This window comes from Erythranthe guttata, chromosome 10 (assembly GCF_056151865.1).
Source record: "Erythranthe guttata isolate IM_541 chromosome 10, IM_541, whole genome shotgun sequence".
Taxonomy (NCBI): domain Eukaryota; kingdom Viridiplantae; phylum Streptophyta; class Magnoliopsida; order Lamiales; family Phrymaceae; genus Erythranthe; species Erythranthe guttata.
The window spans coordinates 10,181,195-10,242,219 of record NC_142542.1 but is presented as its reverse complement, the minus strand read 5'-3'; the positions used below and the strand labels follow the sequence as shown (position 1 = coordinate 10,242,219).

At 37.6% G+C, this 61,025-nt stretch overlaps 3 protein-coding genes, 1 long non-coding RNA gene and 1 other non-coding gene across 6 annotated transcripts; 2 read left to right on the top strand and 3 right to left on the bottom strand.

The window, feature by feature from the left end:
- The first annotated feature begins 40,476 nt into the window (after positions 1-40,476).
- On the top strand, positions 40,477-42,873 carry LOC105966472 (alpha/beta-Hydrolases superfamily protein). The gene is made up of 2 exons (XM_012991029.2): positions 40,477-41,192; positions 42,239-42,873. Exons 1-2 carry the CDS (start codon positions 40,780-40,782, stop codon positions 42,669-42,671), a joined length of 846 nt encoding a protein of 281 aa, XP_012846483.2. The 5' UTR covers positions 40,477-40,779; the 3' UTR covers positions 42,672-42,873.
- Positions 41,510-41,904, bottom strand: LOC148767495 (uncharacterized). The gene is made up of 2 exons (XR_016033872.1): positions 41,838-41,904; positions 41,510-41,705 (listed from the first exon to the last, which is right to left on the bottom strand). It is a non-coding gene; the product is annotated as an uncharacterized LOC148767495 (long non-coding RNA).
- Positions 42,874-48,122: 5,249 nt separating the features above from the next.
- LOC148767494 (uncharacterized) lies at positions 48,123-48,608 on the bottom strand. Its single transcript, XM_088824642.1, has one exon. It carries the CDS (start codon positions 48,606-48,608, stop codon positions 48,123-48,125), a length of 486 nt encoding a protein of 161 aa, XP_088680768.1.
- An 884-nt stretch (positions 48,609-49,492) lies between these two features.
- On the top strand, positions 49,493-53,021 carry LOC105966457 (DUF538 family protein (Protein of unknown function, DUF538)). Of its 2 annotated transcripts, none has more exons than XM_012991011.2 (2): positions 49,493-50,014; positions 52,800-53,021. In XM_012991011.2, exon 1 carries the CDS (start codon positions 49,569-49,571, stop codon positions 50,010-50,012), a length of 444 nt encoding a protein of 147 aa, XP_012846465.2. In that variant the 5' UTR covers positions 49,493-49,568; the 3' UTR covers positions 50,013-50,014; positions 52,800-53,021. The 2 variants fall into 2 exon arrangements, with proteins under 2 accessions (XP_012846465.2, XP_012846464.2); XM_012991010.2 differs by lacking the exon at positions 52,800-53,021 and adding an exon at positions 52,490-52,751 and having other exon boundaries at positions 49,496-50,014.
- A 651-nt stretch (positions 53,022-53,672) lies between these two features.
- Positions 53,673-54,503, bottom strand: LOC105966401 (RNA-binding protein csdA). The gene is made up of 3 exons (XR_016033841.1): positions 54,127-54,503; positions 53,947-54,017; positions 53,673-53,825 (listed from the first exon to the last, which is right to left on the bottom strand). It is a non-coding gene; the product is annotated as an RNA-binding protein csdA (transcript).
- Between the last annotated feature and the right edge of the window lie 6,522 nt (positions 54,504-61,025).

Genomic DNA, 61,025 nt, shown 5'->3' with positions numbered 1-61,025 from the left:
CCATCCACCTCCTCCACCTCCTCCCCAACCTAGAAATACAGCCCCACAAGCCACCTACGAGCGATTTTTGAAAATGCATCCTACCGAATTCCACGGCGGCCCAAGTCCAACTGTTGCCGAAGAATGGATCAAATCCCTCGAGGTTATTTTCGAGTACATGGTGATGAACGACAGCGACCGAATCCATTGCGCACTATTCTTGTTGAAGAACGAAGCCCGAAATTGGTGGGAAGGCGCAAAGAGTGGAATTGATCTAGCAAATACCACTTGGGAAGCTTTCAAAGTTCTTTTCTTCGAAAAGTACTTTTCCAAGAATGTTCGAGCACAAAATCTTAAGGAGTTTCTCGAAATCAAACAAGGAAACCTAACCGTTGCCGAATTCACACGCCGTTTCGAGCAAGGAAGCCTCTACGCACCTTTCATATCCAAAGACGACACTGAGAAAATGAATCACTACCTAAGAGGCCTCAACCCGATAATCAAGCGCGACGTTTGACTAACCTCTGCCTTTACTTTCCGCGGAGTAGTGGACAAAGCCTTGGAAGCCGAACAAGACGAGATGGAAATACGACAATGGAGACCTCCTCACGATGCCTCTTCTCGACCATGGAAGAAACCGAACCTCAACAACTCCAAGGGAAAGCAACCGATCAACCGAGCAACCGTGACCCCGAGCAGCAAGCCCTTTTGCCCCAAATGCAAGCGAGAACATTCAGGCGATTGTGTTGCCGGAACCGACCATTGTTTTCGATGCAAGAAGCCCGGACATATGGTCCGAGACTGCCCTATCGCCCCGAGACAAGTGCCGGGACGAGTATTCGCCATGACAAGAGACCAAGCCGAAGCTGACCCGTCAATGATCGCAGGTACCGTTAGTGTGTATAATAATTCCGTGTATGCCCTCATCGACTCCAGATCAACGCACTCATTCATCTCAAGTACCCTCGTTGCCGAACTCCGCCTAGTCCGTAGTCAAGCCGATGCCTTGTTTAGCATACTTATTCCTTCCGGTGATGAACTTAAATCAAATTTCATCATTAAAGATTGCCCTATTCAGATTCACAACCAAACCCTAGCCTCCGATCTGATCATCCTACCCATTAAACATTTCGAAATAATCCTCGGAATGGATTGGTTATCAAAATTCGACGCCCAAATCAATTGCACTCACAAAACCGTTCGTTTCTCCTTACCGAATGGAAGTTTTCTCGAATTCCGAAGCTCGTACAATCCGTCCATTCCTATCATTTCCGCCATCAAAGCGAGCAAACTTATTCAAAAAGGGCATCTATGTCATTTGGTCGACATAGTGGAAGCTCTCAACGAAGATAAAGCCGACATTTCCAAAGTGCCAACCGTTTGCGATTTTCCCGATGTCTTTCCCAAAGATCTCCCCGGTCTTCCGCCCGATCGTGAAATCGAATTTGAAATTAATTTGATCCCCGGTTCCGCTCCTATCTCGAAGGCACCTTATCGCATGGCGCCGTTAGAGCTAAAGGATCTCAAGGACCAAATTCAAGATCTTATCGACAAGAAGTTCATCCGCTCTAGTTTTTCCCCATGGGGTGCTCCGGTACTCTTCGTGAAAAAGAAAGATGGAACCCTCCGAATGTGTATTGATTACCGAGAACTCAACAAGGTCACCGTCAAAAACAAGTATCCATTGCCACGAATTGACGACCTTTTTGATCAACTTCAAGGCTCCACGGTCTATTCCAAGAACGACCTCCGTTCCGGATATCATCAATTGAAGATCAAGAAGGAAGATATTCCGAAAACCGCGTTTCGGACTCGCTACGGCCATTACGAATTTGTAGTGATGTCGTTTGGTCTAACCAATGCCCCAGCCGCTTTCATGGATCTCATGAATCGAGTCTTCCGCAAATATCTCGATCAATTTGTGATCGTATTCATCGACGATATCTTAGTGTATTCAAGAAATGATGAAGAACATCGGAATCATTTGGAAATGGTGCTCCAAACTCTCCAAGAGAACCAACTCTATGCGAAGTTTTCCAAATGTGAGATTTGGTTAAGACAAGTCCACTTTCTTGGTCACGTAATTTCCAAGGAAGGCATAGCCGTCGATCCAAGCAAAATTGAAGCCGTTTGTAATTGGTCAATCCCTCGTAATGTCGGAGAAATCCGAAGTTTCCTCGGCCTCGCAGGCTACTACCGACGGTTCGTTCCGAACTTTTCCAAGATAGCCGCTCCACTCTCTCGTTTGACCCGAAAGGAAGTCAAGTATCAATGGACTCCCGAATGCGAGTCTAGCTTCCAAGAACTCAAGAAGCGATTAACCTCGGCACCAATCCTCGCTCTACCGGATAAAACCGAAAACTATGTGGTCTATAGTGACGCCTCCAAGCACGGACTCGGAGCCGTCCTAATGCAAAACGGGAATGTAATTGCCTATGCCTCTAGACAATTAAAAGACTACGAGAAGAATTACCCGACGCACGACTTGGAACTCGCGGCAGTCGTTTTTGCCCTCAAAATTTGGAGACATTACCTTTACGGCGAAAAATGTTCGATCTTCACCGACCACAAAAGTCTCAAGTACTTCTTTACTCAAAAAGAGCTCAACATGAGGCAAAGAAGATGGCTTGAATTAGTCAAGGACTATGATTGCGAAATCCTTTACCATCCCGGTAAAGCAAACGTTGTCGCCGACGCTCTTAGCCGAAAATCCATGTCCGCCTTGATCATTAAACCGCCGCTCGAATCAACTATCAAGTCCGCTCAAGACCATGATGATCAACTTGTCAAAATCCGAGAAGGCTTAGCAACCGGTCAAAATCCAAACTTCTCAATGACCGACGGCAACATATTGAAATATCAAGGGAGAATTTGCATTCCGGCAAACAAAGAGATCAAAGGATTAATTCTCGACGAAGCTCACAAAACGCCCTACTCTTGCCATCCGGGTGAAACCAAAATGTATCAAGACTTGAAGAAGTTGTACTGGTGGCCAGGCATGAAGAAGGATATAGCCAAATACGTATCCGAATGCCTAATTTGTCAACAAATCAAAATGGAACACCAAAGGTCCGGTGAACTTCTACAATCCAACCTTATTCCCGAATGGAAATGGGAAAGAGTAACGATGGACTTTGTTCAAGGTTTCCCGAAGACTCTTAAAGGATCCGATTCAATATGGGTGATAGTCGATCGCCTAACTAAGTCCGCACATTTCTTACCGGTCAAGACCACTTTTAGTCTCGAAAAGTTGGCCGAGCTCTATATTGGAGAAATCGTCCGACTCCATGGCGTTCCGATATCAATCATCTCCGACCGAGATCCCCGATTCACTTCCAAATTTTGGAAAAGATTGCACGAAACGATGGGAACCCGTCTAGCCTTTAGCACGGCATACCATCCCCAAACCGACGGACAATCGGAAAGGACAATCAAGACCCTCGAAGACATGCTTCGAGCATGTATAATGGATTTTGGTGGAAATTGGGAAAGCCGCCTACCGCTCATCGAATTCTCGTACAACAATAGCTTCCAACCTTCGATCGGAATGGCACCTTACGAAGCCTTGTACGGAAGAAAATGCCGTTCTCCAATCCATTGGGACGAAGTAGGAGAGCGAAGATTATTAGGACCCGAGCTAGTCCAACACACCGTCGACATAATCAAGAATATTCGAGAGAAAATGAGAACCGCCCAAGATCGCCAACAAAAATACGCAAATAAAAGAAGACGAGAATTGGAATTCCAAGCCGGTGATCACGTATTCTTGAAAGTCGCTCCACTCAAAGGAATCATGCGATTCGGAAACGAGGAAAGTTAAGCCCTCGATTCATTGGACCCTTCGAAATACTCGACCGAATTGGTGGCCAAGCCTATCGCCTCGCCCTACCGCCTCAACTATCCAAGGTCCACAATGTCTTTCACGTCTCCATGCTCCGAAGATATATTCCCAACCCTAACCACATCCTTGAAACCGAACCCCTTGATTTATCCCCGAACCTATCCTTTACCGAAGAACCCTTCCAAATATTAGACCGAAAAGTTAGGAAACTCCGAAACAAAGAAATCCGCCTAGCCAAAATGTTGGGTTTCGGGCACGCATACGCAGCGGAAAACAAAAATTTTACGTGATTTAAACGACTTTAAAACACACAAGTACATGCCCGATAAATTAAATCAATTAATTGCGTACCTTTGCGCTTCCAGCGAAATTAAAAACAACATACATGCTAATAAATTTAACCGAATTTAAATCAATTAACATGCTCGCATTTAAACCAAATAACATGCTTGCAACGATTTAATCGATTACACATAATCACATAAAATCATACAAACATAAGCATGAAATCATAGTTTAAATTTAAACCCTAAAACGAAACTAGGGTTTCGAGTATTTACCTCTTGACGCGTGAGGTAGGAGCGAACGATACGTCGTGATTACTACGGAAACCAATCCGTAGAATCGGGGCAGCAATGGAGCAGCAGCAGCGGCGGTGTGGCAGCTCACGGCGGCGCGTGTAGAGCACGCGCGGTCTTCCGGGGCGGCGCGTGGGGCAGCGTGCAGCTTCGGCTCGTGCGTTGCTCCTCGATTCTTCGATCTACGGTCTTCCTCCTCTCGGATTTCACCTCGTATACTTCGATCTACTAAATCGTGGCACTAGACACGAAATAGTTAGAATAAAACGGAAAGAATAATGAAGGAGAAAGGATACCGAACAAGAACGGCCGACGAACGGCCGTTTTCCGGCGACGGAGCGACGCCAACGGCGGAGGTGGCCGCGCGGGAGTGGGGCGAGAGAGAGAGAGGTCGGCCGCTTAGGGTTAGGGTTTTTTGTTATGTGTGCTAGGGTTATAAATCATGTATTTATAGTCCCTTGCATGAAACCCTAGCGGGCTTAAGTTGGACTGGGCCCAACAGCTTAAGCTCGTTAGTTTCTTTAATCGCTCGTATCTCTCAATTCAATGATCGAAAAATTGTAACGATTACATTTTCCGAGTCATTATAATTTTCTCGTCATTACGAGTGCCATCTCTTATTTTCCCACTTTCCAAAAGTGGAAACCCTAGTTCAGTGGACTTTCTAAATTTGGAAACTTCCCGATTTAGAAAGTTCACTAACACGTTCGCTTATTCTTTTCCTTATCTTATTCTCATTCATAATTCCAAATTACGAATGTTGGACTCAATCATATTGACTTCCAATTATGCAAAGATAAACTATTTTATCTCTGACCGTTTATTCAAAGATCTCATGTGCACGAGCAGTGTGACCCTCGATGGTTCAGGTGTAAGCTAGCCGTGGGCCCACAACTCATTGTGGTCAAAACTCGTCCCTTAGAGTTACGAGTAAGATGAAGCTCGTTTCACCTTAATCACCCAACGAATCAAGATTGGCGTCTAGCAACTACGCGTCATGATTCCCTAGATACAAATGAAGTGCCTGCAAGAACCTTCAGATATAGTTAACGTACAGTACGGTCCCTTCGATTCATATGTCCCGATCGAACTAGAGGCATTGGTTCATCGAGACCTCTTTATATGTTCAATAACGGTGCGATCGTTCTAAGTGTTGTAATCCTTACGTGCATGACTTAAAGAATCGAATTCTCTAATCATCACTTAGTCAGCTCTGGCCAGAGACTTAGAATGATTACAAACTTTCAGAACACACAGGACATCCAAGACTATTCTAGCGATCGAATCCCCGACTACAATGCACAGACCTCCCACTAGATTTCGGACTGCACGAACACTGGCCCTTGGGATGGTCCTCGGTGGAACTCAGGGACAGGTCACGATACAGCTGGTCCTCTAGTGAAGTCACGGTGATGTCTAGGTCATAAGGACTAATGGTGTACAACTATACCATAGATATCTCTACTCGATTATTGGGAACCACTTAGAGATTTCTAGGGTGAGGGAGTTCAGTGAACTCGTCAACTTACGAGCACCCACTTATGCATGCCGATATCACAATACCGTTTACTGATGAGATGCAGTACACATACACTAAGTGCTAGTCTTAATGGGAAAGGCCGATATCCTCATTCGTGGCGTAACCCTTCGACTAGGAACACGTTTAACAGTTATAATACTTAAGTAAATATCTCACGATCCTAAAGATCAATTACTAGTACTTGTAATAACTGTAAGGACTATATCTATGCTTGTGACAAAGGGACAAAGATATAGAATGCCAATGTATTTTATCATTAATACGAATAAAGGTTCGTTTATTACAATAATAAATACGAAAGACCACAGCCACAAGTTGGCTTGTTGGTCACCTACTCTAACAATCTCCCACTTGACCTAAAGCCAACTACCCATAAACCGCAATCCCATCGACTCTCGATGTTTCTCATGGACCGATCTTGGTAAAGGCTTCGTGAAGGGGTCCGCAACGTTCTCTTCCGAGGTGACTCGTTCTACCTTAACTTCACCTCTATCAATGATCTCTCGGATCACGTGATACTTCCTCAGAATATGCTTCGACTTCTGATGAGATCGCGGCTCCTTAGCTTGTGCCACGGCTCCGGTGTTATCACAGTACAACGGTACTGGATCACTAGCATCAGGAATGACACCCAACTCTTGGATGAACTTCCTTATCCAAGTCCCTTCCTTTGCAGCTTCGGACGCTGCAATGTATTCCGCTTCGGTAGTGGAATCGGCCGTTGTGCTTTGCTTGGAACTCTTCCAACACACGGCACCACCATTAAGCGTGAATATAAATCCAGAATTCGACTTTGAGTCGTCCACGTCCGATTGAAAACTAGAGTCAGTGAAACCCTCTAATTTCAACTCGGCACCCCCATAGACCAAAAATATATCCTTAGTCCTTCGCAAGTACTTGAGGATATCTTTCACGGCTTTCCAGTGAGCCGGGCCGGGGTTAGACTGATATCTGCTTGTGACACTCACAGCATACGCAATATCGGGTCTCGTACATAGCATGCCATACATTATGCTTCCTATGGCAGAAGCATAGGGCGTCCTTTTCATCTCCTCGATTTCACTAGGTGTTTGGGGACACATAGATTTCGAGAGACGAACCCCATGGGACATTGGCAAGAATCCCTTCTTGGATTCTTCCATGCTAAACCGTTTCATAACGGTGTCTATGTACAGGCTTTGGGATAAGCCAAGCATCTTTCTTGCTCTATCTCTATAGATGCGTATTCCTAATACATAAGATGCTTCTCCCAAATCCTTCATTGAGAAACGTGTGGACAACCATGCTTTCGTTTGTTGCAACATTCCTACGTCATTCCCAATGAGTAGAATGTCATCAACGTAAAGCACTAAAAATATCACTGCCCTCCCACTAACCTTCTTGTATACACAAGGTTCCTCCGGATTCTTCTCAAAATCAAACTCTTTGATAGTTGAGTCGAATCTAATGTTCCAACTACGGGATGCTTGCTTCAATCCATAAATGGATCGCTGGAGCTTGCAAACCTTTTGCTCACTTCCAGAAGATATGAAGCCTTCCGGCTGCGCCATGTAAATTTCTTCCTCAATGTCTCCATTAAGGAAGGCGGTCTTCACATCCATTTGCCATATCTCGTAGTCGTACCACGCAGCTATGGCCAGCAAAATCCTAATGGACTTCAGCATCGCGACTGGCGAAAAGGTTTCCTCATAGTCAACGCCTTGCCTTTGAGTGTAACCTTTCGCTACCAATCTAGCTTTATAGGTCGATACCTTTCCATCCACTCCAATTTTCTTCTTATAGATCCACTTGCAGCCTATAGGAACGATTCCTTTGGGTGGATCTACCAAGGTCCATACCTTGTTGGAGTACATGGAGTCCATTTCGGATTTCATGGCAGTTAGCCAATGTCCCATGTCCGCATCCGATACGGCCTCATTGTATGTTCATGGATCTCGTCCAAGATCAACATGATCTTCATCATTTTCGAGGAGGAATAACCTATCCGGCATTTTCCGAACTCTTTCGGATCTACGTACCGTAGGTTCAGGAGGTATATTAGTGGTTTGTTGTATTGGTTCGATTACTTGTTCTTGCGTTTGAACTTCACTTTGTGGTTCTTGAACTACTTCAAGTTCTATCATGCTGCCCTTTCTATCGGATAGAAATTCCCTTTCCAAAAAGGTGGCATTTCTTGAAACAAACGTCTTTGCTTCTTTGACATAATAGAACTCGTATCCCATTGAGTCTTCGGGATATCCCACAAAATAGCACAAGTCGGATTTACTATCCAACTTATCTCCCACTAATCGCTTCACATAAGCGGGACAACCCCATATCCTAATATGTTTGTAATTGGGTTTCCGGGAATGCCAAAGTTCATAAGGTGTGGATTTAACTGCTTTGGTGTTAACTCTATTCAGCAAATACGCGGCAGTACGGAGTGCATGACCCCATAAGTATGCCGGTAAGTTTGTGAACCCCATCATTGATCGAACCATATCTAATAAAGTTCGATTCCGACGTTCGGATACTCCATTAATTTGAGGAGTTCCCGGTGGAGTCCATTGGGACTGTATCCCATTTTCTTTTAGATAGTCAATGAACTCGATGCTCAAGTATTCTCCACCACGATCGGATCGCAGCTTCTTAATACTTCGTCCGAGTTGCTTTTCTACTTCATGTCTAAAATCTTTGAACTTTTCAAATGTTTCAGACTTGTACTTCATCAAGTACACATACCCATACCTAGAATAATCGTCGGTAAAGGTAGCGAAGTAGTTATATCCACCCTTCGCACTAACACTTAGTGGACCACATACGTCTGTATGGATCAAATCCAAAAGACCTTCGGCTCGTTCCATTACCCCTTTGTAGGGTGACTTGGTCATTTTCCCTTTAAGGCAAGATTCACAAGTTTGTAGTGATTTCACGTCCTCCAAAGAGAACAATCCTTCACTAACAAAATCGTTCATCCTTCTTAAAGAGACATGACCTAATCTAGCGTGCCAAAGTTGTGCGGGGTTTTGATCTATCTCCTTACGTTTTGCTGATATAACGTTAATAGGTATTTCACTTGGATTTAGTTCATATAAGTTGTTTAATAGCCGTCCTTTGCAAATTAAATTCTCATTCTTTTGTATAATGCAAATCGAATTTCCAAAAACAAAAGTAAAACCTTCAATATCTAATACAGGAATAGAAATAAGGTTTCTAATGAGCGACGGAACAAATAAACAATCGTTAAAAACAATAGGAAAACTAGAATCCAAAACATTTAAGTAAATAGTGCCAATGGCTTCAGCAGCAACTCTTGCTCCATTCCCCATCCTTAGGTAGGTCTCACCCGCTCTAAGTCTTCGACTTCTTGTCATTAGCTGCAAATCATTGCACAAATGTGAGCCACAGCCCGTATCCAATACCCAAGAAGAAGAGTTGACAGACAAATTTACGTCAATGAAATACGTACCCTTTTCAGAACCTTTCTGCTTTAGGTAAGCCTTGCAGTTGCGGCGCCAATGTCCTTTCTTTCCACAGTGATGGCAAGCATCATCAACTTGTTTGCTAACCTTTGCTTTGGGGCCCCCACTACCTTCACCCACTTCGAACTTGCTGTTAGGGAAAAGAACTCTTTCTTTTCTCTTCTTTTGGAAAGAACTCTTCTTTCCAGAAGTTGCAGCAACGAGAACAGACTTCTCTTTCTTAATGGTGGACTCGAAGCTGACCAACATGTTCATTAACTCATCCAAGGGAGGATCTAGTTTGTTCATGTTGAAGTTCACTATGAACGATTCATAGGAACTAGGAAGAGACAACAGGATCAAATCCAACGAGAGCTCGGCCGGGAGGGTGACATCAAGATTCACTAGCTTTTCAAGGAGAGTGATCATTTTGAGACAGTGCCCGTGGACCGAAACCCCTTCGCGCAATCTCGCTGTGATCAACTCCTTTGTAGCAGCGTATCTCGATGCCCTAATATTCTCACTATACATGCTATCGAGATGAGCCTTTATATCGAAAGCATGCAAGTGAGACTCATATTTCCTCGCAAGCGCGGGCTCCATGGCGGCTATCATATAGCACCTAGCATGGGTGTCATCTTTCTTCCAAACTTCATAAGTTTCCTTTTCAGCATCAGTCGCTGTGGCAGGTATAGTGGCGGGAAGCCTCTCGTTCAAAACATAGAGACGCCCCTCAACAGTTAGCACAAGCTTAAGACTACGCAACCAATCTAGGTAATTAGGGCCATTGAGTTTATTGTCGAGGATTGACATTATGGGATTCTTAGACATGATTATCTGAGACATATAGAGAAGAGGATTATTAGAGATTCGCGTTAAATGATTGTTACAATTAAATGTTTGGACTTGTGTTATTTAATTGTTCTCCCACTAATTTTATCGAGTTCCACTTCCCTCTAGTAGACAAACGAGAAAACTGATTTTTCTTAATGGGCTTTAGGTCCAATAGACAAATATAACCCGTAGTTAATCTAGCCCGATTATATTTGCCCAAAGGTAGATCACAATCAATCATATCCACAATATGACCCTAAATTAATTTTCCTCACACTTGATAATGACCTAAGTTAATCTCGCGAATATCAAAATCGTCGTGTGTCAAGTCTAACCTACCAATCAAAGATGCTCATAGAACTCGATTATGCCAAACTAATGCAGTCCCTAGTTAATCTAGCCGACCACGTTAATTCAACATAACCCTTTTCTATGGCTACCTTCATCATTATGTCAATTGAATTACAGCTTACTCTACCATAGCACTCCCCGCTAACACGGCTTACTGCACTATAGTAAAGGGCTACACATAATCCAACCGTTGGCAGAAGGAAAGAAATAACTCAACAGATTGGGTATTTCTTTATAGCTTGAAATGATTCTTAATTGAATTAAGAATGAGGGATTTTATTAAAAGTTTTATCTCATCAGAAGGTTTTGGATAGGTCTATGTGATTCCTACATCTATGTTCTCTAAAGGTATATGGAAGCGCATATTGTCCTAAGAGGAACATACGACCTAACTATATAATTAATTACATTAATTAATTATCGGGTTTTCAAAATAATTATAGAACCTCAACTAACATAAATCATTCAAATAACGTTGAGGTACTAGTAATTAAGTTGAACAATAATCAATATTATATATGTGTTCTATTAATTGAAATCAATTTAACAATTTAAATTAATTAATTAATCTAACACCTATTTACTAAAATAGATGATTGTCGATCCAATTATCTAATTGGGATTAATTGAAAATAATTTTCCAAAAATTAAAATCAATTTGGTTTAAGTTTAATTTTAGAAATCTGAAATAAAAATTTTTTTTTTTTTTTTTATTTTTCAGTGGACCGGTTCGGCCCAACCGGTCTGACCGGTTCGGACCGAATCGGGCCGGTTCTGTCCGGTCCAGCTGACCCAAATCAGTGGGCCGGGTCAGTCGGACCGAGAACCGGTCTGACCGACCCGAATCCACTTGGATTCGGTCAACCAAAACGCACATAACCATCGAACCGGCCGGTTCGACCGGTTCGATCCGAACAACAAAAACCGATGTTTTAAAAACAATTTCAGATCCGATTTTCCAATTTTAAACAATTTTAAAGCTGGAAAAATTCTAAACAATATTTCAAAAATATTTTAAACTTACGAAAACCCCCAATTACATAATACGACAATCACTACTTTAATAAATCGAACATGCATATTAAACACGCAATTAATTGCGCAACGAGCTCTGATACCACTGTTGGGTTTCAAGCACGCATACGCAGCGGAAAACAAAAATTTTACGTGATTTAAACGACTTTAAAACACACAAGTACATGCCCGATAAATTAAATCAATTAATTGCGTACCTTTGCGCTTCCAGCGAAATTAAAAACAACATACATGCTAATAAATTTAACCGAATTTAAATCAATTAACATGCTCGCATTTAAACCAAATAACATGCTTGCAACGATTTAATCGATTACACATAATCACATAAAATCATACAAACATAAGCATGAAATCATAGTTTAAATTTAAACCCTAAAACGAAACTAGGGTTTCGAGTATTTACCTCTTGACGCGTGAGGTAGGAGCGAACGATACGTCGTGATTACTACGGAAACCAATCCGTAGAATCGGGGCAGCAATGGAGCAGCAGCAGCGGCGGTGTGGCAGCTCACGGCGGCGCGTGTAGAGCACGCGCGGTCTTCCGGGGCGGCGCGTGGGGCAGCGTGCAGCTTCGGCTCGTGCGTTGCTCCTCGATTCTTCGATCTACGGTCTTCCTCCTCTCGGATTTCACCTCGTATACTTCGATCTACTAAATCGTGGCACTAGACACGAAATAGTTAGAATAAAACGGAAAGAATAATGAAGGAGAAAGGATACCGAACAAGAACGGCCGACGAACGGCCGTTTTCCGGCGACGGAGCGACGCCAACGGCGGAGGTGGCCGCGCGGGAGAGGGGCGAGAGAGAGAGAGGTCGGCCGCTTAGGGTTAGGGTTTTTTGTTATGTGTGCTAGGGTTATAAATCATGTATTTATAGTCCCTTGCATGAAACCCTAGCGGGCTTAAGTTGGACTGGGCCCAACAGCCTAAGCTCGTTAGTTTCTTTAATCGCTCGTATCTCTCAATTCAATGATCGAAAAATTGTAACGATTACATTTTCCGAGTCATTATAATTTTCTCGTCATTACGAGTGCCATCTCTTATTTTCCCACTTTCCAAAAGTGGAAACCCTAGTTCAGTGGACTTTCTAAATTTGGAAACTTCCCGATTTAGAAAGTTCACTAACACGTTCGCTTATTCTTTTCCTTTTCTTATTCTCATTCATAATTCCAAATTACGAATGTTGGACTCAATCATATTGACTTCCAATTATGCAAAGATAAACTATTTTATCTCTGACCGTTTATTCAAAGATCTCATGTGCACGAGCAGTGTGACCCTCGATGGTTCAGGTGTAAGCTAGCCGTGGGCCCACAACTCTTTGTGGTCAAAACTCGTCCCTTAGAGTTACGATTAAGATGAAGCTCGTTTCACCTTAATCACCCAACGAATCAAGATTGGCGTCTAGCAACTACGCATCATGATTCCCTAGATACAAATGAAGTGCCTGCAAGAACCTTCAGATATAGTTAACGTACAGTACGGTCCCTTCGATTCATATGTCTCGATCGAACTAGAGGCATTGGTTCATCGAGACCTCTTTATATGTTCAATAACGGTGCGATCGTTCTAAGTGTTGTAATCCTTACGTGCATGACTTAAAGAATCGAATTCTCTAATCATCACTTAGTCAGCTCTGGCCAGAGACTTAGAATGATTACAAACTTTCAGAACACACAGGACATCCAAGACTATTCTAGCGATCGAACACCCCATGTTTTCAAAAGTCGTCCGCTGAGATTACATATAATAAGGGTAATCGAGAGAGGGGTGTCACAGCATTGGGTGGTATCAGAGCAACGTTCCCGGAAACCTCCATACGACCTAAAGATCTTCACGATTCTCAAAGCACGACTCCAACTGAACACTCGGGCAGGTATACGTTTTATGTGAATTTTATGTGAATTTTATGGCTAATGTGAATTGTTTGTATATGTTTAAGTATTAAAATGTCTGGAGCAAGAACTCGAGCTCAAAATGCCGCTAACGATCCTCACAATCAATCTCGTACCATCCAAGACCTCACCGCCCTCGTCCGAGAACAAAATGAACAAATCAACCGCCTTGTTAACCTTCAAAACCAAAACCCCCATCCACCTCCTCCACCTCCTCCCCAACCTAGAAATACAGCCCCACAAGCCACCTACGAGCGATTTTTGAAAATGCATCCTACCGAATTCCACGGCGGCCCAAGTCCAACTGTTGCCGAAGAATGGATCAAATCCCTCGAGGTTATTTTCGAGTACATGGTGATGAACGACAGCGACCGAATCCATTGCGCACTATTCTTGTTGAAGAACGAAGCCCGAAATTGGTGGGAAGGCGCAAAGAGTGGAATTGATCTAGCAAATACCACTTGGGAAGCTTTCAAAGTTCTTTTCTTCGAAAAGTACTTTTCCAAGAATGTTCGAGCACAAAATCTTAAGGAGTTTCTCGAAATCAAACAAGGAAACCTAACCGTTGCCGAATTCACACGCCGTTTCGAGCAAGGAAGCCTCTACGCACCTTTCATATCCAAAGACGACACTGAGAAAATGAATCACTACCTAAGAGGCCTCAACCCGATAATCAAGCGCGACGTTTGACTAACCTCTGCCTTTACTTTCCGCGGAGTAGTGGACAAAGCCTTGGAAGCCGAACAAGACGAGATGGAAATACGACAATGGAGACCTCCTCACGATGCCTCTTCTCGACCATGGAAGAAACCGAACCTCAACAACTCCAAGGGAAAGCAACCGATCAACCGAGCAACCGTGACCCCGAGCAGCAAGCCCTTTTGCCCCAAATGCAAGCGAGAACATTCAGGCGATTGTGTTGCCGGAACCGACCATTGTTTTCGATGCAAGAAGCCCGGACATATGGTCCGAGACTGCCCTATCGCCCCGAGACAAGTGCCGGGACGAGTATTCGCCATGACAAGAGACCAAGCCGAAGCTGACCCGTCAATGATCGCAGGTACCGTTAGTGTGTATAATAATTCCGTGTATGCCCTCATCGACTCCAGATCAACGCACTCATTCATCTCAAGTACCCTCGTTGCCGAACTCCGCCTAGTCCGTAGTCAAGCCGATGCCTTGTTTAGCATACTTATTCCTTCCGGTGATGAACTTAAATCAAATTTCATCATTAAAGATTGCCCTATTCAGATTCACAACCAAACCCTAGCCTCCGATCTGATCATCCTACCCATTAAACATTTCGAAATAATCCTCGGAATGGATTGGTTATCAAAATTCGACGCCCAAATCAATTGCACTCACAAAACCGTTCGTTTCTCCTTACCGAATGGAAGTTTTCTCGAATTCCGAAGCTCGTACAATCCGTCCATTCCTATCATTTCCGCCATCAAAGCGAGCAAACTTATTCAAAAAGGGCATCTATGTCATTTGGTCGACATAGTGGAAGCTCTCAACGAAGATAAAGCCGACATTTCCAAAGTGCCAACCGTTTGCGATTTTCCCGATGTCTTTCCCAAAGATCTCCCCGGTCTTCCGCCCGATCGTGAAATCGAATTTGAAATTAATTTGATCCCCGGTTCCGCTCCTATCTCGAAGGCACCTTATCGCATGGCGCCGTTAGAGCTAAAGGATCTCAAGGACCAAATTCAAGATCTTATCGACAAGAAGTTCATCCGCTCTAGTTTTTCCCCATGGGGTGCTCCGGTACTCTTCGTGAAAAAGAAAGATGGAACCCTCCGAATGTGTATTGATTACCGAGAACTCAACAAGGTCACCGTCAAAAACAAGTATCCATTGCCACGAATTGACGACCTTTTTGATCAACTTCAAGGCTCCACGGTCTATTCCAAGAACGACCTCCGTTCCGGATATCATCAATTGAAGATCAAGAAGGAAGATATTCCGAAAACCGCGTTTCGGACTCGCTACGGCCATTACGAATTTGTAGTGATGTCGTTTGGTCTAACCAATGCCCCAGCCGCTTTCATGGATCTCATGAATCGAGTCTTCCGCAAATATCTCGATCAATTTGTGATCGTATTCATCGACGATATCTTAGTGTATTCAAGAAATGATGAAGAACATCGGAATCATTTGGAAATGGTGCTCCAAACTCTCCAAGAGAACCAACTCTATGCGAAGTTTTCCAAATGTGAGATTTGGTTAAGACAAGTCCACTTTCTTGGTCACGTAATTTCCAAGGAAGGCATAGCCGTCGATCCAAGCAAAATTGAAGCCGTTTGTAATTGGTCAATCCCTCGTAATGTCGGAGAAATCCGAAGTTTCCTCGGCCTCGCAGGCTACTACCGACGGTTCGTTCCGAACTTTTCCAAGATAGCCGCTCCACTCTCTCGTTTGACCCGAAAGGAAGTCAAGTATCAATGGACTCCCGAATGCGAGTCTAGCTTCCAAGAACTCAAGAAGCGATTAACCTCGGCACCAATCCTCGCTCTACCGGATAAAACCGAAAACTATGTGGTCTATAGTGACGCCTCCAAGCACGGACTCGGAGCCGTCCTAATGCAAAACGGGAATGTAATTGCCTATGCCTCTAGACAATTAAAAGACTACGAGAAGAATTACCCGACGCACGACTTGGAACTCGCGGCAGTCGTTTTTGCCCTCAAAATTTGGAGACATTACCTTTACGGCGAAAAATGTTCGATCTTCACCGACCACAAAAGTCTCAAGTACTTCTTTACTCAAAAAGAGCTCAACATGAGGCAAAGAAGATGGCTTGAATTAGTCAAGGACTATGATTGCGAAATCCTTTACCATCCCGGTAAAGCAAACGTTGTCGCCGACGCTCTTAGCCGAAAATCCATGTCCGCCTTGATCATTAAACCGCCGCTCGAATCAACTATCAAGTCCGCTCAAGACCATGATGATCAACTTGTCAAAATCCGAGAAGGCTTAGCAACCGGTCAAAATCCAAACTTCTCAATGACCGACGGCAACATATTGAAATATCAAGGGAGAATTTGCATTCCGGCAAACAAAGAGATCAAAGGATTAATTCTCGACGAAGCTCACAAAACGCCCTACTCTTGCCATCCGGGTGAAACCAAAATGTATCAAGACTTGAAGAAGTTGTACTGGTGGCCAGGCATGAAGAAGGATATAGCCAAATACGTATCCGAATGCCTAATTTGTCAACAAATCAAAATGGAACACCAAAGGTCCGGTGAACTTCTACAATCCAACCTTATTCCCGAATGGAAATGGGAAAGAGTAACGATGGACTTTGTTCAAGGTTTCCCGAAGACTCTTAAAGGATCCGATTCAATATGGGTGATAGTCGATCGCCTAACTAAGTCCGCACATTTCTTACCGGTCAAGACCACTTTTAGTCTCGAAAAGTTGGCCGAGCTCTATATTGGAGAAATCGTCCGACTCCATGGCGTTCCGATATCAATCATCTCCGACCGAGATCCCCGATTCACTTCCAAATTTTGGAAAAGATTGCACGAAACGATGGGAACCCGTCTAGCCTTTAGCACGGCATACCATCCCCAAACCGACGGACAATCGGAAAGGACAATCAAGACCCTCGAAGACATGCTTCGAGCATGTATAATGGATTTTGGTGGAAATTGGGAAAGCCGCCTACCGCTCATCGAATTCTCGTACAACAATAGCTTCCAACCTTCGATCGGAATGGCACCTTACGAAGCCTTGTACGGAAGAAAATGCCGTTCTCCAATCCATTGGGACGAAGTAGGAGAGCGAAGATTATTAGGACCCGAGCTAGTCCAACACACCGTCGACATAATCAAGAATATTCGAGAGAAAATGAGAACCGCCCAAGATCGCCAACAAAAATACGCAAATAAAAGAAGACGAGAATTGGAATTCCAAGCCGGTGATCACGTATTCTTGAAAGTCGCTCCACTCAAAGGAATCATGCGATTCGGAAACGAGGAAAGTTAAGCCCTCGATTCATTGGACCCTTCGAAATACTCGACCGAATTGGTGGCCAAGCCTATCGCCTCGCCCTACCGCCTCAACTATCCAAGGTCCACAATGTCTTTCACGTCTCCATGCTCCGAAGATATATTCCCAACCCTAACCACATCCTTGAAACCGAACCCCTTGATTTATCCCCGAACCTATCCTTTACCGAAGAACCCTTCCAAATATTAGACCGAAAAGTTAGGAAACTCCGAAACAAAGAAATCCGCCTAGCCAAAATGTTGGGTTTCGGGCACGCATACGCAGCGGAAAACAAAAATTTTACGTGATTTAAACGACTTTAAAACACACAAGTACATGCCCGATAAATTAAATCAATTAATTGCGTACCTTTGCGCTTCCAGCGAAATTAAAAACAACATACATGCTAATAAATTTAACCGAATTTAAATCAATTAACATGCTCGCATTTAAACCAAATAACATGCTTGCAACGATTTAATCGATTACACATAATCACATAAAATCATACAAACATAAGCATGAAATCATAGTTTAAATTTAAACCCTAAAACGAAACTAGGGTTTCGAGTATTTACCTCTTGACGCGTGAGGTAGGAGCGAACGATACGTCGTGATTACTACGGAAACCAATCCGTAGAATCGGGGCAGCAATGGAGCAGCAGCAGCGGCGGTGTGGCAGCTCACGGCGGCGCGTGTAGAGCACGCGCGGTCTTCCAGGGCGGCGCGTGGGGCAGCGTGCAGCTTCGGCTCGTGCGTTGCTCCTCGATTCTTCGATCTACGGTCTTCCTCCTCTCGGATTTCACCTCGTATACTTCGATCTACTAAATCGTGGCACTAGACACGAAATAGTTAGAATAAAACGGAAAGAATAATGAAGGAGAAAGGATACCGAACAAGAACGGCCGACGAACGGCCGTTTTCCGGCGACGGAGCGACGCCAACGGCGGAGGTGGCCGCGCGGGAGAGGGGCGAGAGAGAGAGAGGTCGGCCGCTTAGGGTTAGGGTTTTTTGTTATGTGTGCTAGGGTTATAAATCATGTATTTATAGTCCCTTGCATGAAACCCTAGCGGGCTTAAGTTGGACTGGGCCCAACAGCTTAAGCTCGTTAGTTTCTTTAATCGCTCGTATCTCTCAATTCAATGATCGAAAAATTGTAACGATTACATTTTCCGAGTCATTATAATTTTCTCGTCATTACGAGTGCCATCTCTTATTTTCCCACTTTCCAAAAGTGGAAACCCTAGTTCAGTGGACTTTCTAAATTTGGAAACTTCCCGATTTAGAAAGTTCACTAACACGTTCGCTTATTCTTTTCCTTTTCTTATTCTCATTCATAATTCCAAATTACGAATGTTGGACTCAATCATATTGACTTCCAATTATGCAAAGATAAACTATTTTATCTCTGACCGTTTATTCAAAGATCTCATGTGCACGAGCAGTGTGACCCTCGATGGTTCAGGTGTAAGCTAGCCGTGGGCCCACAACTCATTGTGGTCAAAACTCGTCCCTTAGAGTTACGAGTAAGATGAAGCTCGTTTCACCTTAATCACCCAACGAATCAAGATTGGCGTCTAGCAACTACGCGTCATGATTCCCTAGATACAAATGAAGTGCCTGCAAGAACCTTCAGATATAGTTAACGTACAGTACGGTCCCTTCGATTCATATGTCCCGATCGAACTAGAGGCATTGGTTCATCGAGACCTCTTTATATGTTCAATAACGGTGCGATCGTTCTAAGTGTTGTAATCCTTACGTGCATGACTTAAAGAATCGAATTCTCTAATCATCACTTAGTCAGCTCTGGCCAGAGACTTAGAATGATTACAAACTTTCAGAACACACAGGACATCCAAGACTATTCTAGCGATCGAATCCCCGACTACAATGCACAGACCTCCCACTAGATTTCGGACTGCACGAACACTGGCCCTTGGGATGGTCCTCGGTGGAACTCAGGGACAGGTCACGATACAGCTGGTCCTCTAGTGAAGTCACGGTGATGTCTAGGTCATAAGGACTAATGGTGTACAACTATACCATAGATATCTCTACTCGATTATTGGGAACCACTTAGAGATTTCTAGGGTGAGGGAGTTCAGTGAACTCGTCAACTTACGAGCACCCACTTATGCATGCCGATATCACAATACCGTTTACTGATGAGATGCAGTACACATACACTAAGTGCTAGTCTTAATGGGAAAGGCCGATATCCTCATTCGTGGCGTAACCCTTCGACTAGGAACACGTTTAACAGTTATAATACTTAAGTAAATATCTCACGATCCTAAAGATCAATTACTAGTACTTGTAATAACTGTAAGGACTATATCTATGCTTGTGACAAAGGGACAAAGATATAGAATGCCAATGTATTTTATCATTAATACGAATAAAGGTTCGTTTATTACAATAATAAATACGAAAGACCACAGCCACAAGTTGGCTTGTTGGTCACCTACTCTAACACAAAATCCTTTGGAAAAACCATTCTCCGGATGAGTCAACGTGGGAACCGTTATCCGGAACTAATTGAAAAAGGTACAAATTTTGGGGATAAAATTTTTTTAAGGGGGGAAGATTGTAACACCCCGCATTTTCGGTAAAATAATATTATTTTATTTTACCACCTTTATGTGCATATTTGTGAAATTAGAAAATTATAGTAATTCTTGCATGGTTAGTATTTACGTGAATTAGGTAATTATGTGATTATGTGAATTATTGTGTGCATTATGCGATTATGTGAAATATGTGAATTATGTGATTATGTGAATTATGTGATTAGGAAATATTTCGAGATACTATTTCGAAATAAATTATTTTCATGAATTAGGATTTTATTCTTGCATGTGATTTAAATGAGCATTTCATCATATTTATGCATGCACAAAATTTTAGAAAAATAAATTTTTATCATGCATTTTAGGATTTTTAATTAATGTCGAAAATTAGAAAATCCTCCCCACATTTTCTTGAATTTTCGGACATCACACACACACACACACACACACACACACATGATTTTTAAATTGCATATTAATTAGTATTAGACATGCATTGGTGTGGTTGTACTTTGAGCATAGAAAGAAATACCTAAAAGCTAGCCCCTACTCTATAGCCTAGGAATGCTTTTCACTCCTTTAAGTAAGACCAAAGGTCTTCTTCTCCTCCCTTTCTCCCCTTCATTTTCGGCAGCCACCACCACCACCATAACCACCACCTTCTCAAGCTTGAACCACCCTAGAACCACCACCACCTCATATTTTCGGAAATTGCAAAATCACCCCCACAAAAAGATGTATTTCCCTTTCTTCTCCATTGGCTTTGAACTCTCAAAAAACTCTATAAATACCTCCAATGCCCAAGATCAAAATACACTCTCCACTTCCAATCTCACTATCTATAAGTTTAAGGTCTCCTTCTATTTCAACAAGAGGAGAATTTTCGGCCAAGCTTAGGAGTAAGCTTCTCCTCCCTCTTCTTTCCTCTTCTTTCCCGAAAGAGCAAAGCTCTTCCTCCTCCCCTTTCTTTTGTTTTTCTTTTCATTTTCTTAATGCCTAATCTAACTCTTAATCTCTTCTTGTATTAGAGAGAAAAGAGCTAACAAATCCTTCCCCTAAAGAGTATAGGTGAGAATTCTTGAATTCTTGCTCAAACCTACAACACCACTAGTATTTTTGGTTTTTATGTGTTTTTATGTGTTTCTATGTGTTTTTATTGTTTATTATGTGATTATATGTTTTAGATGATGATTGCATGTTAGTGTTTTGAAAAGATGACTTTGTTCTTGAAGTTCTATGATTTTTCGAAAATTGGGGGAAAATGTTTTAAATAGCTTATTTGGCTTAATTAGTGCCTTGCATGTGTTGATCTAGTATTTGATTGTTGATTTTTGAAAAGAAAATGAATTTTTGGCCTAGCCATGAAATTTTCGAATTTTGGGGAAAAATGTTTTAAATGGCTTATTTGGCTTAATTAGTGCCTTTCATGTGTTGATCTAGTATTTGATTGTTGATTTTTGAAAAGAAAATGAATTTTTGACTTAGCTAAGGAACTTTCGAATTTTTGAGGTAAAATGCTTGAAATTGCTTATGTGGTTTATTTTGTGGTTTGCATGTGTTGATCTTGTGTTGATTGTTGTTTTAAGGCCTTGCATGTTAAGATTGGTGATTGATTGTTGATCTAAGGTCTTGCATGTTAAGATCTAGTGATTGATGGTTGATCTAAAGTCTTGCATGTTAAGATCTAGTGTTTTCTATGAAAAATGGTTTAAGAACTAAGAATTTGTGATAATTTGGTTTAAAATACTCTTGCATGTGAAGATCTAGTGTATTTGCTTGAATAAATGTAAAGATGGAAGTCTTGAATTTTATTCTTGTAAACATGCTAGATCTAGTGAACTTTGATGTTAGATTGTTTTTGCATGTTAAGATTTCGGTTATTTCTATGTTTTTATGACTAAATGATTTTGTGAAACTTTATGTGTATTTTCTATGTGCTCCTATGTGCTCTTGCTTGCTTATGTGAATCATTGGGTGTGAGGATGAGAGAAGGGTAAGTAGAAGGGTGCATGGGTGGGTGCATTAAGTGTCATGAATTTTTAAAAAGATAAAACTATGTTGGAAAGTCTTTCGAGGTTACGGTAAATTTCTCGGGTACGGCGAGCCGGTACCGTAGGGCCTAGGGGTGGTTTGATCCCACGTAGTTAGACATGGTTCGAAATATATGGGGTTATTTACCGGTAACTTAGATTGGCTCTTCCGAGGGATTCCCGACAATTTTTCATGTCATGCATGTTGCATTATGGTGTTGATGATATAGGGGGGAAATCTCACTCTATGGTCTTGGGATCGTAGGGTTATAAAGGTGGGAAATTCCTTCTATAATCTTCAATACGTGTCATGGCATATGGTTATAAAGGTGGGATATTCTCACTCTATGGTCTTGGGATCATAGGGTTCTAAAGGTGGGAATTATCTCACTCATTGCGTGTGGCAATTATGTGAATGAAGAACGCCGACGAAAAAGGGAAGTATTTGATTGTTTTACTTCATGTTGTATGTTCATGTATAAGATATATGTATGTATATATATGTATAGATATAAGTATGCTCTATGTGCTATGTGTATTCGATATTACTTCAAGATTCTCATTGACTCCTCAAAGACTCATATAGGTGTTGTATGTTTGTAGGTATACCCGATTTAGGGCCCGAGGAGTGAAATTGGGAATCGAGCTCGAGAATCGGAAGGAGATCGTATGGAGGGGTTGTGGATAGTGTTGGCTCTCAATTTAGTTATGTGGTTTTATTTGTATAATATGCTTGTAAAAACTTTTGATGCGGTTTTAGATATTTTCTACCGTTCGCTTCCTCCGATCGGTGGAAATTATTAAAAGACGACGTGTGTAATAGCAATTAGGATTACCCTATTTTGGATAACTAATCGGTAATCCGTAGCCTTTTGTAAGCGAAAGCAAATTTTCACTATTTATATGCATGCATGCTTTCGACTAGTAATTTCTTCGTGTTTTGTCTCCATGTTCTAAAATTATTTTCATATAGGTTCTCTGCTTAGAAATCATGAAATTTTAGGAGTCTCTTCATCTCTCTGTTCTCATCATATTGATAGGTCTTGTACATGAGTTGGGTAAGTATTCATTTAGTTATGATTTATTTCTCACTACTGCATTGAAACAGGGCCATTCGGGTGTTTTCTGGTATAACTGGAGTTTTACTCACCCAAATTCCTTGTTTCTACTTGGAAAATGTTTTCAACTTATTCTTCTGCCTTGGGGTAAAATTTGGTAGTTTTTGGGTCAGTGAGGAATTTATTATGAATTTTCAAAACCCCCTCCCCTGTTCTGGATTTTAAACCGAGTGACTGTGCAATTTTATTTATTTCTCCTAAATGGCCATGTATATTTCAAAACTGTTTTAACTGAGTGATCTAGACCCGTATTAGATGGTATGGTATTATTTTGGGGTCATTTGCATGAGTAGTTTAAGAGGAATTATTTTAAAGCTTCTGCATTGAATCTGTCCGCATTTGCATTAAGTCCATCATGCCTAGTTACTTTCTAGTCTTGCATTTAGCATGCATTGGTGTTAATTGATCGATTAGGGTTTAGCAAGCTGTGCCCTCTCTCCCTCTGATTTAAAAAGAAAAATTTTCACGTAAATTTATATCCACAAAAAATCATGTTTTCAAAAGTCTTCCGCTGAGATTACATATAATAAGGGTAATCGAGAGAGGGGTGTTACACGTACTGTACGCTAACTATATCATAAGTTTCTTGCAGGCACTTTACTTGTATCTAGGGAATCATGAATCGTAGTTGCTAGGCGCCAATCTTGATTCGTTTGGCACCGATTTGATTGGCGATTAAATAAAATGAGTTTTACTTTAATCGGGACTCTTGGGAGGAGTTCATATAAGAACAATGTGTTGTTCGAATCACAAAGAGTTGTGAGCCCACGGCTAGCATACACCTGAACCATTGAGGGTCACACTTCTCGTGTAATATAGATCCTTGATAACAACAAGCATAGATTAATATGTTAATCTTTGAACGATTGGATGTCAATATGATTGAATCCAAGATTCGTAATTGTGGATTACGAATTGGAATGAACGTAGAGAAAGAGACATGCGGAATTTAGTGAACTTTCTAAATTGGGAAGTTTCCCGATTTAGCAGGTCCACTGAATTAGAAGTTTCCACTTTTGGAAATTGGAAATTTCGAAAAGACACTCGTATCGACGAGGACTTTGAGCTCGTCACAAATATAATTTTGTTATATTTTTGTGAACAATCGTTTGTGAGAAACGAGGACGACAAGGCAATGGGCTTAATGGATCAGTGGGTCAGGCCCCGCCGCCGAAGTCGCATGCGCCGCCGTTACGCAGCACGCGCCTTTCGCGTGAGTCGCACGCGCCGCCACCGTGTCTGCCACGCGCCGCCGTCTGCCATCTGCTGGACCAGCTTGCTCCAGCCGTGAGTTGCTGCCCCGAGGATTGGTAATTCGCCGTGTTCGGTTCTAGATTTCGATTCGTCGAAATCCCACGCTTCAAAAGGTAAACCGAAATCTCTCGTAATATATTATAAATTTGGATTTATGATTTATTTGCGAGCATGTTGATGTTGTGAATTAATTGTTATCATGATTTACGAAATTGTGTGAACTAGCATGTTTTTATATTTTTCGGTTTTACATGTTTTGATAAAAATCGATAATTACCATGTGTATGGCGGAAGCGTTAAGGTACGTTGGCTATGTGATTAGTTTATGCATGTAATCGAAACTAGTTCGATCAAAAAAATTTAAATTCCGCTGAGTATACATGCACGATCCCCAACAATACATACATAAATCACACGTATACACACTTACGCACATAATGTCACATTTTTTATCAATTAAACATTTATCAAATAAGTCATATTATTCCAAATTGTTATAGCGCATAATATTTCACGTATAGGCTTAATATTATCAAATACCAAAATTCATGTAGCATAAAAAATAATGTTAGTAAAATTATGGTGGGGTGTTACAATTAATAATCACATAGGGGAAGAATAAAATACTAGGCTTGCTATCACTGATTAAATCTTCGTTTTTAATTGTTTTCTTACTCTTGTCTTTTTAATTTGCTTTGATTTAGTTTAGTTAATTTAGTATAATTGTTTATCTTTCGACTATGTAGGGTGGGCATGATAACAATTGGTAGGATTTCGCGTCTAGAATTAAATAATTAAATATTCTCTGTGGGATCGATACTTGGACTTAAAAATCCATTCTATTACTTGTATGCTACGTGCACTTGCGTGTAGGTATTACCACCAACAAGTTTTTGGCGCCGTTGCCGGGGAATATTTTAATTATTTATTTTATTCTAGCTCTAACTTTGAACAATTTTCACGATTCACCCATTTAAATTTTATTTTATTTTATTTTAGGTATCGTTTTATGCGCAGGAGACTCGATCTCGACAAAGAACCGTTTGATCCCGAAATCAAACGTACTTTTCGAGCCGCTAGGAGAGTTCAACGCGCAAATACTATAATGGAGGACGAAGAACACAGAGACGCAGATGGCTATTTACTCGATGCCAATCGAAATCAAATCCAAGAACAACACCCACGGCTACCACTACAGCCAACAGTTAGGCCACGGGCACTTCAGGACTATATAATCCCGACTCTTGACGGATTTCGCCCGAGCATCCAATATCCACCCATTGAGGCGCACAATTTTGAAATCAAACAAGGCCTCTTGACGATGCTCCAAAATATAGGTTTATTTATTGGATTGGCAGGTGAAGATTCCCATCTTCACATTGTCAATTTTCTCGATACCTGTAATTCCCATCGTCAAAATGGCGTTTCTCAAGAGGCGCTCCAATAAATTCTCTTCAAGCACTCACTACAAGGAAGAGCTCGCTAGTGGTTGATGTCCCAAGCCCCCCCCCCCCCCCCCCCATTCTATCTCTTCATGGCCTCAAATCCTAAACCTTTTCATGAAAGTTTACAGCTCACCAGAGAAGGACTAGAGAATACGACGGGAAATTCATAATTTTGTCCAAGATCAAGGGGAGCCATTATTCGAGGCATGGGAAGATTCAAGACCCTTTTGAGGCAGTGTCCAACACATGGAGTAGAGCAATGGCGGCAAATCCACATCTTCTACCAAGGAATTAACGAGAATACGAGAACCGTTTTAGATGCATCAACCGGGGGTAATTTTATGAGTCAATCGATACCTGATGCATTTAATGTTGGATCAAATTGTGCAAAATAAGTTTGCTAAATCGAAATGACGGTTAGTGGAGCCAAAGAGGTTCCCCGAGTTTTGGAGTTAGATGCAACTACAGCCCTTCAAGCTCAAATGACCCAAATTGCTCAACAAAATCAACTCCTACTCCAACACATCAAAGTAAATCCACCACAGCAAGTCCTAGCCGTGGATTCTCCATGCTGTGAAATTTGCGGTGGAACTCACTACACGCTCCAATGCCAATAAGGTGTGCAATCGCTCAATTACGTCAACAATGCGCCTCGCCAATTCCAAAATCAAGGGTGGAGATCACAAGGGCAATACAGAGGAAATCAACAAGGCCAAGAGTATCAAAGACCTCAAGGTAAATTTCAAAATCAAGCCCCTCCTCAACAAAGCTATCAAGGCAACAATCCACCAGCCCAAAAATCAAACACGGAAGAGATATTGGCCCAATTTACGACCGCTACTCAAGCCACGCTGCAAAATTTGGAGACTCAATTCCCACACCTAGCATTGAATCAAGAGAACCATCCGGCATGAGCATTGCCATCGAATAGGGAAGACCCTCGAAAGAAAAAGTTCTAGACTTGCCAAGCTATCGATTACAAGATTGAGGAAAAAAAAGAAATTCAAATTAAGCCGCAAGTCACTGTAGCCGAATGGGTAGAACCGATCCCATACCCGCAAAGATTGCAAAATAAAACGATCAAGGCCGAGACTTGCCAAGCAGTCACCTTAAAGAACGGTAAGCAATTGGAGGAAGCCCCACGAAAAAAGAAGAGAAACACGGTTATCGAGAAGCCAAGAGCGATTGAGGAAAAATAATCAACTCATGTAGAGTCACCATCAATAGTGCTTTCACGAGCCCCTCAAATTCCATATCCTCAAATATTTTTAAAGAAGAAGCTCGATGCCGAATACCAAGGCTTTTTTGACAAGTTGAAGGAAATTCGCATAAATATTCCTTTCATCGAAGCACTTCAAAAGATGCCAAAGTGGGTGAAATTCCTCAAGGACCTCGTGACAAAGGGCAAGAAATTGCAAGGGAACGAGATGATCCAACTCACGGAGCGATGTAGTGCATTTCTACACGGCCCCTTCCACAAAAACTTGCCGATCCAGGCAAGTTTACTATTCCTTGTACTATAGGAGGTAAAAATTTTAGATCGCTCATTGATTTAGGCGCTAGCATTCATATTATGCCTTATTAAACTTTTAAAATCTTGGGCTAGGTGAGATTGAAAACCAACGGCTATAACTCTTCAATTAGCCGATAGGTCTAGTTCACTTAAAAGGTATTTTAGAGAATGTGCTAGTAAAAGTTAACAAATTTATCTTCCCTATTGATTTTGTTATACTTGATATAGATGAGGATAGTAAGATACCTCTTATTGTAGGGAGACCATTTTAAGCCACGTCAAAAACTCTAATTGATTGTGCTAGTGGTGATCTTACAATGACGGTGCATGATCAAACGATCAAATTTAATGTTTTTAGTGCTAATAAAAATCTATGTGATAATAATGAGTGTTTTGCTATTGATCTTATGGATTTTACAAATCATGAAAATTTTGATATTTTGTTCTTGGACCATGGGAAAGCATCTTCGAGTGCACGGGAAGTCGGAAGGATGAAGTTTATTTTGTGGACTCAATTTCAACTCCTCCGAGAGAAAGTCAAAAGATTTGGGGTCTTAACGGCGATGAAAGTTCAAGGAGGATGTTGCCACCCAAAGAATCGAGCAAGCCACGAGAGGGGGCCTATTCAAGCTATTGGGGTCGTAAGGATAAAGTCAAATGGAAATTGTACAAAGGACAATTGGTGTTATTGTGCAAATTCCGTTTTTTGTTATTCCCAAGAAAGCGCAAATCAAAGTGGTCGGAACCCTTTAATGTCCGAGAAATGCTTCCACACGAAGTAGTCAAGATAAAGGAGCGAGATTCAATCGTAAGTTCAACATGAAACTGAATCGGCTCAAACCTTATTGGGAAGCGATTAAATATTGCCAAGTGACTTCGGTCACTTTTGCTTGAAAATAAAGAAGCAACGTCCGGCTGAAGACTTTAAACTTAGCGCTTCTGGGGAGGCAACCCGAGCTTTACTGTTTTTCGTATTTTTTCTTTAATTTTATGTTATGTTTTTATTTTCATAGGCATGCATTCTAATTTATTTATTTAAATTTTAATTTTCAGGGTCGAAAAAATGGTCATAGGGTCCAGACGGCCGTCCGAAAATGCAAGCAAAATCCTAGAAGACCGTCTGGGAAATAGAAAGTCAGACTCAGCTGCGCCACATTTGATACGGTCGTCCGAAATATGCTTTGATTTTCCAGACGGCCGTCTGAAATCCAGAGACTTGAAAATCAAGTCTCTACTTTTGAGAGGGTCGTCCGAACATAAGCGCATATCTCGGGGCGGCCGTCCGAAACAATTAAGAGGCGTATTAAAAAGGGAAAATCTGATTTATTTCCCACAATTTCTCAAACCCTTCTCCTTCTTTCTCTCAAACTCTCGCACCTCAACTTTTAATTTTCCAATTTCCCTTCGAAATTCATAAATTTCACACAAAAAACTCAATCACAAATTCTTGATGTCTTATATTGTGTTGGTATTGACACGGAGGCTAGAGAATCGAACCAAATTCTCAAAAATCGAATTCTTCCAAGCACGCCCACAAGGTGTTCGATAAATTGCTCCAACCAAGTTTGGAGGTTCGATTCTCGTCCAACTCTCACTAAATCTCTTCGAAGCATTCCAACTATGTCGTCCAACAAGAGAGGCCGCAAGAGCGAAGCGTTATCTTCAAAAGGGAAAGGCAACGGAAAGAAAGGATCCACCATTGCGACGATTCCCCAACCCGACAAGACCTTGCAAAATAAGATAACTAGAGTCGTGATTTTGTTTTTCAATCTCAATTTGCAGCCCAACTATTCCAGTGAAAACCAAATGCGATGTACGCTTTTTTGTTGCACTAAGCTTCAATTTGTCTCATAAATTTTTAAGAACTGTATTTTAACCTTTTTAAGTTTTGAACTATTTATTTTATGTAGTAATTTTAATTTTAGTTAATTATTAACCAATATAAAATAAATATATATTAATTACATTATAAAATTCAAATTTGCGGTACGGTACGGTATTACCATGGTACTGAAAATACAATACCACTACAATTTACAATTTTATAATACCACGGTATTATAAAATTCAAATTCAACGTACACTTACAATTTACCAATTAGAAATAAAGGGTTAAGAGAACCTTACATTCAAGCCAACAAACTAAAATGTTGCACCATTATACGGTTTATAGAGATGCCCCTTGTTGTCTTTCGTGGCTCTTGATCAAACATCACGGTTTGTAGGTCAAGTATATTCATTTTCTATGAACATGGTCGGTTTTCATTATGCCATTGAATTAATGCAAGATGTCAAAAGTCTCTTGATTTTTCATTATAAATAAATTTAATGTGCCTTCATGGAACAAATCACACACTTTTTTTTCTTTAGGTCGAACTCACTCAATTCTCTCATTTAATTACTAAAAGCATTATAAGACCCTTCGGTGACACATTTTTGTTTAAGGATTTATAATATTTTCAATGAATTATAAAATTATTACTTAATACTTACTTAATTACTAACCTATATTATGTTATTTAGTTAACCATCAAAATTACCTACTCAAAGGAATATTTTTGTCCATAGATAAAATGGAGGAAGCCAACCTATGATTCACACTTTTATAGATAAATAATAGTATTTAAAAAAAAAAGAATGTATAGATAGTATTTTTATACATTATTTTTATTTAACCCATCCAATATTTATTATTTAGCCATCTAAAAACTCAAATTAATGTAATACAAACCTAAAAAAAATATATACTATGTTATGATTATGTAATAATTTATTTAAGAAAGATGTCTTAAATGTTTCTCGAGGGAGCGCCCCCGAATCTCAAAAAATGTAAGTTCACCTTGTAACAAATTATTGAAGTCAGCCACTAATGTCATGTATCTTTTGTGTTTTGAGTTGATTACATTATAAATGTCTTCGCTTTCTCATGTGGACCTTAAGCTATATGTTTCCTATTTAAACTGCAAGTTTTAATTGTTCATTTCATTTGACCTCCTCAGATCACAATGCAAGTTGTTGCTTGTTAGAAAGAAAGCCCTTGATATTCCATAATAGTGGTCACATCTCTTCACACCGTAGCTCGAATTTTATTCTCCCCCCCCCCCTCTCAAATAGGTAGGATGTTCCATAAACGACGAATCCGATTCTCCCCACGTACCATCTTGTTTACTATTCATTAAGTTTTCGTTGCTGGCAATTCTAATTTGACTATCACTGTTGGGAGGTAAGGATGCTTATTCTTATTCGACATTTTGAATTACGTGATTCATGAAGTCCAATATGCTTCTATAAAACTGATATTGGTCAAATGTCGATTAGGCAACCGAAGAGACTTTGAGCCCGCTATGATAGAGAATGCCGAGGGTCACTGCCATGTGTTTCGAGGTAGTCGAAGGAATTGGTCCACTTGTTGACCTACAAAACAGTTAAAAAAGCACTAGGTGACACGTCGAGATTGGCCCGTCAATTATCCTCGGGCGCTCAAGTCAGAAACATATCACAATATAAACAATTAATATTAATTAATTGTCTAGATAAAGCTTACCTCTCAAATCACATATTTATAGGTAATGGATTAGGGAGATTTCTTGTACAAATCTGATGTGGGACAGTAAGTTATAACTAAAATCTTATGGAATTTTAATAGTAAGTGATAATTGGGCTTTTATTACTAATTGGATTGAATTGGGCTTTTATCGGCCAAAAATCCAATTAGGCACATGAATAACTTATTTAAATATATCCTAAAAAGGAGAAATATGTTTAGATTACTAAAATAAAAAAACTACATCACAATGAAAAACCTCCTTTACGATGCATAAACAATATTGTAAGTAGAAAGAAAGGAAAAAACATACAGCAAAAACGGTTAATTTAATCCAATATTCGAAAATAGATTGATAAAATGTGACCTTGAATAACTAATAAAGGGACTTTTACGTAACTCCAACTCGATCGAAGAAATTCTCCTAGAGAATAGACACAAGTATGACAAGTGAGTAACTTCTGGATATGATGAAATTGAAAAAAAAAAAAAAAAAGAAACAACAACAAACAAAAACAAGCAAACTATAATTGCCTTAAGAATGGCAACGAATATTTGCAAGACTAAACTTACTAAGTGCAAGACCTTACTTGATGCAAGACCAAAATATAAATAAATTTACTAAGAGCAAGACTGAAAATTACAAATATAACCCCAATATTGATTTTGATACTATTCATTCAAATTAGACATAATTACTCTTGCAAGACCAAAAAGAAAAAAAAATAAAGGAGAAACTGAAAAACGAGAGAGATGGATGATGTAGGAAAAAAGAGAATAACACAAGACGAGAAGAATTGTCGCCGCCCATCCGCCGTCGAAGAATTGCCGCCGCCGAAGAATTGCCGCCGCCCAACCTCGGGTGCTTGAAAAGGAAGAGAAAAAGAATATGGAGGAAGAAGAAGAAGAAGAAGAAGAAGAAGAAGAAGAAGAAGAAGAAGAAGAAGAAGAAGAAGAAGAAGAAGAAGAAGAAGACGAAGAAGAAGAAGAAGAAGAAGAAGAAGAAGAAGAAGAAGAAGAAGAAGACGAAGAAGAAGAAGAAGAAGAAGAAGAAGAAGAAGAAGAAGAAGAAGAAGAAGGAGAAGAAGAAGAAGAAGAAGGAGAAGAAGAAGAAGAAGAAGAAGAAGAAGAAGAAGAAGAAGAAGAAGAAGAAGAAGAAGAAGAAGAAGAAGAAGAAGAAGAAGAAGAAGAAGAAGAAGAAGAAGAAGAAGGAGAAGAAGAAGAAGAAGAAGAAGAAGAAGAAGAAGAAGAAGAAGAAGAAGAAGAAGAAGAAGAAGAAGAAGAAGAAGAAGAAGAAGAAGAAGAAGAAGAAGAAGAAGAAGAAGAAGAAGAAGAAGAAGAAGAAGAAGAAGAAGAAGAAGAAGAAGAAGAAGAAGAAGAAGAAGAAGAAGAAGAAGAAGAAGAAGAAGAAGAAGAAGAAGAAGAAGAAGAAGAAGAAGAAGAAGAAGAAGAAGAAGAAGAAGAAGAAGAAGAAGAAGAAGAAGAAGAAGAAGAAGAAGAAGAAGAAGAAGAAGAAAGAAGAAGAAGAAGAAGAAGAAGAAGAAGAAGAAGAAGAAGAAGAAGAAGAAGAAGAAGAAGAAGAAGAAGAAGAAGAAGAAGAAGAAGAAGAAGAAGAAGAAGAAAGAAGAAGAAGAAGAAGAAGAAGAAGAAGAAGAAGAAGAAGAAGAAGAAGAAGAAGAAGAAGAAGAAGAAGAAGAAGAAGAAGAAGAAGAAGAAGAAGAAGAAGAAGAAGAAGAAGAAGAAGAAGAAGAAGAAGAAAATTCGACCTGTACATGTTGATTTTTTGGTGAAAAATCGACATTTAAATGTCGATTTTTTGGCAAAAATCTAGATGTTGATTTTACAGTCAAAATTCGACAGCAAAGCGGATCAGTAGCTTGACAACTTGATGATCCTGAGGTACCTGCGATCATAGAACACATGAACTAAGCCGGGGGTTGATCCGGCGGAAACCCCTCCGACGCTCAAGTCAGACGTGCTGATCATAGAAAATAGTCCAGAGAATACAGTTGTAGTATTGCTCAGTTAATAGGACGTACCTTAATAAAATGAGTAAAACCTCTATTTATATGTCGTTTATTGGGTTGGGTTTGCTTTGTTGGGCCCAAGCCTTACTTGAAGGTGTTTGGGCCTCGGTGATATTGGTCTTCGATATTGGGCTCGTAGCCTAGTAGGTAAAGAAATTATAGGCCCATTGGGTTGGCTGTCGAATTTTGTCACAAAATTCGACATGTAGATGTCGATTTTTGTGAAAAAAAATCGACATCTAGAGTTGATGTCGATTTTTTGCTAAAAAATCAACATCTAAATGTCGAATTTTGTGACAAAATTCGACATGTCAAGATCGAATTTTGACTGTGCGAATTTTCGTTTTGAAAACTTAAAAATCGATCACCTAACTATAAAAATACATTCATTCATAGTTTGTTTTCTATTTTTTATATAGAATTCTCCATATTGATGTCTCGTGACTCCATAATATTATCATTTGCATGTTTTAGTAAGATTTGATGGTTTTGGGTGTTGAGGATTTTTGGAGAAGATGAAGATTTTTTTTTTGAAGAATTTGTGTGAAATGGGTTTGTGAGGAAGATGAAATGGGTTTTGCTTGTGTGGTCTTGCACAAAAGAAGTTGTGGAATTTTGTAATTGTGGATTTTATATTTTAGTAAGGGTATATTAGTCTTTTAGTAATTCATTTTGTGAAAAAATTAGATTTGGTCTTCCCCTAAGTAATTTTGGGATTGCATATAGTCGCTGCCATTAAGAATTCTTAAATGATGTTGAGATACTTCATCCGTTCAATTGATTGTGATGAAATTGGTACAATAACTTGCTAGTATGTGAATTTCTGTGACAAAAAGTATTTCATCACATATCGACAACTTTAAGAACATTTATTTGTTGGAATATTTCACTTAAATAATAATTAAATAGATTACATTTATTTTCTCAAAATTATTAGGTGAATGACAAATTAATAAATCACTTCATATTTATTTATGGAAAATAATAGGTGCAAAGCCACCTTAAAAGTATGGAGGTGTTCAGACACCCATTCAATCAAAGAAGTGTTTAATTAATATAAAAGGATGTGATACCTTTTCATGAATTATTTTCCTAAGAGTTGGGATTCTTGGCCACAACTATTGAGAATCTATAAATAGATTCTAAATTCCACCATTTGATTCATTTGGTTTAATTTCATTCCATAATTGTTGTTGGAATTCTTCTTTCTCTAGCCCGAAAATTTTTTTGTGAATATTTTCTTCAAAATTCTTATTGAGCAGTCACAAACACATTTGAGGGTCATAGATTTCGAAAGTTGTAGTGCTACAATATCAAAATAAGGCCGTTGTATCTTGGGAGACAATTACTACAAAATCACGAGCACCAGTGCAGGGCAATAATGTCTTAAGGACAACGAACCGAGTTCTTGCCTCGATCATTTTCCTAAATCACCGCCAATTTTTATGCACCGTATATACCACTATTTTGATTCAAAATATAGAAGTCGGAAAAAAATTTATACCTTGATTATATAATATGATAAACCGGTCTCATAATTTTCAAACACAACAAAATAATTCCAACAGCGAAGAACGTCTAGGTGGCATCAGCAACGACTTTCTCGCTTGCAGCCAATTAGACCACCTGTAAAATACTACAAACAGTTTGAGAGCATGATTAAGAACATGAACATTTATATGTTGCTAATGCTTCTTTTCGTTGCTTAAATTAATTTATTCGGTGAGTATAAAATGGGGTTATTAGTGAGACCCCCTCAACTTTAGGTATATGAGGGTGGATCCATCTCCTTTTGTGTTATTAGTGGAACTCCCTTAATTGTTTAATTAAATAAATATTTTACATAATTAGAAATGATATACCTATTTACCGCTACTCAGGGGCGGACCTAGAGACTTTTTGGTGAGGCTAAAATATGGGTATGAATTAAGAGATAAAAAAAATTATTTTTTACTAGGATAAAAGTGTAAAAAATTCTATTATTGGTGGAGTAAAAGTCGATAAATTAATAGATACATATCAAAATAAAATTAAAAAAATAGGTAAAAAAATAATTTTGCAGGGGCGGGAACCTCCTAGTCTCCATGTTTGTCCCTGCTCCTACTTATAATCATAACCCTAACATTTTGTAACCCAACCACCCATTCTCTCTCTCGTCAATCACATTTGTGTTTACTTTTTTTTTCTATTCCTTCCCCACAAGCGGCCGCCATCTCCCCCTTGTCCACCTCTACCCAGCGCCACCTCTGACAGTAGCCGTCAGAAGCTTCTTCATATTAGCCCCATGATGAAAAATCTCGAACATAAATTTTTCCTTTTTTTTCATGATTTGAGTGACGATGTGGATGATTCTTATCTAGATCCGTTGATTGACAATAATCTCATTGATTTCAGAGTGAAGATTGACCATTTGATTCAAAACTTGAAGTTTTCCTCTCTTTTTTCTTCATTCTTTTTTTAGATTCTCTATGTTAGGGTTTCGCTGGAGAATATGATATTTTTAGTTGTTTTCATACAAAAATATAGTTATTTTCGTTACTCTTTTTAATTGATATCAGGTTCTGCTATTTGCTTTAGTCGTTTTAGTAAATAGTTGATTTAACAAATAGTTGATTTTTGATAATTGGGAGTTTTTGGAGATGCGTTGACTAAATAACTAGTTAATTTTACTATGGAAATAATATAGTTAATATAAAGTTGATTTAATAAATAGTCAAATTGATGTATAATTGTTTTAATAACAATTATTTTTAATTATAGTTGCTTTATTGAAATATATTTGTTTTAACTACTAGAGGCCCAAAAATAGTGTAAATTTTTTTATAAATATTTTTTTAATTTATTATTTTTATAAATTTTTTTTTTAAAATAAGAAATAATTAAATAAAAACAAAAATTAAATTAAAATATTAAAAAATGAAAAATATATCAAAATAGAAAGGGTAAATTTGTAATAATGCAAGAAATGAGTCTACCACTAATTAAAAAAATGGATGGACCCATACTTATTAAAACAAAGACTAGAAATAATTCTAACTAATAGCCCCATTTAATTAAAATATTAACATCAAATGTTTCATATTCACTTGTGGGCACTCTTGCACATGGAGAGAACAATATTGAAGTTATGTTTCAAATTCTTTTTGTCGGCCACCATCTACTTTAATGTAACTGAACTCTTGATGAACTGAGAAAAAAAAGCTAAAGAGCCATCTAGTATGAAATGTAGTGGAGAGCTCGTAAATGAAAACCCGTCCCTTTCTATCTCTCAAAGTTTAGTATGGTTTCTTTATCCAGATATGTGGACATATAATGATACAATTCATAAGGACAGGGGGAGAGATATGTTGCTAATGAACTATAACCGATCATTGTCATCAATTCTCGTTAATTCATTGTATGTAGCAAAATTTCGGGATGATAAACCACGACGAGGAAAAAAAAGAGGTATTTTTAAAGATTTACAATAATGTTGATATTTATGAGAATTAAATGAAATTCCATCATTATAATATGCCTCTATCTTCAACTGGACGGATCAGATCATATTACCATAGAGTTATTTGTGATTTTTTTGGTATAATGAACGCTTATTTATAAATTATTGTAATTATTATATTATAGTAATATATGAATCAATTATTTATAGAAATTACTTAATCAATCTTCAATCTTAACTACTTGTTTTGCAGAATAGAAAAAAGTCGCTATGTTATATTTTTTTGATTTTTTATTTATTGTCTTTATGTGAATGGATCCCACCGCTTCGTGAGTAGTTATTTGTCATTATCTTTTCCATCGCAAGGTATTAATAATAGATCGTGAGCCTACAATATTACTGTTTTAATTGTTTCGATTTTATCTAGATTAGGGTCTAAAATGATATATTTGAGAGATGAGGGACTATAATGCAATGAAAACTAGATATGAGGGACCAACAAAGGGATTTGGCCAATGTATTTTCTCTATATTTTATTTGTAAGATCCTCCTTTATTGTTTTTATCAAAATTTATAATAGTTATTTGCAAACTACTGCATGTTGTTGTCCTTGTCAAATTATCAATACATGGTGGGACCCATGAAAAATAATGAAGAAAAGGTGGTAGTTGTATGTATGCATCCCCCAACGGCAGCAATCAAAGAAAGACGACAAAAGGATCCTTTTTGGTCTCAAATTAAACAATGCAAAGAATCACAAATCACAAGTCTGTAAATACATTTAATACTACACCTATCGCTGCACGGCTCCGCCAGCCTTTCTTTTTGATGTGTCATGTGTGGCTGCGTTTTGTCCCAAACCTATACTATACTATTATCAAAATGGAGTTGGTATCTTATGACTTATATACATGACCACTTTCCCAATAAGCTTATTAATTGGGTACTTGTTCATAAATAGATCCAGACAATAACGTGTTTTCCAAAAAAATTCACACACAGAGGTTTGCAAAAGACTAAAATAGCCTCGCATACTTAAATATGCTTAAATTTCATCATTTAATTTAATATAACCTCAATTTGACCACAATTTTCACAAATTATTCAATTTTGACCCAAAACACATTTTCATGGACAATTTCGTTCGTCACCGCCGTTGACCGTCGGTCTCCGACGTTGACTTTTTTTTCTTCCTGATTTTTCCGCCAACGGTTTCCGTGTTGACTTTTTTGGATTTTTTTATTTTTTTTTTTTATTTTTTCTTTTTGTAACATCTTTTTTTCCCCGTTTACACAACAATATTGTTGTGATTGACTGTAATATTAACTATATTACTGTTAAACACAGTAAAATTAACATACTACAGTTTAACACAGTAATATTGCTATATGAATCTCTAGCACAGTAATATTAACACAACAAAACTCGTTATTATTGTGTAATAGAGTAATATTAATATGTTGACCGTTCAACAAATGTAAACATAATAAAAAGCCAGAAGAATAAATATTATTGTGAGTGACAGTAATATTACCGTCAACCACAGTAATATTATTGTGTTTATAATAATATTACAATGATAGACAGTAATATAATTACGTTATTCCGTAAATAACTGAAACAAAACAAAAAAACCCAAAAAGAATAATAATATTGATGTGGTTGACATTAATATTATTGTGTTTACAGTTATTTTACTGTCAACGACAATAATATAATTACGTTGACTTGTCAACAAATCAAAAAAAAGAAAAATTATAATAATATTATCATGGACTCTAATTGTACTGTCAACGGCAATACAACTACATAAATGTGTTGTCAACGGCAGTACAATTACATTAATGTACTGTTAGTGACAGTATACTTACGTTAATTTACTGTTAGTGACAGTATAATTACCGTTAATGACAGCACAATTACGGTCAACGTTTAGCGGCGGACGTTAAAAAAGAAAAATACTAAAAAACACCAAAAAAAAGTGAACGCGGCGGAAAAAAAAAGTCAACGCCGGAATCCGGCGGCGGAAAAAACCGACCTAGAAAAAAAATCGAAAAGTCAACACTGGAATCTAGCGGAAAAAAAATATTTTTTGAAAAAAAAAAGTCAAAATTGAACTTTTAAGGTTAAAATTGGTTAAATTGGGGTTACAATTAAGAATTGAGTGTAAATGATTGGGGATAATGTTGTCATATACATGATTTTTTTTTTTTTATTTATAATAAATATTAAAAGGGATGAGCTTATTGGTGAAAGAGATATAACCTCTAAACTTAGAATAATAAAAATAATTGATTATGGACTTATGCACAAAAACTGATATATATATATATATATATATATATATATATATATATATATATATATATATATATATATATATATATATATATATATATATATAAAATCTTATGCGGAGTTTCATATATATTTTGTATAAAATATTCAATATATAAATATCGGCCGAAATTCATGACTAGCAAAATAAGTTGGTTGGATAATTGTTTGTCAAACTTGTAAAATAAAGAACTCTTTAATTAATTGCAATGCTCAATTTATTGACCTGAAAAAGTCAGATATACAAATTGCAAAGGAAACCAAAATGCAGATTTTCCTGTGGCAAAGACTGTATACTAATTTGTGGTGCTCATAAAGCATTACATCTTAAAAGGTCAAGGACAATAAATGATCCTAAAATCCCAGCGGATACTCTTTCTTCGACAGATACTAGTCAAGTGATTTGTTAGATGCATTCAATTTAATGTACTTCGTGATTTGTGTATTAACTATAATTGATTTGCACTTTATTTCGTTACTTTTGCACATGGATTAATGCTTGTTTCTGGTTATTATTATTAATTTTATATGTTTTTGGTGTTATTAGTGAATGTGAAGGTTTACATGCATCAATGGATGAAACGGCGGAAATGTATGTGTTTGGAAGCAAAACTATCGTTTGGAGATACAATCGAAAAGTTATTTTGAAATGTTTTCCATTTTGAATACATTTCCTTCATGAGAACCCCAAATGACTGATTCAAGAAGCATTAGAAAGATAACTCGTTGGACTATAACATTCATGTTTTGAGTTTTTTTTCCAAATTTCTAAGTGTGTCAAAAGTAGGTTTTAATGTCAAATATTGCGCTGTCACTTGGTACTGGAGTATCCACTATGGATAACGCGGCATGTGATCAATTTTGGCGTAAAACGGTCATCCCCATAGTTTGTCTGCTTCTTATCCTTTTTCGATCTATGTATTCATATAGAGTTCTATTGTTTTTCGTATAAATTGTAAACCCGCTTCCTTGATATTATGCCAACTTAATTTCTTGATTATGTCTACTACTTGATTCGTTTGAATGCTCATCAAAGTAGTTAATTTATGATCTTTATATGTGAATATGACAATTGAATCGGAAATCCCATTTTGCCACATATACTTTGCTCGTTTTTGCATTTTATTTTAATGGAAAAAAATTGTGCTTCCACACATTAATCCATTATTTTAACTCACTTAACCACCTCAAGCGTATATTCAGACCAATCTTCACGTTCGTTGTTGACAGAAACTTGATCGCGTGCAAACTTGCACGATCATATGTAGAACTTGTAATTTGGATTGAAAATCATAGAAAGGGGAAAAATACCATAACGAAAGAAACATATCTTTATATGCGTATTGTCAATTATTGATCTTTTGGTTAAAATCTAGGATGCATTTTGCAGTACATCGATATTATTTAAGGGTGCACTTTTTCAATTCCAAAATTAAGAGATGCAAAATTGCAAATAGCCAAATCCATGCCTTTTTGAGGGTGTAAAACGAAATTCACCCAATTAAAACATGTTGTCTCCCGAGTGTTCCAAACATATATAGCACAATGATAAAGTTATAATATTAATAATGTTTGCCGTGTAGCCTCCGGTTCCATTATTATTATTTTTTTAATGAAGGGGCTCATCATAGTCAACACATATAGGTGCACTGAGTAAACTTACACTCTCGTATAATAACTTGCAAATCATACGAAAGACGTAAATCACACTAGGCTAACTATGTGTGACAATCTCGAAGCTAGCGACTGTTGGCAAGGAATTCGAACTTGGATCAATTAACAAAAGCTCACTTCCTCCAACCGGGAGGCCATCCCTTGCGGGACCAATTCCATTATTATTAGTTGTATATAACAAGGACGAAGGACACAACAAAACGGCAGGCGAACCTAAACTAATTAATTAGTGCCAAATTAGCTCCCGCACACACACACATATACAATCTTGTCATCTTCTTGTGCAGCTTCAGAAAAACACACACAAACACACACACACAGAGTTATAAGGATCGATGGTGATGAGAAAGGATTTGGCGACGGGCATGAACGCGAGAACGATAGGTTCGGGGAAAGGAACGATAGTTCTGGCACATGGCTACGGCGGAGATCAGTCGATTTGGGACAAGATAGTGCCTGAGTTGGCTGGAAGCCACCGCGTGCTTGTGTTCGACTGGTGTTTCTCCGGTGCCGTGAAAGATCCAACGTTGTACGAACCGGCAAAGTACGGTTCGTACGATGGTTTTGCAGATGACTTAATCAGTCTTATTGATGAGTTACTAATTAATAAGGTGGACGAATCTTCATCATCTTCATCGTCATCAGTATATTATGTGGGGCACTCAATGTCAGCTATGATTGGATGCATTGCTTCCCTCAAAAGGCCTAATCTCTTCCAAGGCCTCATCCTTGTTGGAGCTTCTCCCAGGTCATCATACATATCATCATTATTCCGTCTCTAAATCTATTTATTTTTTGTTATATTCGTATCAAAAATATGTGGAGATAGAGAGTTGAAAAGTCAAAGATTGAGGGGAGTTCCTACAGAAGCAAAGTATAAATTAAAGATAATTAGGAAATATATTATAACAAGTAAAATAATTATTAAATTTTTTTGAGGCACTGGTAATAGATGGTCCCCCTGCCAACCCGATGAAGGCCACTAGCATATTATTGATTTATACAATATTCATATCCGTTAAATTAGTTATTACCAACTATATATATGTGTGTGTGTGTGTGTGATTTTTATTTTATTTTATTTTGAGATGAGTGTGTGTGTGTGTGATTTGATTATGTTGTGAAGTTCAAGAGTGTAAATTAATGTAGCATAAATCAAATTTGAGATAGTAACTAATAAGTATTTTATAAATACAAGAGATGGTGCTTAATTTCCATGGGTGCCCTTCATCTTCCTCTTCTGCTACTCAATTTGTTTTGCCTAAAATACATACAAAGAGCTATAAGGGCACTGATTCTTTGAAGAAAACTCAATAATACTTGGGTGAATAATTATTCTGAAGAATATTTATAGTTCTTAAATGTGTATAGACTACAGAGTGAGTTGTTATACCAGTTCTGGTGGACTTTTGCTTATTGAGCCTTTTTCTGGGATTTTAGAATCAACATTAAATTAAATTGAGATATTTAATCAAATATATTTATTTAATTCATTTTTAGCAAGATATAATTATCATTATTTTTTAAATATTATGAAGTAATTTTATACGAAATGAATATTCAGTTAAAACATAAATGAAAAATTATATTAAAGTACAGCTGAAAAACATAATTGATATACGAGGGTTTTACCGAGGATTGAAAATATAGACAGATAACCACCAGGTTTATAATAGGACCCAATCATAAATGTACAACATAATTTAAAAAAATATATATATGATATTTTTGTTTCTCCTATCAACAAATTAACAAGATTTTGTCAAGACTAACAACAATTTGATGGTGTTGCAGATTCATAAACTCTGAAGACTACGAAGGGGGGTTTGAGATGTCAAACATAGAACAACTATTTTCAAGCATCGAATCCAACTTTGAAGAGTGGGCTACAAACTTTGCTTCTCTTGTGGTTGATTCAAGTGACCCTCTTTCCATTAACAAGTTTGAAAAGTGTTTGAAAAAAATGAGACAAGAAGTTGCACTTTCATTGGCTAAAACTGTTTTCCTGAGTGATTGTAGGGATATTCTTGATAAAGTTGTGGTACCTTGTCACATCATTCAAACTAGAAACGACGCCGTTGTACCAAGCTCTGTCCCAAAGTATATTCAGAGCAAGATTATGAATGGAAAATGCCACGTGGACATTATCGACACCGATGGTCATTTTCCTCAGCTCACAGCTCACACCCAATTTCTTGAGGTGCTTTCTAGAATTTTAGTTTCTTAATTAATTCCATTACATATGTTGCCTTTTCAGTTTGATTGACATACCATACCAATTTATTTGTGTTATATATGCTTTGGTTTGATGATTTGTGCGAGCTTTTCTGGTTTTCTTTGATTTGGATGTTTGATTGTAAAATTATATTGTGGTTTGACGATATTATTGATTTTATATATAACAAATGAATGGGTGGAATATTGTAAAATGTTTATGGTTTAATTACGATTCTTTATTTGAAGAAATTTAAAAACTATTTATATCGAGAGTTTGATTTTGTTATCATCCTCTACATTACAGAACAAAAAAAAAAAAAAAAAAAAAAAAAAAAATATATATATATATATATATATATATATATATATATATATATATATATATAAGATAGGCTACAAAATAGAAGATTATAATCGATAAATATTAGTCTACATATCTAGTTTCAATTTACTATCTAAAGGTGTTGGATTAGTAGACTAACATACCAACATATTGAAGTAAATCCATAACGTATTTACGTTGATTAATAAAGAGCACTTCGCCGGAAGTTATCATCACAATGCCAAGAAAAAAAAAATCAAGGAGGCGAGGTATTTAATCGAGAATTGATTATGAAGATTCTTCTTTAAGCAACCAACCGCATCAGGATTGTCTACAATGATAATTAGATCATCGACGTAAATAAGCAATATCATTTTGTCAAGCTTCCCAAGTCAGCCATATAATGACGAATTGGAAGAACTTGTTGAAAAACCCAGGATTTTCAAGCGTATTAGTTAAGTTCGCATCCCACGCAAAAGGACTTTGCTTGAATCCATAAATAGATTCATAGAGTTTAGCAAATAAGTTCGGATTGCGACTCAAAGGATATCATGGGGGAAGTTTCATAAACACTTCTTTAGTATATTTTGAATTTTTGCTTTGAGTCATCCTTTTAGAGGTCCCATCTGTCGTCACCACCCATCCAGAAAGACCACTGTTATATTATATTTGAGTCCGATAACATTCAAAATCACGTATCATAAAATTAATGGGTCTAAACATTTAGACTATTCGACTTTATTTATAGAGTATTGATAAAGATAATCCCCTGAAGGATGACTCTAGACGAGTGTGCCTTCACAACGATGCTCAATTATTTTTGCAATTACGGAATTCCGTTGACTGTGAGGTAATCGGTTTAATTACTTATTGTGAATGTGAAATAAATTGATGGATTATTTGGAGTTTATGTATTCAGGTAAAGAAAATATTTCTTAAATTTATGAGGTGTGCAAAGCATTATCGTACATAAAAATAAGAGAAGTCCCTTCTAAGTTACCGTGAACATATACTTTGTTGGAACCACAGTTGCACTTTGACGACTGATCACGAAATTGGCGGATTGAAGGTCGTACTCTATTTGCTCTCTCTTTTCATAATTGATAATTAGCTGCAATAATATACTCAATATAATGGAGATAGGCAAGGTGAGGCGCGGACTAGGTCGCTCTCTTAAAACGAATTTCACGACCCCTTCTCTAATGAGGTGCAAAAAGGTTCCGATCGTGTCGCCTATGGGATACAACAGTCCAGCCTATCTCTCCGCTGTAACTTCACCGAAATTGCACGTTCGAGTGAAGTAGAAGCTTACACCCGACACACAACAAGAGCTCAATATATGTATGTAATATATGATCTTTTTAAAAGACATTTTTCATTCACTCTTTATGTTCTCTCTTACATTTTTTCAAGCAACAAAGCCACCCTTTTATAGTGTAAAATAAGGTCATCATAAAAGCTATATTTAATATAGAATTAGGGAAGTTTATGGAGGTTTTATGAGGCAAATAAAGTTTTTGTATGTTTCAAAATGTTGGTCAAAATTACCTCATAAATTCGTCAAAGAAAATATTTAGTAAAATATTATTTTTATTAAAAAACCCCAACAATCCCCTATTATTTTAATAAAAATAATAATACTTGAGCTCTTGCGGAATATTATGCATAATGAAAGTGAGCAATGCCTTGAAACCTTCACTTAGTACAATATGTTTCCCGTACTAGAATCAAAGTGGACTTAGCCTTGAAACAGTGACCTTTGGGGCACGTAGAATCATATTGCACACATAATACTCAAAGCGTCCCGATTGAAGCTTCTAAAGCCAGTACGTTAACGGCCTTGTGCTTTACCCCATTTCTCGTGAGTGCTCTAGAGAATAGCCTATAATTCTCAAAGGAAGCGGCCCCACTTCCACACTCACAAGGTGAATTCTATCAAGGATGTTTACGTAACTCCAACACCCCCATACGAGCTATAGAACTCATTAAAAGATCGAAGTCTCAACCTCACAATTCGTTACGAGCTTTATTAGTGCACATACACCATAGGGATGGATAATAAAAGTATGCACTTTTATCACTATCAAGTTACTTTCAGATTCGTTTTTCTTCGCCTAGTTTGTAGGATCTCTAGCCCCTAGGCGGTAGTATCCTCATCAACAACTTTACAAAATATATTAGGCTTTAATCCAATCCGCCTCGATGCATTTCAGATAATTTCTGAAATAATGTGAAATATAATTTCACAAATTTAGTCTCATAGACTTTATGGTTTATTAACCATTTCTCATATAATTTCACTTAAATTTTCACGTGATTTTTCACATAGATTCACAGTACTGTATTTCTTTTTAATGATTCCGGATTCCAATAAAAGATTCTCGCAATTTGCCGATCGCAGTTTATCCATCACATATTTCAATGCACAAAGCATTCATATTCCACAACAAATTCTTCAAAGCACAAAGCATTGATCTATTCCACATTGGGATTTTATATATCACATTAGGCACCAATCGGCCTCTTCACAGATTAATGTCAAAACAATCAATTTTATGAATTTTGACTTTTAAATTATCAAAATATAGTCATTCCCACAAGGTGATAAATCTAATCAAATAGGAATATAATTCCTCTTTTTTAGATTTTCAATAATCAACAATATTGAAACTTTCAAAAAACAGTTTAATTCACACATCACAAATCACAATTTATTTTCGCAAATTAATATCCACTCTTAGGCCTTTCTAAATCATCAATGTCACGTATGTAAAAAAATAGGCCTTTAATAATTACTTGCATATTCAAGATTGCAAATAAAGCATAATTTATCACATTATGTACTATAAACAATTTGTAATGAGAAGATGAGCAATTAACATAAACCACGTCAAACTCAATTGTAACATGCTTATATGGGTAGACACTTAAACCCCCACTATTTCTCAATATTTAAATAATACACAAAATATTTAATATCATGCTCTCTAAGACCCCCCACTACATCAAATATTCAAACACATGCATCATGAGTTAAATTCAAAATATAATATATCATGCTCATTTTCACAATTAGAGAAAACTATAATACCCCCACTATTTCTCAATTTAAATAAATTATTTATTTTCATAAATATCCTATCCTTAGAAAATTATATCATGATTAAACAAAATTAATTTTCCAACCACAGACCACCATACACAAATGTCTACTAATAATGCACCAGTTATTTAAAATCGAAAAAGGGCATGCAAACTACATTAACTTCATGCATTAATTTGGCATGCTATGGTCGACATAGTTTTAATTCAGATTCTAATTATATTGCATCAATAATCAATCAACAATAGGATGAGTCTTCAAAAAATTATATATTAATTAGATTATGATTACTAATTCAATTTCATAGAAATTAACAAAGAACTCATAATTCCACATACCACCCATGCATATGACTTCTTATTTAAGGAGGAGTTATATCTTCTGGTAAGATAACTGTGAAACACTTTCGGGAGCCCAAAGTGGCAAATAAGTCTGATTTCCCGAACTGCTAGCCGACAAGACCAACGCGTTGTAATATGTTGCTACAACCACGCCCACGTCCGTGATCGTCATCCACTTTTGCAGAGGTGCTGGGGCGTTATCCCAATAGGCGACACTCGCCAACACCCGATACACTGAATTACCACCACCGAAATAATTATTGAAGAACAGCTCGTGTCTTCTAATACAGTTATACACATCCAATCTAACCTCCATCCAATCATCCTCATTGTTCTTGACTGCACACGCCACGTTCCGATAACCACAATTACCATCCCCTTGAACGTCCGTCCACGCGTCACAACCTTCGGAACGAGGCAAAAATGAAGCTCTCGCAACCACCTAGGTCGGGGCATTCGTCCCATTTCGGGTCCACTCACAGTCGATGAACGACCACGGCCACAGCTAGATCTCTCAGAAGATGAACCACGGCCTCTGTTGCCTCTTGATCGTCCTCGTCCTCGTCTAGAATTTTCTTCGCCCGGGTATAATGGCAACTCATGCCCTGACTCATCCCTCTGTGTGGAGTTTTTCCGCGGTCTACCTCTCTGGCGGTCTAGTACTGGTGACTCATTAATTTCCGTTGCCCCAGGATGCATTCGTTCAAAAATGACATCTGCCACGTCCGTGATCTCAATTTCTGAACGTTGACGCAACTCATCAATTAACCGGTCTAGCCTGCCAATAGCCTATGACCTGTGATCGGGAACTGAACCAACACTTTCTTCTTGGCCAGCCCCGAATCCCGAAACCCATGTCCTCCAAAAAATGTGGACATCCTCCGCATAAAACACACCACGTCGTGCATTAACCTTTGCGTCAATTTCATGTTTGCATGGGAGGCCAAGACATTTCCTCATGTAACAGACGTAACTGTCTATATATTCATCCTTCTCATCATCCAACATCTTCAGTGCGGAATGTGTTACAATTCCATTGGACAATATTTTAAATACGGGCACATTAATCGTATGGGCCTGAATCCTCTTTGACTTCGCAAATTCGGCCAGAATCTCGTTAAGTTGATCTTCGATCTGTGTGTGATACTGTGCCCAAAATGTGTCAAAGCCACATGTGGACGCATCCAACCATCTCTTCAATGCTCTATGGCTGCTCTCCACCCTAATATGATTAAAGTAGGTTACGTTTCAGTAAACAACATGACAGTAAGTTAAGTATATGTACGTAACCACTTATAAATAAATGCCTGCTTGTCGATGTATTGCCCAGATGAAAAACTAGATCCGTCCATGTGTTTACAAATTTCTCTTTGTATATTAGCCAAGTAATTCCGGCTGAAATCTGTAATTCCGGCTGAAACTCTGTAATTCCGACTGAAATCTTCTTCACACACTGATGTTGTCAAAGTTTGCCACGAACCAAGTACAAAAGAAACCCCTTGACGCCTACTATTGCCGAAACATCTTGAAGCACGACGCCCCACATTCATGTTAAAGTGCCAAAGACATAATAGATGAGCCACAGTCAAAAATACATTCTCTATCGCCTTTAAGAGCCCTAACTCGCAATCAGTCACGAGTGCAATAGGTAGAGTATGTTGGGGGGGGGGGGGGGGGGGGGGGGGGGGAGTCTCTTCAGCCTTTGCAACAGCCATGTATAATGGTCTTCATTTTCATGGCGCAAAATGCCACTCCAACAGTAAAAAAATTTCCGACAGGAGTAACACCAACAATCTCCAACAAAGGCAATTTGTACTGATTGGTTTTGTAAGTACTGTCAAGTAGTATAACGTACGGAAACTTACTTAACAATTCGACAGATAGAGGGTGAGCCCACATCAAATCAATAACTTCATGTGTGGTTTCATCAGTACGGAACCACTTGTAATAGTTATGCTCCTCAATCAACCCAATCAAATGTTGCATCACTGTACGGTCACCCCTAGCTAATCTTCTCAATTTCGCCTTTTCATTGTATATTTGTTTCGAATAAGCATCGAGACCCAAGCCATTTTGTCTCAAGTTAGCCAAAATCTTCTTGGGCGGCACATGACTTTGTGAAAGATCCCTGATAATCTTCACCTCCGCTTCATTCAATGCACTCATCCCATGCCCAGACATGTATATCGAAAAATGACTATGCTTCCCATATATTATTCTGAGCCCCCCATCTATCGTCCAACCGCCGCTCTCCGACAATTTGAAAACCACAGTTTATTTTTTTGCTACCAGACCTTTTCGAGGCCGCCTCTGGGTTAGTTGATTGTGTTTCTCGGGGCCCCCCGAACAGGTCACAAGTCAGACACACTTTCTTTGTTTTGGGGGCAATTTTTTTAATTAATTTCACGAAAATACCTCTTGCAACGGACCTCGCCCAAGCCAGTAACTCGTCCCTTGAGTCAAACAATCGAGTTGTTGTAAAATAATCGGTATAATCAACTTCAATTGTAGACGTATTGTCCTGAAAAAAACATTAAAAATTTATTAAAAAAAAAAAAATTGAACCGGACGCCCAACTCGGGCGCCCATTTATGTAGTGCACGCCCAAGTTGGGCGTGCAATGCATGAGCGCCCAAGTTAGGCGTTTGCACAATTTGCCCAGTTTTTTCGATTGAGAAGACGGAATTTTTACCTCGTTATGTCCGTTATCACGATCTTCATCCGATGAGCTCATTTGTCGTATATCACACCAACAAGAATGATTTTTAAGCAAATTCCCTTCAAAAGCTTTTTTTTTTCTTGAGAGAAAAAATATTTTAATATTAAACCGCAATAGCAATTTTGTAACCGCAAAAAGCAAGTCCCATTATAATTTAATTAAATTATCTTAATCAAATGATCAATAGTCATATTAAAACTCCATTCTATGTAAGTTTGAAGCCACTTGTCCGTTTAAAACATTATCTGTTAAAAAAATAGAAGATCCCACGGGTCAAAGCTTTGATATTTTCGTTCTGACTAAAAAAAAAAAAAAGAAGAGGAAAAAATCTTTGATATTTTGAGTGCCCTATCCATTTGGGGTGTCATCGCAATTCGCATAACTCAATTTGTAATTACCAATTCTACCACACTGACACTCCAATGGCGATACCACGAATTATCATCTTCCTCTGTCTTTCCCTGGTTTCATTCTCCGTCTCCGCAGATGGCGGCAGCGCCGCCCACGACGAATTGATTAAGTACGGGTTTCCGATCGGGCTTCTCCCGTCGAACGTGGAGAACTACACCATAAATCGTACATCGGGCGTTTTCTCGATTATCCTTCGTGACTCTTGCAGCGTGACGCTACCTCCTGACAACTACTTGGCCACCTACTCTCGCAAAATAAGCGGAAAGATTGTAGAAAATCGAATTGCAGAACTGGATGGGATCAACGTCAGAGCATTCTTCAAGTGGTGGGGTATTACTGGAATTAAATCCAACGGCCAGGATTTGGTATTTGAAGTCGGCGTCGTTTCTGCCAAGTACCCTTCCAAGAATTTCGACATCTCTCCCCTCTGCGAGGGCACCCGCTCTTCTTCATAGAGGTATTTTTTTCTCATTCAACTGTTATACAGACTGAACTAATTTTCTTATATGATTTAATTGAATTATCATTTGACCTAATCTGTTAAAAACTTGGTGGAGTATTTGCTAGTAATGTTCAATTCACCTTTAATTTCAAGAGTTGACCTCCTAATCGATCGGAAAAACATAGGAAAAGAGGAACTATGGCTTTGTGAACAATGGAATCCAGGGTTGTGACTTATGATTGGTCTGAAGGACTGTTTTGTATTCAGCTGAATGTTCACATACGACTGGCAGTTGTTATTCACTAGAGTTCAAAGTGAACATAAACACGGTCTGGGTTATTATGCAAAGTGATATAAACCCAAGATTAACTCGAATTTCATTGCATGATGACATGTCGTCCCCACTTATACCTACACTTTCTATAACCAGTTGTAGATGTAGTTTATATCAATGGTACTGAATTGTATGGGACTACAAACTTTCTCAACATAATTATGGATATGTATAAGTCTTTTGTATTATCAGTGATTTGTGAAGGGATAAGTTTCGTAATTTCATTAATTACAGACTTTTCGATGATGTTATCAACGTATATGTATTGGTTGTTAAACCATGAATCTAATCGAAGATCGTTTTGTCTAAAACACGAATCGTAAGAATAATTCATGTCCAACAGAATATTTTAGAGCCAAAACTACATAAGCTGTGCTTTACACATTAAAACCGGAAATTCAATAGTCAAACCTCAAAAATACTTGTGTTGATCATACTTCCTGCCATTTTAAAATAAAAAAATCCAAAACTAACAGTGACATATATCATTAAATACTATGTTCATCACTATCATCATCCAAATCAAACATTTCATCACTTTCAATATTTGCTTCGATTTGTTCCAAGACCTTTTCCTCTTACAACTCTTCAACTTCGACGGTGACTTTTTTCTTCCCTTTCTTGTTGATATCTGTAAGTCCTAAAAAACATATATAACATGTCATGAATTCAGAATATTGAATTAACTAGTTAATACATAATACCCTAATAAATCAATGTGATGTATCAAGCCACCTTTTTTTCTTTCCTTTTCTAGATTCACCATTTTCCTCTTGGAAACTTTTATTAGTATTGGACCAGTCTCAGTCCTCCGGTAGACACGAGTCTTCTCTCTCAGATATCCACTCATCATCAGATTCCCACCCTAAAGCTATCGATTATTACCAACTACCAAATAAATAAATTTATAAGCTTGCATTTAAATTAGACGTATATCAAGTAAAACGTTTACCTGTTTATTTTCTCTCATTTCAATGGCCATATATGTAACACCCTCATTTCCACGACGTCTAATATGTGCATTTCATAAATTAAAATGGGAATATAATGTATACGTGCATTAAATGTTCATTTATGTGTGTTCGATGGTCATGTTTACCTATTCATGCAGATTATGTGTATTAAGTGATATTAATAAATCTATATGAGAACTGCTTGTGCTAAATTATACATCTGATTGCTGTATGTAATGTATATGGTGGAATTTAAATATGTATATGTTTACATGTGTTTAGCATTTCTCATTTCATGATCACAAGTCACGCGTATACATTAATTAAATGACTTCTCGTGCGTAATTTAACTTGTATATATTTACATCATATTTGATTAAGTGAATATATAATTTACATATCAATGATTACCAATGCTATTCGACTTAATTGATTATGTCTTAATTTATTCATGTTATGAATAGTTAATTAGTTTCATAGTGATCATGTAGCATACACAACTAAATGAGTCAAGAAAATGCATAAGTGTGTATATATGTAGCTGGGTAGTGTTGTGTGTGTATTTATACTTATACAAATTATGTGTATTCTATTCGTATTTATACATTCTTATACACCCTTTTATAATCCATTAAGTGATTAAGTAGTAATATAATGCCTAACCCGTCAACTCCCTCTCTCTTAAATATGTCATAAGCATTGGAAGAATCATCACTTCCCATTGGTTCTTTTATTGATTTCAAGACATACATGTATTAAGTTTTAAGTTAGAATCTACTTGACATTTGTCGAAATTGTTTTACACATATAATATATATATATATATATATATATATATATATATATATATATATATATATATATATATATATATATATATATATATATATATATATATATATATATATATATATGAAGCTTGCGTTAAATTTGTAGTGTATTAGAATGAGTCGTTAAAGAGAGATGAATTTTAAAAGTTAAGATAGAAAGTCTGTTGATTTTCTTCAGTTAAGCTGAGTCTCTATAAACAGTTTCTTTTGATAACGTATGTGACAATTGTTTAAATGCAGATATTGAATATATGAGTATGAACTTACGTGAGTTAGTGTTGGTTAATTGTTATTTGTGCTTTGTTATTTTATAATTTGTGGTGTTTGATTTGATCTATATACGTGTAATGTACATATGCGTGTCTGTTTTCAGGCTGGTGTAATGTTATAGAGAGCTGGATGATCACATTCACATGCCTTGCCTCTTTTCAAGACATTACTTATTCTATGTATTCGATATGGTTGTGTATTATTATTATTATTATCTAATTACTTGTACGTGATTTTAAACTATATATTCTGAATTATTATAATTAAGTGTAACTCTAATTGTAATTCCATATGTATAAAACTAGGGTAATGTGTGATTGTGTTCTATTCCGCTGCAATGCATACTAATAATTAATGTGCTTAAATTATTAGTTTAAATATTTAACTTGTGTTTAACATAACATTTTGTTCAGATGCTGCTTTGCTCCGCAATCTTTTAAAGGAGACTTTTGTGGTATGTACAATATAATTGTGATGAAATTTTTGGATATCGATGTAATGTAATAATTCCAAGGAAGTTTCAGTTTGTATAATACTGTAGGATTCTGTTGTAAAGATGTTCCTGGTGATTGTGAGAGTTCTTTGAGACAATCGTCAAAAAGATACGTAAACAAAAAGATATTCTTTTGTGTGTATATTTTTCGGATGATCCCTGTTCTCCCTCACCGAGCATATATATATATATATATATATATATATATATATATATATATATATATATATATATATATATATATATATATATATTGGGTTTGGGTTTCTTAAGTCCATTGTTGGTAGGCAGCTTTTTCCTTCTATTTTAGGATATCTTTTCCTTAGATAACGAGATTCTTTCGATTTGAAGCATCACGAGATTCTAATCTCTCCTCGTATCTCTATGCAGCACCCAAGTCAGGGAATTCTCTAGATATTTCTTCTCTTAACTGTCACCCTTAGGGTTATTCGTTCAAGCTGGTCTTTGGTTCTCGTCTCTACTAAATATTGATCATGTCAAGTCACTTGTGATGCTTTTCCATGTGAATGATTAAACTTTTTAATTTTTAATTTAAAAAATGAAGATTCTAATCAAAAGAGAGTTCCTTTCTAGATTCTATATATTAATCTTAATTCAGTTCCTATCAACTTTGATCGTTTGTTGTTATGTTGCAGACATTTAGAATCCGAAGGAAAAAAAAATGTCGTAGGAAAACATAATATCGATGAACCAATTAGACAGTTTTGGAAACCGGAGGGTAAAAAAAAAAAAAACAAGATGATTATATAGACAAAAAGTTGAGAGATCTCAATAGCTATTCATTCTTGCAAGGAACGTTTTGCACCGTACATTGAAGCAACATGAAATCCTTTACTAGATATTATTGAATATTAAACAAAAAAAGAAGAGTTACATTGCAGCTCTCTTGTTGGGATTCAACATACAAATCTTCAATTTGCTCCTCCTGGAAAATAAAATACAAGAGAAATAAAATACCTTGAGAAGTACATCATTATGATTGCCACAAACAGAGGATTATGTTAGATATATGCATGTATACGTATATCAAGATGTATATAAGTTACCAAAATCTTTAGGTGTCTGGCATTTGAAACACTCCATCCTGCTTGCGTAATTGTGCGTGCCGCATCCTAATCTGTATGTCCACGTATCGAGAATCGGATGACATCAATTAAGAATTACAAAAAAAAATTATAATGAGGATAACTATGAAATAATCGACGTGCAAGAGAAGAGATAAACACCTGGAGCAAATCCAGTCACCAGTTTTCCAACCAGGAATAGCGTCATAGGTGTAGCCAGCACCATATCTGGAGTAATCTTTTAAGGCAAAACATCTATAGCAATTTGTTCGGCTCACATAGTTATGCGCACCACAATTGCAGTACCAATCTCCTGCCTGTAAAATTATTTCTGTTTTTTGCATTAATATAAATGTGTTTGCGTAAGATGACATGTCCGTTGCCGTAGCATACTTGGGACAACATCTTTGGCACATCTCTCGTTTTTTGGAAATTTAGGTGTTGGCATGCACCACATAGCCAATCTCCTTGTCTGCTCATCTATCTATCTATATATCTAACAGAACAAATTATTTAAATAGCTAATTAAACTGGTATGTGTATATAATATGTAATTGATCAGGTGTTGTCTGAAGTTGGTGATTTTGTTGAATGCCTGGTGATATGGCCTTATATAGTAGTAGCATTTTCTTTTTCTGTTTTCAAATTTTTTTTTTTTGGTGGGACCCTATGAGCTAGCTTTAGATGAGATTCCAAACCACGACTCTGAGACTTTAGCTATATAGACAAAGCTTTCCTGCTACTAATTAAATTATGAATTGATAGTAATAACTGCAAAGTATAGAGTAGTCAGCTGCACACAACAAAAAAGAAAAAAAAAAAAAAACATAGAGGTTTGTCAGAGCGGTCGTGGTGGATGTCGAGAATACCACAGTTCCAGTTCAATTACAATGTCGTGCGGATTTCATGGCGGAGACACTAAAAAAAATGCTAAAATCAATTTAGAATTCTTCTAAAAAATATTAATATTATTACCATAATTGTAGTCAAGTAATGTGTTATATATTATTACATGTAATAGCTAGTACGTTTTTATACATAAGTAATTATATAAGGATATGTTTCAATAAAATATTACAAATTATCCCTATTTCGTAACCCTTAGAATCTCGTTTAATTTCATTCACTCGCTACAAAGGTGGTGTTTGCAAAAACTTTTACAAATAGATCATGAGTTTTTTTGCTCATAATCTATTGTTTTTGCAAAATGAATTTTTGCTTTTACTTCTCTCAAAATAAGCAGTTTTAAGTTTATTTACCAATAGATTTAAAAACACCCCCACTTTTAAAAAATAAGCACTTAAAACCAACTTAACTCACAATTCATAAAATCTCTGCATTCCATAGAAAAGGGAGTTTGAAAATATTATTCATTAGGCAGTATGAGGGGAAGATGTTATTTGTGAGGTGGACGGATATGGATATTTCATCACCTTCATATTCTCTCTTACTCAAATAATTATTAAAATGGAATCATTCCTAGATAGTATGTCATGTGATGTGTTACATACACTACATGCATGTGTGTACTGCTCGTGCCAATGGCTTACGTGGATTCCATGTCAGCTGCATTTATCGATCCCTTTGCTTGACATTGACACGTACGTGTAGGCAGCCTATACATATGGTTTAATTTCATTCAACATGCATGTATATTTATATGAAATCGGAATTGATTCTTGAAAATGCACATATATACATCCATCGACAAATTAATTCCATTCTATTTTTCATATGTGGTAAGATTCTTTATCTATACAATAATTCAATATCCATAAGAATATATGGATGGATGTCCACCAACTGGGATAATTGTTGCTAGGGGTGGAAATCGGACGGATGGGATCGTATTCCACCCATTCGAAAAATTCTGATTTTTTTTGAAGTAAAAACCCGATTCCAATTCCGATTCCGAAACTTTCGGATCAAAAAAAATCATTCCGATTCCGAAAATTCGGGTCTGAATTTCGGAATTTTCGGCATTGGCGGCGTCTTGGCGGTGCCGCGGCTTTGTTGCGTTTTCACGACAGAGCAATGCGATGTGACGATTTTATGAGAACTGCTCCGAAAAGATATCTTTAGAATCTTCAAAAATGGTTGTGAAAGAGCTCGACAGAAAAATAGAGCATTGGAAGAAGAATTTTTGATAGAAAAAAGAGACAAATATGGTGAAGAAGAAGAGTTGGGCGGTGGAAAGAGAGAAAAAAGTTCAGAGGAGATGTGAGCGGCCCAAGAAGAATAAAAAAGAAATTTAGAGTTTTTATTAGAAGTTTATGGTATTTACTCTTTAGTCCCTAAAATTCTGAATATTCAACATTTGGACTCATCTTTGCTAAAGTGGGCTGCTTTGCTAAAGTGTGATGCGTTGCTAAAGTGGGATGTTTAAAGCATCACTAGAAACAATATATAGCAATGAGGAAATGTTAATAAATTTCGAAAAATTTCGGAAATATTATCGGAAATTTTGAAATTATTTTCGGATCGGAATTCGGAAATTCCGAATAATTCATATACAATTTCGATTCCGATCCGATTTTTTTGGAAAAAAATCGGAAATCAGAATTTCAGAATTCGGATTAAAAAATCGTTCTAAAATTGGAAAAATTCGGATCGGATTCGGCGGAAATTGAAAATTTCGTTCCGATTTCCACCTCTAATTGTTGCCCACCCTACATAGAGTTCCGAGATAAAAAGAACTTTCTTTCTTTCTTTCTTTTCAACGAATTGATAATATTGTATTGTATATTTCATTAACATAACACATTACAATATAAGGGAAGGGCGATGATACACCCGGAGATAATAATCGGGTGCCTCTCCTCTTGACACGTGGCACTCAATTTAATTTTAATTAATTTTGCAATTCTAATTTTCATTATCATCTTAATTATTTATCTACTAAATGGGTAATTGGTACTTTGCACCCTTGAATTACATGAGTTTGGCACTTTGCATCCTTAAATTGAAAAAGTAGACTTTGCACCCTTGAATTGCAAACTCCTTGGCACTTTGCACCCTCCTTCACATTTTGGCAAAAAACGTGTTTGGCAACCGGTTAAATGGGTTCCACTTAGGGACAACTTCGTCCTTTTATCTGTATCAGGGTAAATCAATCGACGAAACACTTGTAAAAAAAATAAAATCAATCAATGAAACAGGGAACAAAAAAGAAGACTTACAATCTCTCTTCAACCCCTTCCAAAACAAACTTTATGTTATCCTAATGGCTGGACAAGTTGGGCATGTTACTAACCCTCTGCTTCTTTCTTCTTGAGCCCTGTCACACACAAAGCTATTTTATTATAATAGCGAATATTAGAAATCAATTTTACTATTCTTGATTAAAAGATTTTGTTGAATCCATCAAAACTGAACAAAAAGTATTATCTAGTCCCAATATATACTTCCTTACAAGAATCACATTTTACTATAAGTTTTTTGTAACTTTCTTAATTATTCAATTGAAAATGACAAGAAAATTAGAATAAATAATTGTCTTGTTTATTGCTTTGTTCTGCTTCTATTCTTATTCATATGCTTTGCTCAAACTTATAAGTATCAACTTTGAAGGTTAGTATACTTAAACCATCAAATTATTACACAAGTATTCACTGCTGCTTTGTTCTCATGATAATAAAAAGGGTAAATTACAAACACCCCCCTGAGGTATGACCAAATTACAAAAACACCCCTCTTGTTTGGATAATTACAAATACCCCCCTCAACTCATCAAATTTAGTGGAATCTTCGAGATTATATGGAATATTATCACTTTTGTACCCGTTTTATCCCATTCAAACTCTACATTATGAAGCAAGATGACCATAATATGTGATTTTTAGCTTGTATATATCAGTTTGTGGTGCATCGAAAACTGTATTTTTGACACAAAGAGTACAAACTAGAGCACATTTCACGGAATCTAGATGACTATGTTGAATTTGGCACCATAAAGGTAAGAAAAAATCATAGTTGAGGGGGGTAGATGTAATTATCCAAACAAGAGGGGGGGTTTTTGTAATTTAACCATACCTCAGGGGGGTATTTGTAATTTACCCTAATAAAAAAGCTATAACAATAGGATGAAACTTAGAATTCATTAAATTTGGAACACACTTTTAATCTAAACAAGAACTTAGAATTCATTAAATTTAAAAACTTCGAACTATAGCTTACAATTCATAAAAATTACACATTTGCAACATAATCTTACAATTCAAAAAAGCTAAATAACAGTAGGATGAAACTTCACATTACCGTTCACAAAATTTGCAGATTTTCAAAATTTTGAGAAGGACAAAAGCATTTCAGCTAACCAAATATGAATCCTAAAATTGAAATTCCTACCGGCAATTTGAATTCAAAACTATGCATATCGGTCTTCTCTTTATATGCTTGTATCTGCAACTCTAATTGTTTCACCTTTTTTCTTGCATTTAGCAAATTTTTCCTCCATCTTTTCCACTTTCTTTCATTTTGTCTTCTTCAAAATTTTGGATGATGAATTTGATTCAAGCCATGAAGAAGAATTGAAGAAGAAGAAGAGGAGAAGAAAATTTTCTAGGTTTTTAGCTGAGAAAAAGGGAATAAATTGCAGAGAAACGATATGAACAAAGAAAAGAGGTGAATCGATTTTATTAGCTGAGAAATAAGAGAAAGATAAATATACCCCTACTGGAACAAATTACGCATCATGTTTTTTGCCAAAATGTGAAGGAGGATGCAAAGTGCCAATGAGTTAGCAATCAAGGGTGCAAAGTGCTATTTTTTCTAATTTAAAGGTGCAAAGTGCAAAACCCAAGTAATTCAAGGGTGTAAGTGCCAATTACCCTCTATTAAATTATAGTTAACATAATCCCTAAAATAAGGTAATTAAGATTTATATTCTCTCTCTCAACACGCCATCTCCTCCATCTTTTTTTCACCATTTTTTCTCTATTGCACAAGAATAGTTTTTCTTACACTTTTTTGGTACAAAAATCTCAATAGTTAGAAGATTATTTGAGATATATTTGCATTTATTTCACTTGAAAATTGGATTAATTTGGGTCTCTGATTTTCTGAATTCTCGCTCATGTGGTACGATTCCATGTTACGTTTTGCGAATCCTCCTCGCACTTCTTGATTCCTCGCATTGGCACTACCTGTTGGGATGTGAAGCCCATTAGTCATTGAAATTTCTGTTGGGTTTCGGGCACGCGTACGCAGCGGAAAACAAAAATTTTATGCGAATTAAACGAGTTTTAAATCACATAAGCACATGCCCGATAATATAAATCAATTAATTGCCTACCTTTGCGCTTCCAGCGAAATTAAATAACAACATACATGCTAATTTATTTAACCGAATTTAAATCAATTAACATGCTCGCGTTTAAACCAAATAACATGCTCGCAATGATTAAAACGATTACACATAATCACATAAAATCATACGAAAGCAAACATGAATATATAGTGTTTAAACGTAAACGAATCAAGAACATTGAGTTCGTGTGTTTACCTCTTGAAGCGTGAGGTAGGAGCGCTAAGCAAGTCGAGATTGCTACGGAAACCAATCCGTACAATCCGGGGCAGCAGCGGTGCAGCGGCAGTAGCGGCGAGACGGCCACGGCGGCGCGTGAATCTCACGCGCGGTCTTCCGGGGCGGCGCGTGGGGTAGCGTGCGGCTTCGGCTTGTGCGCTGCTCCTCGATTCTTCGATCTTCGATCTTCCTCCTCTCGGATTTCACCTCGTATACTTCGATCTACTAAACACGTGGCACTAGACACGTAATAGTTAGAATTGACGGAAGAAAAAGAGAAGGAAAGAAGCTACCGAAGCGATCGGCCGATGAACGGCCGATTCCGGTGAAGTTCCGGCGACGGCGCCGGTGACGGCCGCGGGAGAGAGGGCGAGAGAGAGAGAGAGGTAACGGCTGCTAGGGTTAGGGTTTTCACTTGTGTGTGTGCAAGACCTATAAATCTTGTATTTATAGTGTCTTGCATAAAACCCTAGCGGGCTTAAGTTGGACCGGGCCCAACAGCTTAAGTTCGCTAGTACTTTTAGTTGCTCGTTTCTCTCAATCCAATGACCGAAAAATTGCAACGATTACATTTTCGGAATCATTATAAAGTCCTCGTCATTACGAGTGTCAATTCTCATTTTCCAACTTTCTAAAAGTGGAAACCCTAGTTCAGTGCACTTTCTAAATTTGGAAACTTCCCAATTTAGAAAGTCCACTACAACGCTCCCCTATTCTTTTCCTTTTCTTATTCTCATTCGTAATTCCAAATTACGAATGTTGGACTCAATCGTATTGACTTCCAATTATGCAAAGATAAACTATTTTATCTCTGACCGTTTATTCAAAGATCTCATGTGCACGAGCAGTGTGACCCTCGATGGTTCAGGTGTAAGCTAGCCGTGGGCCCACAACTCTTTGTGGTCAAAACTCGTCCCTTAGAGTTACGATTAAGATGAAGCTCGTTTCACCTTAATCACCCAACGAATCAAGATTGGCGTCTAGCAACTACGCGTCATGATTCCCTAGATACAAATGAAGTGCCTGCAAGAACCTTCAGATATAGTTAACGTACAGTACGGTCCCTTCGATACATATGTCCCGATCGAACTAGAGGCATTGGTTCATCGAGACCTCTTTATATGTTCGATGACGGTGCGATCGTTCCAAGTGTTGTAATCGTCACGTGCATGACCTAGAGAATCAAATTCTCTAATCATCACTTAGTCAGCTCTGGCCAGAGACTTAGAATGATTACAAACTTTCAGAACACACAGGACATCCAAGACTATTCTAGCGATCGAATCCCCGACTACAATGCACAGACCTCCCACTAGATTTCGGACTGCACGAACACTGGCCCTTGGGATGGTCCTCGGTGGAACTCAGGGACAGGTCACGATACAGCTGGTCCTCTAGTGAAGTCACGGTGATGTCTAGGTCATAAGGACTAACGGTGTACAACTATACCATAGATATCTCTACTCGATTATTGGGAACCACTTAGAGATTTCTACATGGGTGGACTTGTACTTGAAGAAATATAAATTTATAATCG

Coding starts and splice junctions, on each gene's coding strand:
- LOC105966472 (XM_012991029.2), top strand. CDS start 40,780: ATGGTGATGAGAAAGGATTTGGCGACGGGCATGAACGCGAGAACGATA. Junction 41,193..42,238: donor CTTGTTGGAGCTTCTCCCAG/GTCATCATACAT, acceptor ATGGTGTTGCAG/ATTCATAAACTCTGAAGACT.
- LOC148767494 (XM_088824642.1), bottom strand. CDS start 48,608: ATGTCTGGGCATGGGATGAGTGCATTGAATGAAGCGGAGGTGAAGATT.
- LOC105966457 (XM_012991011.2), top strand. CDS start 49,569: ATGGCGATACCACGAATTATCATCTTCCTCTGTCTTTCCCTGGTTTCA.